The 72089-nt window shown below is 43.2% G+C and overlaps 1 protein-coding gene across 1 annotated transcript; it reads right to left on the bottom strand.

Moving 5' to 3' along the window:
* Window positions 1-17954: 17954 nt before the first annotated feature.
* On the bottom strand, window positions 17955-51696 carry CDC42EP5 (CDC42 effector protein 5). The gene is made up of 3 exons (XM_075838836.1): window positions 51562-51696; window positions 50811-51112; window positions 17955-21361 (listed from the first exon to the last, which is right to left on the bottom strand). Exon 3 carries the CDS (start codon window positions 21346-21348, stop codon window positions 20428-20430), a length of 921 nt encoding a protein of 306 aa, XP_075694951.1. The 5' UTR covers window positions 21349-21361; window positions 50811-51112; window positions 51562-51696; the 3' UTR covers window positions 17955-20427.
* Between the last annotated feature and the right edge of the window lie 20393 nt (window positions 51697-72089).

Here is a 72089-nt window from a genome sequence, read left to right as displayed (position 1 = left end):
GACCCACACCGATCAAAAATTGTTTTGTCATGTCACTATGACATTTCAAAAGTTTTTTTAAAGTTTAGTTGCCCTTTAAAGAAAATAATGATCTGTGCTGGTGATTTCTAACGTTGTTGATATCCTTTAGTTGTATGTCTTTTTATTTACTAGTTGTATAATGTTCATATAAAAAAAATGTATTATGCAAGTGCACCAGTTTGGTTGAATACTGTTTGTTACCTAAACAACTTGGTATTTTTTGCTTAATTAATGCTCTGTTCACATCTGCATTGTGGCAGCCGTTTATAACAGAAGCCACAAGGCAGTAGCGGATCCGTTATACGACGTATTCCACTGGTGCCCGAAGGACTCTATTGACTTATAATGTGGTCTGTTGTAGTGTCTGTCGACTATAGACAGAGTATCACTTCTGCGGTCAGCATTTTTATCATGGTGCGCAAGCAGTTACTGCCAGTATCCATATAGTGTATTTCTGAAGACAAATTCAAACTGTTTTTAAAAAGTATCTCCCAATTGTGCCAATACCAGTTCCTGAGGGAACACATTCCATTTTAAATGAAGAATCATAGTCAGAAATTAAATCTGTTTTCTTCCAACCACAAGGATGAGCTCACGCTCATCGAACAGAACAAATTTCACTATAGCCTGTGTTAGCATTTGTGCGTAAGGAGGGGTGGGGGCTTGTGGTTGGTAAAAAAAATGTAGATACCGTTCAAGTTTAACGTTTATGCTAAAAGTCGAAAAAAAAAACAAGTGCTTATCCAACATACAAGACTTGCAGTATATGAACAAAACAAACAACAAACATCTTGCCTATCTGGGCACTAACTAAACTGCAGGTTCCCTCACCTATAGTAAACCATGAGTACAGTGTTCCTTGGATCAGGCTTTCCACACTATCCTTGTGTGGATTTCCTGGCTCTGACCCTCTCTCCACTAACTGCAGAGATTTATGGCCCAGTAACGAGCCCAATAGATTCACCTGAGCTAACTATGCTATGGGTAATGCCCATACTGGAGTGGGGAAGAGAATGACACGTCCCTCTACCAATTCTACTTGCCATAGAAATCCAGTACCAGATAAAACATTCAACAAAAGCCTCAGCAAACTAGGTTTGCTGAGGAAACTCTGTTTTCCTAGATTTCTTTATGTCAACCATCTCGTGAGATATACACCCCTCCAGTACTTTACCTGGTGCAGACTTACACCTAATATGGCCAATTTATATATTTGCATAGAATAATCCAGTTTCATTAGACTTCTCTTATAATTAGTAATAATAATTTAAGTCATCAACAGTCGGCAGTAAATGATCTAAATCAGCCTTTTCAGACAACCAAAATCTCTAGTGTATGGCCAGCTTAATATTGATAGCATATCCTTGGAAAACCCCTTTCATTTAGCTGTCCTACTCTTTCTCCATATGTAAGGTATTCTTCGTGATGAATTGGTTCCCAAAATTGAGCCACGTATTTGGCTGCACTTATGCTTTATAAAGTTTCAAAACAATACTTTTCTCTGTTGAAACTTTATCCATTTTAAAGGGGTATTATGGTTTCAGCAAGTTAATACATTTTTATGTGCAATGAAAGTTGTACAATATTCCAATATACTTTCTTGCAGTCATTCAATAGGAACCTTGATTGTTCACTTCCAGAGGATTTAAACCTGTCCTGGTCATGTGATGAAGACACAGGTACACTGCTCGTTGTAGTATAATTATTAGAGCTCTGTCTTGTAAGGAGCCGATCACCCGTGTGAAGTAAACTATGAAGGTTCCCATTTAATGATTGCAAGGAGAGATCTGGTAAACCGTAAGGAAATGGTACAAAAAAGAAATAGGACAATTGTATAACATCATTATACAATGAATAACCTTTATTTGCTGAAACCATAATACCCCTTTAATAGACAATAATATTCTTCTGGCTATAGATGCAGCTTGTTGCCACCACATACTATATAGTCCATAATAGACAATCATACATAAATCCTTCCATATTAAACAGGAAATAAAGTCATAGTTTTACATTTGCAAATGAATGAGATTTTCTGTTATTTTTTGGCGGACAACCTGTCACATTAGGGCTGTAGTTACTGATTCCATGACGGGGCTACTCACTACCAGTTACGACTAGGACATGGGCTAGGGGAACAACGTTCAAGTCTATGGTGCAAAGATAATGTCTAAGGGCTCATGCATACTACCGTGTTTTTCTTCATTGTGCTATCTGCATTTTTCGCGGATAGAAGACTGACCCATTTATTTCTATGGGACTATGCAAACATCAGTATTTTTTGTGAATCTGTCGTTCAGTTCCATAAATTATAAAACATGTTTTACCCCTGTCCGTTTTGCGGAGCCATGCCGCTATTGGTGGTCTATGGGTCCACAAAAATAAAAGACAGCACACGTAAGCCACCAATGTTCTTTCCGTATTTTGTGGATATGTTGCTAAAACCATTTAGAGAATCTAATCTGGTAACCTTCCTATGGGTGTGGACCGCAAAATACAAATGACACACGGAAACAATACTGCCATAATATATAGACATACGGAACGGTTGCAAAAGCAACCCAGAGGCTTTACGACCCATATACAGACACTAGGATCCATAGTTTGCTGTCCAATCAATGGCAATGGATGTGTGCATAAGGCCTAATAGTAATAGGTGGAAGACAACAGCAAAGTAGTGTGGTCCTAAAACTAACCAAATTTTTAACATTAAATTGACCATCGAGGTCCCACATCCTCGCCAATCTGGAGATCCATGGATGTCGTCTTGCATCTAAAATGCTCAGGTCCTGGCAGCAATTATGAATGCTCAGGAATCTGTACATTAACAAATTTCCGTGCTGCCCAATTCTTCTTTTCTTTTGCAGCTCCTGCTAGGCATTAAGTAGTGGTTCTTACCGTTTTTTTTACCCAGGTCCTTATCCAGTGTCAATATGGAATTCCTTGGGACCACCAGAGAAAATAATTCCTGAGGCCCACCCTTCAACTATATAGAAACATATAGTGACAGATACCAATCCTACAAAGGCGCTCTGCAGACCATATAAGTTAATACAGTACAGTAAAATCCAGCAACTCACAGATGTCGTCTTCTCAGATTGGAGTAGTTCACTTTCTCTTTTGTTCTTCACCTGGCCTAGAACGCCATGACGACTTCTTCCAGCCACAACTCCTTTCTGGGGAATTTGGCTAATCCCTTTTCCAGCACCCTCCGCACCTATTCCCCACCTTCTACAAAAACTCACAATTTATAATGCTTCAGATGAAAATAATGCCTCCTCTTAATGCCCCACACCGTAATAGCACCCCTTTATCCCCCAGACAGTAATCGTGCGCCTCGTAGTGCCCTAACAGTAATAGTGCCCCCCAATTAGTTATAGTCCCTCCTGTAGGGCCCACACAAGAATAGTTCCCTCCAAACAATAATATAGCCCCTTTAGGGCCCGCCCAGTAATAGTGGTACTCTTAGTGCCCCCCACAGTAATAGTGCCCCTTTGTACTCCCTACAAAGGAATGCCTTCATATGTGCTTCCACACAGTAGCAATGCCCCCTATTGCCCCATACTGTAGTTAGGTCTTCCTTTGTGTCCCAATAAAGGCCCCCATTGTGTCCATATATAGTAGTTAGGACTCTTTTTAGGCCCCATATAGTTAGGATCTCTTTGGAACCAACACAGTAGTTAAGTCCCCTTTGTGCTCCTTAATACTAATTAGGCCCCGTTTGTGCCCCATATAGTAGTTAGTCCCCTTTGTGCCTTTGATATAGTATTTAGACCCCCTTTTGTGCCCCCATAAAGTTAGGTTCCCACTTGCGCCAATAAAATAAAAACCTTAAGATGACTCCCCTAACTCCGTTCCCACGATGAGCGGATGGGTCCTATGCCTGCTGTCAGTGGCCAATGGCTCTCTGCTCCACGACCGGAGAGAATCGGCTCGGAGCCTGGGCCCACTGTAGGATCCTCCGGTGGGCCAGTCCGACACTATGTACACTAGTGTTAATTGTACATTAACGCTTGTTGTCTCAATTCTATATTCCAGTGTAAAATCAACCCATGGACCAAAAACACCTCCACGGGGTAGGTTATTGTCTTGTGTAGAAATCAGATGCCTTATTACTTTGTGATATATGATGAACTCAAAATCCCAAGCAATAAACCAAAGAATGCAAAATAAAACATTGTAATTGGGTGTTAAATGGTCAAAGCTTTACTTAAGATTACATGACCACACTGAAAATGGCAATCCTCCGACCCACAAAGAGTCACCCTCCAGCACTGAGGAGAGGCAAAACACCCTGTGGACGAAACCCCTAGGGAACTCATCGCTGGAGAATTGCCCTACCTCTGGGCTTGGAAGGTGCCAACATATACCTTAGCATAGTATGAACAGAATTTGTACATTTTACCGGATTTGCAATGAACGACATTACAAAGAACTACATTAAACACTTGTTGGCTGTCTCCACTCTGGGTAATAGTGGGGGATGTCATGCTGGAAACCCCTCTATTACATTGATATGCCCTAACAGCATATGTAAAGGAGTTGTCTAAAGCAGACAACCCGTATGAAGAGGATGGCATCACTTTGATGAAGAAACGGTCTTGGATGATGGGCTTCCCTGCTAGAACCTCCAAATAACATCAAGGTAGGCATTAGTGGGAAAGTCAAGCTCAAGGTCCTCAGTCGCAATCAAATATGGCTCAGAATGTGGAAGTATAAACTTTTAGTATGGAATTTTCTTTATGTCATAAACATATGTATTTAAGACATCAGCACATTTGTCATCATTACTACAGGTGTTTATTACCACTGCACGTCTCATTCATTGTGAAGTCACGGACAGTGTCCTGAAGTATTAACCCTTTAATGTCTGGCAATATACCCTACTACAGAGGCCATTAAAATGCATTTGTGACCAGACAGGGCCCTTATTCTTAGGAAATTCATAGGATGCTCTAATACATAGAAGATAATAATTGTATGTACAAGTTTTGAGGTGTGAATAAAAATGCATAGATGGAATTAAAACCCCAATATGACATAAGTAACAAAACTATATCATGCACAAGAAAATGACCAGGGGGGGGGGGGGAATCCCACATAAAAAAGGCAAATTAAAGCTGAATGGAGCATATCAGTGGCCATAAAGGAAAATGGATAATGCAGGGGGCATCTCTGCACAAGAACAATCAAAACAAAGGGTTGTCCAGACTTAGAAAAATGTTGGCTTTTTCAAAAAAACAGCGCCACACCTGACCATAGGTTGTGTCTTGTAATGCAGCTCAGTCCCATTCACTTCAATGCAGCTAAACTGCAATACCACGTGCAACCTGGTGTGGTGCTGTTTTTGAAGAAAGGAGCCATATTTTTCTAATCCTGTACAGCCCCTGTCAGGAAGAAGGAAATAAAGGGAAGAGAGAAGGAGAAGGGGAGAGGGGAAAAAAGAAAAAGAAAAAAAGGGGAACTCCCAGGTAAAAGAAGTAAAACTAGAGTGAAATGAGACTGGTAGAGGTGGCAGATGGATAGACATATTCCTGCCATAAGGACCAGATTTGTTGAAATTTATCTTGAAGGGGGCTCCAAAGAATGGGTTTTAACCCCGTTCTACCCAGTGAAGTAACGTTACGTTGCAAAACTATGCAGTTCGACACATTATTATACAGCCAACACCCTGCTCTAAGGACCGGAATCTTAGGTTTCTCAATGGAAAAAAAAATATTGCATTCAGATTTAAAGGGCTATGTAAACCTTTGAAAGCAATTTTTTTTCTTAATAAAAAGATCAGTCAGTGTGCTTTGTGCAACTTTATAGTTAGTTCTTATGAAAAATAATTTTTACTTTTGGAGATACAGCTGCTTTGTATCCTGCATACAGAGCAGCTGTATCTAGCGAGGAGACCTGAATCCATCAGGTCAGCGGTACTGACAGGTTCAATGTCAGCAGATCCTGTGTGCCTCTGACACGCAGGATCGAGCTGTTACCAATTACATCTAAGCTCATAACTTAGATGCGATTGATAACAGGTGTTTTTAATTTTGCAAAACTGGAAAGATGTGAGCTATAGAATTTTGGTATCGCCTTAATTGTAATGAACCGCAGAATAAAGTTATCTTGTCATTTATGCCGCACGATGTTCACCCAAACAGAAAATATAGATGGCAGAATTGCTGGGTTTTTTTCAACTCCACCCCACAAAGTAACATTAAAAATGTTCCAATTAATCTTTAAATTGAGCCTATAATGTGTGATACTGTCTGCACGGCACTGTATCTATTCCTATCATGTGTGATAATCCCTGCTGAGCCGCTGTATTTAATCCTATCCAGTGGCGAAGCTATAAGGCTGGGTTCACACGAGCACATTAACGTCCGTAAAGGACGGACATATTTCGGCCGGAAGTCCCGGACCGAACTCAGTGCAGGGAGCCGGGCTCCTAGCATCATAGTTATGTACGATGCTAGGAGTCCCTGCCTCTCTGCAGGACAACTGTCCCGTACTGTAATCATGGTTTCAGTACGGGACAGTAGTTCCACGGAGAGGCAGGGACTCCTAGCATCGTACATAACTATGACGCTAGGAGCCCGGCTCCCTGCACTGAGTTCGGTCCGGGACTTCCGGCCGAAATACGTCCGTCCATTACGGACATTAATGTGCTCGTGTGAACCCAGCCTAAGGGTTCATAGTCATAGATTTTTTGGGGGAAAGAGTGGTATTAACCACCCTTGGTTCTTGTGCCCCTGATCTTTTAAGACCTTACCAATGCCCCTGACTGCTAGTGCCAACCACATTGGCACTAGTCTGATTGGTGGGGGAGGTACGGGGTCTGGCACAGACCTCTTGTTACGTCCTCAGAGTGAAATCTACACAAGCTAGGAGCTGGCATAGATTTTAGTTGTACTTTACAGAAATTACTGGTGTAAATTATAGTTAATTGTCAGGCTGCGGATGGCTCCGGCCCTTTCTGCTAAGCCCCACTCAATTTTTACAAAGTGCCATTCGCGGTGTAAACTGCCCAAAGTCACAATTTTTGTGATGTGAGAAGTGCATTGGAAAGGTTAATAAATTCCCCCCAAAGGCTGCAGACAGTAATACAATATCTTAACGCAAGGATGTGTACACAGTTATCCATCAGCTATTTCCAGTTTTGTTAGGTTATAAAATGATTTTGGACAGAATCCAAAACACAGAAGGCGTCATACATGAAAAATTCATGCTTGATATGTATTTCCAGATAACGATGATATTACTTTAATATTTTGGAGACTTGTCAGTGAACATATGACCTTACAACACAAACATGCAAACACTTAGACACCCTCCTGAACTTATTAAATACTATGTAATATAATACGCTACATTATATTTACAGTACTATAAAGCTTCAGCTATGAGAACCACATTACACAAAGACAACAAAAACCGCCAGCAATATTCACATCAAGGAGCAATATACGCTAGGCTTTGTACTTTGCTTTAAGGGGAAGTAATGATGAGGTGCATGGATTTGTAAGCATTGAATACATATAAAAACAATAGCAAATACAGAACTCTATTATGTATGACATAAGGAGATTAGATTGTGTAGAGAAATGATACAAGTTCATTTTGTGTATAGGACTACTTAAAATGAACGATGTTAGTAAATATTAACCATATATTCATGCCCTTGCGCAAAATGATGACATTTCCACCTCACGTGTGCGCCGTCCGAGTCCTGTCAGTGATCCGAGGAAAGATAGAACAGGTCCTATCTTTCCTCGGATCGGAAACTCTGTCCATTTTTCACAGACCCGATTCACCTGTCAAAGTGAATGGGTCCGTGAAGATTAACGGGTGCTACTCGGATGCCGTCAAAAATGGCCCGAGTTGCACAACGGTCGTGTGACCGTCAAGAGACCTTATAGTTACATTTAATGGAAAGATAAACTTAGACTGCAGTTCAAATCCCAGGCCACATTGGGCTTGACGCATTCACAAATCATTAGGCTTCCGAGCTAAAAAATCTTTCAGCATCCCTTGCTGGCTCAATGACTGCGCAGAGCTTTCTCTAGATTTTTGCCCTCTGTCTTAAAAAGGCTCTGTCACCAGATTTTGCAACCCCTATCTCCTATTGCAGCAGATCGGCGCTGCAATGTAGATAACAGGAACGTTTGTTTTTTTTTCAAAAACGAGCATTTTTGGCCAAGTTATGACCATTTTTATATTTATGCAAATTAGGCTTTCTTAAGTACAACTGGGCATGTTTAAAGTTATGTACAAGTGGGCGTGTATTGTGTATGTACATCTGGGCGTTTTTACTTCTTTTACTAGCTGGGCGTTGTGAATAGAAGTGTATGATGCTGACGAATCAGCATCATCCACTTCTCTTCGTTAACACCCAGCTTCTGGCAGTGCACAGACACACAGCGTGTTCTCGAGAGATCACGCTGTGACGTCACTCACTTCCTGCCCCAGGTCCTGCATCGTGTCGGACGAGCGAGGACACATCGGCACCAGAGGCTACAGTTGATTCTGCAGCAGCATCAGCGTTTGCAGGTAAGTAGCTACATCGACTTACCTGCAAACGCCGATGCTGCTGCAGAATCAACTGTAGCCTCTGTCGCCTGGTGCCGATGTGTCCTCGCTCGTTCGACACGATGCAGGACCTGGGGCAGGAAGTGACGTCACAGCGTGATCTCTCGAGAACACGCTGTGTGTCTGTGCACTGCCAGAAGCTGGGTGTTAACGAAGAGAAGTGGATGATGCTGATTCGTCAGCATCATACACTTCTATTCACAACGCCCAGCTAGTAAAAGAAGTAAAAACGCCCAGATGTACATACACAATACACGCCCACTTGTACATAACTTTAAACACGCCCAGTTGTACTTAAGAAAGCCTCATTTGCATAAATATAAAAATGGTCATAACTTGGCCAAAAATGCTCGTTTTTGAAAAAAAACAAAACGTTACTCTTATCTACATTGCAGCGCCGATCTGCTGCAATAGGAGATAGGGGTTGCAAAATCTGGTGACAGAGCCTCTTTAACTAAACTCTGGCGGGATTCACACGACAGGGTTTCCTGGCCGGGTGCCGGCCGTTCATAAATCGAGCGGCACCCGGCTGCATTAGGAATAATAGACCCCTAATGGGGCTATTCACATGACTGATTTTTTGACGGGCGGGATAACCGGCCGTCAAAAAATGGGAGATGCCCTATTTTCGGCCGGGTGCCCGGCCCCCATAGAAGTATATGGGGCCGGGTAATACACGGCCATCACCGGAAAGTGTCCCGAGTGATGGCCGGGTCTACCGTCGCTAGCGCACTCTCTCTCCTCCTCCTCACAGTGCATGTGAGGAGGAGGAGGAGGAGGGTCTTTTTTTGCTCCTTGTAGGAGTCGCAATCCCCAATCCCCGGCCGGGGATTGGGGAATCCGCTACAGGAGAAGTGCGTGACTACACTGTCCGTATATGGACACAGCGAAGTCACTCACTTCTGCAGCGGAATCCCCGACTCTATGGCCGGGGATGCCGCTACAGGAGAAGTGCGTGACTACACTGTCCATATATGGACACAGCGATGTCACTCACTTCTGCAGCGGAATCCCCGACTCTATGGCCGGGGATTCCGCTACAGGAGAAGTGCGTGACTACACTGTCCATATATGGACACAGCGAAGTCGCTCACTTCTGCAGCGGAATCCCCGACTCTATGGCCGGGGATTCCGCTACAGGAGAAGTGAGTGACTACTAAACTGTCCATATATGGACACAGCGAAGTCACTCACTTCTGCAGCGGAATCCCCGACTCTATGGCCAGGGATTCCGCTACAGGAGAAGTGAGTGACTACACTGTCCATATATGGACACAGTGACATCACTCACTTCTGAAGCGGAATTCCCGACCTGTGGCAGGGAATTCCTCTCCAGGAGAAGTCAGTGACTACACTGTCCATATATGGACATTGAAGTCAGTGACTTCTCCTGGAAGGGGGGGGGATGGGTGCAACCTACAGGGGGCTGTGTGGCATCACCTACAGGGGACTTGGTGGCATCGCCTACAGGGGGCTGGGTGGCATCGCCTGCAGGGGGCTGGGTGGCATCGCCTGCAGGGGGCAGGGTGGCATCGCCTGCAGGGGGCTGGGTGGCATCGCCTGCAGGGGGCTGGGTGGCATCGCCTGCAGGGTATTTGGTGGCATCGCCTGCAGGGGGCTGGGTGGCATCGCCTGCAGGGGGCTGGGTGGCATCGCCTGCAGGGGGCTGGGTGGCATCGCCTGCAGGGGGCTGGGTGGCATCGCCTAAAGGGGGCAGGGTGGCATCGCCTGCAGGGGGCAGGGTGGCATCGCCTGCAGGGGGCTGTCTGGCATCGCCTGCAGGGGCTGGGTGGCATCGCCTACAGGGGGCAGGGTGGCATCGCCTACAGGGGGCAGGGTGGCATCGCCTACAGGTGGCTGTGTGGTATCACCTACAGGGGACTTGGTGGCATCACCTACAGGGGGCTGGGTGGCATCACCTACAGGGGGCTGGGTGGCATCACCTACAGGGGGCTGGGTGGCATCACCTACAGGGGGCTGGGTGGCATTACCTACAGGGGACAGGGTGGTATTCCTACAGGGGCAGGGTGGCATCGCCTACAGGGGGCAGGGTGGCATCGCCTTCAGGGGGCTGTGTGGCATCACCTGCAGGGGGCTGTGTGGCATCGCCTACAGGGGGCTGTGTGGCATCGCCTACAGGGGGCTGTGTGGCATCTCCTGCAGGGGGCTGGGTGGCATCGCCTGCAGGGGGCTGGGTGGCATCGCCTGCAGGGGGCTGGGTGGCATCGCCTGCAGGGGGCTAGGTGGCATCGCCTACAGGGGACTTGGTGGCATCGCCTGCAGGGGGCTGGGTGGCATCGCCTACAGGGGGCTGGGTGGCATCGCCTGCAGGGGATTTGGTGGCATCGCCTACAGGGGGCAGGGTGGCATCGCCTGCAGGGGGCAGGGTGGCATCGCCTGCAGGGGGCAGGGTGGCATCGCCTGCAGGGGGCTGGGTGGCATCACCTACAGGGGGCAGGGTGGCATCACCTACAGGGGGCAGGATGGCATCACCTACAGGTGGCTGTGTGGTATCACCTACAGGGGGCTGGGTGGCATCACCTACAGGGGGCTGGGTGGCATCACCTACAGGGGGCTGGGTGGCATCACCTACAGGGGGCTGGGTGGCATCACCTACAGGGGGCTGGGTGGCATCACCTACAGGGGGCTGGGTGGCATCACCTACAGGGGGCAGGGTAGCATCGCCTACAGGGGGCAGGGTGGCATCGCCTACAGGGGGCAGGGTGGCATCGCCTACAGGGGGCAGGGTGGCATCGCCTGCAGGGGGCTGTGTGGCATCGCCTGCAGGGGGCAGGGTGGCATCGCCTGCAGGGGGCTGGGTGGCATCGCCTGCAGGGGGCTGGGTGGCATCGCCTGCAGGGGGCTGGGTGGCATCGCCTGCAGGGGGCTGGGTGGCATCGCCTACAGGGGGCTGGGTGGCATCGCCTGCAGGGTATTTGGTGGCATCGCCTGCAGGGGGCTGGGTGGCATCGCCTGCAGGGGGCTGGGTGGCATCGCCTGCAGGGGGCTGGGTGGCATCGCCTGCAGGGGGCTGGGTGGCATCGCCTAAAGGGGGCAGGGTGGCATCGCCTGCAGGGGGCAGGGTGGCATCGCCTGCAGGGGCTGGGTGGCATCGCCTACAGGGGGCAGGGTGGCATCGCCTACAGGGGGCAGGATGGCATCACCTACAGGTGGCTGTGTGGTATCACCTACAGGGGACTTGGTGGCATCACCTACAGGGGGCTGGGTGGCATCACCTACAGGGGGCTGGGTGGCATCACCTACAGGGGGCTGGGTGGCATTACCTACAGGGGACAGGGTGGTATTCCTACAGGGGCAGGGTGGCATCGCCTACAGGGGGCAGGGTGGCATCGCCTGCAGGGGGCTGTGTGGCATCGCCTGCAGGGGGCTGTGTGGCATCGCCTGCAGGGGGCTGTGTGGCATCGCCTACAGGGGGCTGTGTGGCATCGCCTACAGGGGGCTGTGTGGCATCTCCTGCAGGGGGCTGGGTGGCATCGCCTGCAGGGGGCTGGGTGGCATCGCCTGCAGGGGGCTGGGTGGCATCGCCTGCAGGGGGCTGGGTGGCATCGCCTACAGGGGACTTGGTGGCATCGCCTGCAGGGGGCTGGGTGGCATCGCCTGCAGGGGGCTGGGTGGCATCGCCTACAGGGGGCTGGGTAGCATCGCCTACAGGGGGCTGGGTGGCATCGCCTACAGGGGATTTGGTGGCATCGCCTGCAGGGGGCTGGGTGGCATCGCCTACAGGGGGCAGGGTGGCATCGCCTACAGGGGGCAGGGTGGCATCGCCTGCAGGGGGCAGGGTGGCATCGCCTGCAGGGGGCAGGGTGGCATCGCCTGCAGGGGGCAGGGTGGCATCGCCTGCAGGGGGCTGGGTGGCATCGCCTACAGGGGGCAGGGTGGCATCACCTACAGGGGGCAGGGTGGCATCACCTACAGGGGGCTGGGTGGCATCACCTACAGGGGGCTGGGTGGCATCACCTACAGGGGGCTGGGTGGCATCACCTACAGGGGGCTGGGTGGCATCACCTACAGGGGGCTGGGTGGTATTCCTACAGGGGGCAGGGTAGCATCGCCTACAGGGGGCAGGGTGGCATCGCCTACAGGGGGCAGGGTGGCATCGCCTACAGGGGGCAGGGTGGCATCGCCTACAGGGGGCAGGGTGGCATCGCCTGCAGGGGGCTGTGTGGCATCGCCTGCAGGGGGCTGTGTGGCATCGCCTGCAGGGGGCTGTGTGGCATCGCCTGCAGGGGGCTGTGTGGCATCGCCTGCAGGGGGCTGTGTGGCATCGCCTGCAGGGGGCTGTGTGGCATCGCCTACAGGGGGCTGGGTGGCATCACCTACAGGGGGCTGGGTGGCATCACCAACAGGGGGCTGTGTGGCATTACCTACAGGGGGCTGGGTGGCATTACCTACCAGGGGAGCTGTGGCATTATCTACAAAGGGCTGTGTGTGGCAACAAATTTAAATGAAATTCATCCGATTTTAAAACGGACAGGGAAAAAAACAGATGCAAATCGGGTCCAAATCGGCCGGTAAAAACGGCAACTCGGCCCAGAACGGAATAGGAACGGATGCAAACATGATGCAAACCGCCCGGGAAAATCGGCCGATTTTCCCGGCCGACACTCGGACCGTCGTGTGAATGAGGCCTTATTCACAGGAGCGTTGAATACGTCCGTGCGACAGCCGTTGAAACAATGGCCGTCACACGGACCTATGTAATGCAATGGGGTTGTTCAGACGGCAGTTGTTTCAACAGAGCGTGAAGGGTCAGTGAAAAAATAGGACGTCTTTTTTTTTGCGCTTCACGCATCCCTCCATAGACTCATCTATGGGGGATGCGTGATAAAGCGTCCCGCAGGGTTGCAGTACGGATGCACCTCGGACGGGAAAAACTAGTTTTTCACATCTGAGGTTTGCAACACTCGTGCGAATCTAACCTTAGTGGTGTTTGTCGACAAGCGTGTTGACATTTTCCAGTAGCAACCAGCAGTTAGCCAACTGCTTTGGAAAAGGTTTGTTATTTTTACCATGACCAGATCCACATTCAGGATGTGCATATTTTTCCTAGCAAGCACTGGATAATGTCCCCCTCCCTCGCCGAGTTTACTCCAGTATTCCTAGTTAATAGTCCAGTGTTGGTAAAATTTACCTCAATCAAGATGACAATTCCAAACATGGTCACAGAATTAGATCAAACCACTATCTGATGGAGCATTCACTTCAGAGGGACAGTGGTGCAATACCTTGCATGGCCGCTACAAATGTAACGGCGCGTGCAAGTACAAAAAGAAAGTAGAACCATGTATAGAATGAAGACGCTGCTGCACTCGCACGAGCACCGCAGCCCCTTAAGCTGATCGGCAGGAGTGCAGACAGTCGGACCCCCACCGATCTAATATTGATCGGCTTTCCTGATGACAGTCCATGAATTTTAACAACCCGATAACCGCTATAATGACCAAGCAATTTATTTCGTTTTTGCATCGTCACATTCAAGAGCCATAACTTTATTTTTCCGCCGATATGGATGAGTTGTATTTTACAATGGCACTATTTTGAAGTACATGGCACAAGAGAAGAGGAAGTTGGCACTACCGATAGAAAAAAATGTCACTGATTTTTTTTTTATATATCGTTATCAGGGGCTCCTCTATCAGTTACATGGTGTTCAGCATATATAATAGTATTTATAATGAATGTAAAAGCAGTGAAGGAAGAAAAGAACATGTGGCACTCACCAGAGCAATAAAACTTCATTCCTTTTATTGCAGGTCAGAAGAAGCGCAATTGAGCGTGAAACAGGCTGTTACCTTGTTACTGTCCGCTACATCCTCCCTTAGGGTTTGTTCACATGGAGTGTTTTCTTTTTCAGGCCGTAAACAGACGAAAAATCGGAGGCAGAACGCCTCCAAACATCTGCCCGTTGATTTAAATGGGAAAACGGCGTTCTGTTCCGACGGGGCATTTTTTTAAAATGTCCGTTTTGAAAAACGGCTGCGTAAGAAAAACATCCCGCGAAAAAGAAGTGCATGTCATTTCTTCAGTCGTTTTTGGAGCCGATTTTCATAGACTATAGAAAAACAGCTCCAAAAAACACACTTGAAAACAGCTCCGTCTTTCCAGACGTTTTTGAGTTTGCGTGTGCACATACCCTTAGAAATGGCCAATTTTAAGATGTCATAATAATTAAGGAATTACGTTTTATCATTATGGTGAGTGCTGCATGTTCTATTCTTTATTTTGAGGTACAGATGATTTTTTTAAAATTAACTTTTAATACATTTTTGGGAAAAAAAAAAGAAAAAACCATAGCAATTCCGCCACTCTTCTATGCGTTTTAAATTTACACTGTTCACCATTCACCTTGCAGCGTATATAACGTTTCCCTTACTCTATGGGTCGGTATGATTACAGGGATACCAATGTATAGATTTTTCTGTTTTGCTACTTTTTCACAGTAAAAACCCTTTTGGGCTAAAATAATTTGTTTTTGCATCACCGCAAATAGGCCTATAGCCAAGGCAAGTCTGGGGGCCTTTGTTAGGTTCCTGGCTGCCATTACGACCCATTAGTAACCCGTAATCACATTTGCGGGCCACCAATTGGTGACAGGGGAGCACCCTTCCTCTGTGACCCCCTTAGATACTGCAGTCACTATTTACAACGGGATCCAAGGGGCTAAACAGTTGCAATAGAAGTGAACTTCAATCTCAACTGTAAGGGTATGTTCACACGGCAGCGTCCATTACGGCTGAAATTACGGAGCTGTTTTCAGGAGAAATTACTCGTACTCGCATTTTTCGCGGCGGCAATTATGGACGTAATTGGAGCTGTTTTTCAATGGAGCCAATGAAAAACGGCTCCAATTACGTCTCAAGAAGTGGCATGCACTTCTTTGACGCGGGCGTCTTTTTACGCGTTTTCTTTTGACAGCGGCACGTAAAAAAATGCCCGTGTGCACAAAACATCGTAACCCCATTGATTTCAATGGGCAGATGTTTGCCGACGATTTGGAACCGTATTTTCGGACGTAATTCGAGGCGTAAAACGCCTGAATTACGTCCGTAAATAGGGTGTCTCAACATACCCTTAGAGCAGGAGCTTGAGTGTCAAATAGCCAAGCACCGGCTCCTGCTCACATAGTACACCCATGTAGAATTTAGACCTCTGTGAAAAGGAGTCAGCCTAGATAAAGGTCAGGGCTGGCGTCGGCACCCACCGAATCCGGACGAGTTCTGGGGCCCACTCAGCTGCCGTTATGGCCCATCTAGAAGCTGAATCCCCGCACCTTGAGGGAGCTCTTGACGTCCCTGTCCATATATGGACAGTGACGTCAGAGGCTCCTACTCAATCGGAAGCCCAAGTTGCTGATGCTCGGGACGGGGATTCCGCTCCTGCAGAAGCTCCTGACATTATCCACATATGGAAAGCGATGTCAAGGGCTCATCTAGGAGTGGAATCCCCAGCCAGAATGTTGCCGACGCTCTTGCCAGGGATTCCGCTGCTAGAGGGAACCCCTGTCCATATATGGACAGTGACGTTAGGGGCTGCTCCTGGAGAAGCCCCGGACGTCACTGTCCATATATATCAACAGTAACGTCATGGGCTCCTCCATGAGAGGAATACCCGGCAGAGCGTAGGCAACCCTCTGGCTGGGGATTCAACTCCTAGAGGGAGCCACAATGGTGCCATCTACCAGGGGGCATGTGTGTGACGCTATCTACAGAGGGCACTATATATAGGGGCAAAAACATGGCCTAACTTCTATATAGGGGCACAAACTGCAGTTTTACTGCCACTGTGTGTTCTGCCACAAAGAGGCCCACTAAGTCTGTGTCACCATAGGGCCCACATAAACCTGCCGCCGGCCCTGCTTAAGGCCATTAGTGAATGCTGTGAAAAAGCGTATTGGAGGTCAAAAACAGGTTATTTTCCTCATAGGATATTTGAAAATGGATTTTCTAAACCAGCCAACCCCTTTTATATAGTCTGGACTATGGAGAGGTCCAATGGAAATGTAAATCAAAAAGGTTCCTATTGCCCTGTGATTCAATTTAGTAATCACGGCTGCTTAAAAAAAAAAAATTCAAAATGTGCAGATTCGGTACAATTGGATGTTGAGTAATATAAACCCCTGGTTTTTCGGATTTCATTATGAATTAACGGAAAATGGGATTACATTTAGGCAATGGCAGATTTTCCATTTAGTGCTTTTAGCATCGAGAGTTATAACTGATAACTCAATATTGCTTTGATCATAACAACTGCAGAATTTTAATCTGACCGTATCTATTGATATTGCTTGTTGAATGTTCAGGTTTTTGTTTTTTTAAGTGTATTCCTTAAAGAGGCTCTGTCACCAGATTTTGCAACCCCTATCTGCTATTGCAGCAGATCGGCGCTGCAATGTAGATTACAGTAACGTTTTTATTTTTAAAAAACAAGCATTTTTGGCCAAGTTATGACCATTTTTGTATTTATGCAAATGAGGCTTGCAAAAGTACAACTGGGCGTGTTTACAGTAAAAGTACAACTGGGCGTGTATTATGTGCGTACATCGGGGCGTTTTTACTTCTTTTACTAGCTGGGCGTTAGGAATGGGAGTGTATGATGCTGACGAATCAGCATCATCCACTTCTGTTCATTAACACCCAGCTTCTGGCAGCGCAGACACACAGCGTGATCTCTCGAGAACACGCTGTGTCTGCACTGCCAGAAGCTGGGCGTTGTGAAGAGAAGTGGATGATACTTCTCGTCAGAACGCCCAGCTAGTAAAAGAAGTAAACACGCCCAGATGTAACACACATAATACACGCCCAGTTGGACTTTAGCAAGCCTCATTTGCATAAATACAAAAATGGTCATAACTTGGCCAAAAATACTCATTTTTTAAAAATAAAAACATTACTCTTATCTACATTGCAGCGCCGATCTGCTGCAATAGTAGATAGGGGTTGCAAAATCTGGTGACAGAGCCTCTAAGTTGGACCACCAATGTGTGCTCAATGAGAAAATGATCCTTTGGGCACCCACTGATCAGCAGAATGACGTGCTTACAGGAGCGCTGTGGCCCCCTTACTACTGTACTGGAGAGGGCGGCGTGGGACCACTGAAAAACGGAATACTAAAGCTACAGAACTTACTTAGAACATATTTATAGCTTAGATGACAATGATTTTTCACCCACTTTCACCAGGTATTGCTGGCTTTATAGCTAAAATGCTGGTGACAGGTTCCCTTTAAGCCTGGTTTCTAGTTGTCCTATGGCAAGTATTAAAATACAGTTCCAGTAAGGCGCATCCACCATCAAAATGTACAAGATAAATAAATAAAAAAAAATCACTTCAAAATAGAAAAAAAGACTGCAAATCTATTTTATTGCAGAAGAAATATTTATAAAAAAAATTATATGAAATACATTTTGTGAAGCTTTTTTTTGTACTATACATAGGCTGAAAATATTTAAAGAGATGCATAGACTAAAGAAACAAAAAAAAGGTCCAGCTTATTTAGATATAGTGTTAAGACGGGCTGTAGAAGCAAAATTATACCACATTTCTGGCATGTTGACATCCATTTGCTGTTAGAAAAAAAATAAAAGGGTATAATTCAGAGAGCAAGAGTGCAAATTATGTGAAACACCTGTAGTGTGCAAAATAATATTGACCATGGCACCGAGATTCATTTATACAGCTAAATTCCTTGTGACATCTGCAAGCTGTCAGTCAATCATTGTGTCAAATTATTATTTTTTCATTTAAATTTGGTCATATGCATGAGTGCACAGAAGATAAAACCTCTATTGTACTGCATAGAAAATACTTTGCGGTCAATTCCTGTGAAACAGAAAATTCAACACAAAAATAAATAAAAAAAATCTTGGTTTGGCTGACCCCAATGGGACAAGCAGCCACCTCTCAAACTGTGCAGCATTTACTACAGAAAAACAAAATTAATGTAAGAAATATAAAGTAAAGTACATTTCAAGATATCCATTGGGGCTTAGTGTCCGCATGCAAACTATGTGCGCCCCAGCAGGAGATGTAGTACAAAGAGACTTTTCATTGCCTTGGTCAATGTGCAGTCCAACCTTGTGTAGAATAAAAAAAACAAAAAACCATAATCTACAAGAAAATAGCAATGTCATGAATAAATGAAAAATTCCTGGTGGAGAAAAAAAAAACAAAAAAAAAAAATAAAAAAAAACTTTCAACCCTTTCTCTTTATATAAAAAACTTTTTTGCAAACGTGTAAAGAAAACCAATTATATATGACAACATTTGGAATAACATGCGATCAACAATCACAAGGCACTTTCTTCAGTCTTTTAGTGTTGTACATACTAAAAAGATCAATTATATTTTGGACTTTTTTTTTTAAATTAAAGATAGTATTTATGTGGTCAAAAATATACAGATGGTGTCTACGAAGAGAAAGTGTTTACAGAGGCTCTGTCACCAGTTTAATACTTCTCCATCTCCTACCTAATCTAATAAACACGGTTGTAGATAAAGTTTTTTTTTTTTAACTTTTTAGTGACAAAGTTCTGATAATTTTTGCATTTATGCTAATTTTTATAAAAGCCCAACTGGGCTATTTTTAGTTTCACCGAGTAGGCGTTGTAAATAATTAAAAAAAATTAAAATAAAAGTGTACGACGTTGAGAATCGGCATCACGCTACGCTTCATTCATGCCCAGCGTGATCCCGCAAGATCACGCTGTGATGTCATTTACTTCCGCTGTTCCTTCTCCGGAGTGACAGGAGAATGACCAGTCATCAGCTCCAGCCGTGCCAGGACTGCTGCGGAGGAGAATAATCATTCTGGCACGGCTGGAGCCCATGACTGGTCATTCTCCTGTCACTCTGGTGAAGGAACGTCGGGAGTAAGTGACGTCACAGCGTGATCTTGCGAGATCACGCTGTGCTGTGAATAAAGCTGGGCATGAATGAAGATATGTATGTAACGCTGATTGGTCAGCGTCATACACTTTTAGTTACAACGCCCACTTGGTGAGACTAAAAAAAATGCCCAGTTGGGCTTTTACAAAAAATTTGCACAAATGTAAAAAAATGTTCAGGACTTTGTCACTAAAGACATTTTTTTAAAAAAAACCACACAAAACAAAAACAGTAGTTATCTACAACAAAGCGTTTATTAGATTAGGTAGGAGATAGAGAAGTATTAAACTGGTGACAGAGCCTCTGTAAATACACCAGTATGTATGCTACATGAGTGAATGCTTTATGCAGTTGCCTCTTTTTAATTTGGGTAATCTAGTATGACATGGTGGAACACACCATTGCAACATATTTGAATTAAAAATTTAGGGAGCTGAGTGTTTGTGTGCAGATTTTACACAGAGAAATGCATTTTTTCTATGCACGTCTATATATACACCCATACTCATCTGTAATAACGCTATAAATTACCTTTTAATATAACAAGGACATAAAACATTGGACAATTTCACTTCCTCTGATCAATCATAATTGAAAACACATACAAAAGTCCTTTTTGATAACCGACCCCCCGCAATGTCGAACTAAAACAAAATTAAACTATGTCCACTTAAAATTCAAGGTACAAGTCTTTAGTTCTTGGAAGTATAGGAGCAGGTCGAATGTATAACATCGCCTCTATAAAAAGTATATCCTTTTTGAATAGTTTAATATCCTAAAGTATTTTCTTTTTCCTTTCTTCTTCGAGAAAGTCCAACGTATAACATTTATAGAATCTTTCATTTGACCTATAAACCCTCCTTTATGGTCAAGAAACACGTACGTGAGGGATACCAGACGGTCAGTTTATGCAATATATTTTTCATTCCTATACTCCAATCTCATCATCAAGGTCATCATCAAATGTGTAGCTTTGACCAACTTCCTCTTCGTCATCATCATCCTCCTCATCCTCATCATTTACCTCCGCACGGTGACTGACATGCAAACTGTTGTCATGTTGCTCTGGACTATCTGCAACACCTTCATAGATTGAACGTTTTTCTTCTTCACTGTCTTCTTCATACACTGATGTGCTTCCTTCTGGATGGTCTCGGGTGGTAGCAGAGAGGTTTTCAATACCAGGGTTCGTCATCGGCAATGTGCTGGAAAGACTATAATGGTTTCCCTGTGGCTCTGTAACAGAGGAGGATTGTGTGAATTTATCACCATCTGTAGCACAGACAGGAGAAAAATTAAAGTCAAACTCTCTTTGTTCTTCTGGATTGTTCCACTCACAAGTTGGAGGATCTCTATTCATCACACCTAATACGTCATCCAAAATAGATGGGCCCAAATCCAGATGGAAAGATAACATAGATTCTGCATGTTTCAGTCCACAGTCACCGGGTGAAATCCAGTCGAACTGATCAGAATTTCCACCTGTGTTGCGGTTATTCCACAAACGGTCTTCTTTAGATGATACATTGTTGACTGGGCTTGACGAGACACTTCCTGCCCCGGATCCTATTCCTGATGACTGCGAGAGCTGGCTTAATGAATCTGCCATTTTGTTTTCCTCATGATCACTTGCCATTTTCAGGAGACCATTTTTCTTGGAGCTTGGCACTTCCACAGGTGGGGCTGAGGCAGGACCATGGTTACTGAGAAAGGAGGTATCCCCAAACACATCGCCTCCCCTTCCAACATGCATGGTGTGTCTAAAATCACCCAACGGGGCACTAATCATCTCTCGATCAATACGTGTTCGCTTTTTTGTGTGGGAGCTGGATTGCTTGAGGATAGGCATCTTGAGATGGAATCTACAAGAAAAAAAAAAGGAGACATTTATTGCCTTGAGTAAACAATATGGCTTGAAAGGTTTATAGCTATATTAGAGGTTTCCCAAACATCTGACTATAATGTATTCTGTCTGTTTCTAGGTTTACATACAAATAATTTAAAATCAGTGAGATCATCAAGACATCTAGCTGAAGGTTTCTTACAGAGAGTTCCTTAAATTCTGGCAAAAAAAATGCTTAAAGAGGTTCTGCCCTTTCCAAAAACTTTTTATAGGTTATAAAGAAATATCAGAGGTTTTGATTGGTGGGAGTTCAAGTGCTGTTAACCCCACGGTCGCTGAAATATAGGCGCAGAAGTACTTAGTTGAGCACCTTGCAACTTTGTCTGTGATTGAGCCCTTTTTCAGTCTAACAAAGAGCGCCAGACGTTCCATGCGAGCCAGTCTACAGCCTGACTAGAAGACTCGATTACAGCCGAAGGTGCATAGCGCTTCGTTTCAGCAACGGTGGGGTTCTCAGCACCCAGACCCCCACCAATCAAAACGTCAGATAGGTCTCTATGAAATATCAATAGCTTTTGGAAAGTGCAGTTGCTCTTTAAAAACAAAAATATGAGGACCCTAGCCCATATTGGGAGAACAAGTTAAGGAATTCCTGTCAAAACTTAGAAAATTTATTACTTCTACTTCCTTCCTTTACTCGATCGACTATCATTGTAATCTGAAGGGTCAACATAGAAACCCACTAGAAGAACGGGCTTCGAAAATAAATTCTAAAGATGATAACACTTGCTGAGAGAGTATTTGAATGGTATCACCAAGAGAGATATTGGATATTAAATCGACAGCCAAAGAACAACTTAAAAAGGGTAATAAACGTTTGACAAACTTCTGACATGTCATAGTGACACGTCAAAAGTTTTGATTGGTGGGGTCCGAGCACAGACCCGCACCAATCGCTCAAACGAAGCGGCAGAAGCGCTCGTGTGAGCGCTTAGCCGCTTCGTTTCTGTTTGGCTTTTTACGGAAATAAATGTATCGGAGTACAGGCTCAATAGAAAAGTCTATGAGCCTGTACTTCGATACATCGGCTTTCTGGAAAAAGCCAAACAGAAACGAAGCGGTTGAGCGCTTACACGAGCGCTTCTGCAGCTTCATTTGAGCGATTGGTGTGGGTCTCAGTGCTCGGACCCCCACCAATCAAAACTTCTGACATGTCAGAAGTTTGTCAAACGTTTAGTCACACTTTAATGTATTTCAGCTTTTCATCCTACGAATAGTCTCAGTTGGTTTCTCCCAGCATACTTGAGGTGCATTGTTTTCTCCTCTTTCTAAAACAAAGGATCGCTCCTGAATTAGGAACTGGTGACAGATTTGCGAATGTATTTGAGTCTAGAAAATATTATAAAACGTGCCAAAATTTGGTGCATTTCTGGCACTTAATGTTGCATACATTTTTAGACTTATTTATGAAGCAAATTCACCAAAAAGAACAGATGTCTGTGCCTCACTAGACACAAAAGGGTCTAGAAAAGGGGGTGGCTTAAAACGTGCTAGCAAATGCCAAAATTGCACTAAAGACTAAGCCAAGCAGACGTTCGCATTACGAAGGGCGAAAGGATCTAGCAAGATGCGCCAAATTTATCATACAGCATGCGCCACTGTGATAAATTTGGCACATTCTCTGTCTGCCTGGTCTAAAGTTCACGCTGTCTAAATCTCATACAGCATTAGTAAATCTGCGCCACAGGGTTCACCCAGGTCTTCCAGATCTATCGAAAGATATATAGAAAAAGTTGACCTACTACTAGTATTAGATAATAGATTGGCACCATCGGCAGACTGACTGTTCCCCAAGAAGTCTAGCCCATACTTTCATGAAATCAGTGAACAATCTATGGAAAAAAATGAATTGTCAAATCTGTGTTAGGATCATATAGAACACCGCCTGTACTCTGTTCACTAGAAAAGGTAAGAACAGGTTTGTTATGCAGCATATCTGACATGTTCCTTTTATATAACTTGTATACTGTTTTCTTAACAGCAAACACCACCCAACTGTTCAGAACACAAAACACGCTGAGTCTCCAATCTTGCCAGCTGTAAGGACTTCAAAGTGCAGCCTCAGGCCCTATCCTGGTAATCAACTTATTTTACTCTAACAAATTACAGATGCCTGCTAATAGCAAGATCCAGGCCAAGCATGTCAACAAGCAAGGTACCAGAAGGGCAGCCAAATACTTGAGTGCTAAATTCTCCAATGTTTAAGTTAACCGTCTTCATAGGTTAGAGGTCTCTGACGTAATTAACCGTGCCAACATACAGCAGTGGCGGAAATTATGACAGAGACCCCTCAGAAGTCTGGGTTAGAGGTTTCATTGGGTTCCATTTGTTTACGTCAACAAATGCAACGGATCCCGAGCTTCCGGTATTCCCGTTGTTTTGCTCCTATTATGGAGCAGAACAACGGAACCCGTAATTCATATGTGAACACAGCCTTCGAGATTAGTTAGGGAGGGCACACCTGTATTAGTAGTTTTGATCGATGGGGGTCTGGGAGCTGAAACCACCACCATCGCTGAAACGAATGAGCAGAAGCACTCGGCCAAGCGTCTTCAGCTGCGATCGACTCTCCTTGTTAGACTGAAGACAGGCTCAGAAACGTTCTAGGTGAACCCATCTTCAGCCTCACGTAGAGCTCTGCGCACCGCCGAAGGAGAAGAACGATTGGCTGAGCGCTTCTGCCCTTTCTTTATAGCAATGGTGGGGATCTCAGAACAGACTATTTAAAACTTCTAATATGCCTCCATGACCGATGAAAAGTTTTGTAAAAGCGCAGATACGCTAACTTTTTTTCCCCCCTTCTATCTAGGCAACTTCAAGTTTGGCAGTGCAGCAGGAAAAGTTCTGCTGGCGGCTAGAGTGGTCTAAAAGTCTTCAGCATTTTGTCCATTTGTGTGTTCAATCTCCAATCAATGAGTCTGTAAGTGATCAACTTCAAGAATGAGAAATGGAATTTTGATATATTCACCTTCATGCTGAAAAAGGTTTGGGGCACGTTCGTGAAATTGGAGGAGAAACTTTAGTAGCAGCCTCTCTGGTCATCTACCAACTATACATCGTGACTCTACCGGAGCCGTTACTTTTTGAACAGAGAAAGTCTAAACGAGGTTCAAATTAGAGGGATATCCTGCTCGTCAATGAAAACGTACCTCTTATGTTCAAGTATTTTGGTGCCTTTTGTTTTCCTGTAGTCATTGTCTGGCTCTTTGATGCACCACTATCGGCACTTAAAGGAACAGTGTCACCAAAATTTTTTGTTTTATGTTAGGATTTTATTAAAAACTTTTATATTTGTGTGTTTGTGTGTTACTTTTTTCTATTTTTACACTTTTTCTTCCCTATGGGGGCTGCCATTTCTTTTCCCATTTCTGTATGTGTCGATTAACGACACATACAGACATGGAATACGGCAGCTCCAGTCCCATAGGGACTGCGAACGGGGCCCGTTCCATCCACTATGGTGTACGCCGTGTGTGTGGGAACGGCGCCATTTTCCTGTGGACCGGAAGTCACGGCCGGGCAGTAAGATTACTACTTCCGGTCGCGGCTTCCGGACTTGTGCACATGGAGCAGCGGCAGCAGACGGAGCGGACGGACCGGAGGGAGCGGCGGCGACTGGAGCAGGTAAGTGATTTCTATGTATGTTCGTGTTTCAGTGTGTTTTACTAGTGTATGTAAACCTTCTACACTGTGTGTTAGCTCAAAAAATGGCGACACACAGTGTAGGAGGTTAGACCGTTCAAACCCCTCGTTTCTCCCGGCACTAGCCAGGATAAAGGAGGGGGGGATTCTGAGAGCTCACTAGAGCGAGGGATTTTTTCCCAATTTTGCAGCATAAAGCAATGTGGTTGCTTTACCACATGCAATGCTGCAATTTTGGGAATTGCTCCATTTAGTGACCAGTGCTGGGAAATATTATAAATTGAATCCAAAAAAAAAATTAGAACAATGTTTAATCACCTACACACTAATTGTTTAACTAAAAAAAAAAAACAAAAAAAACATGTTTTGCTGGCAACACATTCCCTTTAAGAACATACCGTGAAAGAATATCTCCCCCTTGTGAAAATAAGTGAGGGGGAAATACCTCTTTGACATTTCAAAAATTTCCCCTTGTAGCATATTTGAAGTGAAATGGTCACTGCCCCTTCTAAAACTCTGCAGCATGCCTCCATATACAGGCAGCATGAAATGCACAGGACAGACATAGGAAATAACTCATTTATCATTGCCACTGCCACAGCTGTAACTTCCTAAAGCGAATCACCAGCATATTTACAGAATATCTGATGCGACACATGCTGAAATATGTGCAGCCGATAAGGCATACTATAGGAATGAAGAAGAAGTCTCTGAGGTGACAGCGGAAATGTAAAGAAAAGATGTCCTGGTCTTACATGTGTGAACCTCCGTATGAGAGAACTTGCATATGTAAGAAAGAGAAGCATCTTTATTTTTCCAAAACTAGCCTGACAGTTACCAAGGAAAATACCATTAAAACATTTATCATGTCAAATTTCCTATATATACACTGTAGATAAGGCTATAGAACGGCAGGTTATCATTGTTTGTAGCATTAGTAAAGGGGTTGTCTGGGATTACATTTTTTTTTCTATTAGTAGCGCCACTCTTGTCCATAGGCTGTGTCTGGTACTGCAGATCAATAAGCAGACCCTTTTTTTCTAATCCCAGACAACCCCTTTAATCTACTTTTTAGGACTATTCTATTACTCTCCTATACCCTCCACACACTCTTAATATGAGAGCGATAATATTTATCGATTTTATCTAATTTAAACAACAATTCCCTGTTATGAGACACTGCCATTAGTCATGAAGGCATTCCCATAATATCGGGAAAGGGTATGGAGAATATCAATCCCAACTATAGCTCAGTCGATCTTTTAGCATACTATATGCGATCATAAACCATAGCCTTGTATACTACTTTTGGAATGTCGCCATGAGCATTTCTGAGATATTTTATTGGCAAACTGCTATTTCAAAAAGGACCTATCAGTGTGAGGCAGTTTCCTTTAGACATTCCTAGGCCAGCGTCATCGGATGAGTCTCACGTGAGGATGTTGGCCTAGTAGTGTCTGGAGGAAACAGCCTCACACGGATACGTCAGCGGCTCTCTGCTAGCTCCGCCCATTGAGAATCGCTGGCGGCCAAACCCACTTGGCTAGCCAGCGGTTCAGGTACATCTTATTTAATAAATAAAGAGGGGGCAATATCTCAGCAACGGGGATGGGGGGTGGTGACGCAGAATTAAGCAACAAACACAGCTGGACTCCGACACAGCGGCAATTACGAGTCCAATAACGCACTTTGTAGGAGCTAGTGAGAGGTCCACTTTAAGGCTATAGCTACTTTCAGTTCCTATGCATCTCCATAGTGACAGGACAAAAGGAAGTGCCGCCATACTGTTGTCACCTTTAAATTAGCTACTCAGAAACGGATGACAAATCACCAATCAACGTGTTCGATGAATAACAAAGTGACAGCTTTACCAACTATTTGTCAAGCCAATTTAAAGTGTACCTATACTATCATAAAACGTAACATGTCAATTGGGAATCCGAGAGCCCCACCGATCGCTAAAACAAAGCGTCAGAAGTGCTCAGGTGAGCGATATGCCGTTTCGCTTCTGGTCGGCTCTGCACAGCTTTCTTCGGAAAGCCGAAGGAGTAGTGTGCGAACTCATAGACTTTCTATGGAGCCAGAAACGCACTAACTTCTGATTTACTTATATATGGCCATGCGTATGGTATACATATTTTTATACCCATAGATATACTCCTAATGACACGAGACCATTCCATGTTCTGCAAACTCTATAACAGCTAACACTTAGGACTTTTTCATCTACATTTTAAAGTTAAACCACACAAAGTCAATGCATTTTATCTTTAGGCAAATCAACCGTCCCAAATGGAATTTCAGGTATCAGAATGTTTTTACTCATAATACAGCGTATATCAGATGGATCTGTCTGCACCATATACTCTATAGTGTTACAATAAAACTGCCCCCACCCCAAAAATAAATATTTAACAGATTCTGGCTGCAGCCGAGTGTCTGACACTTGAATAGGGGAACAAAGCCCCTTCTGTCTGGGCTTGGCGCATGAATTACAACTTTAGAGGAGACCAGAATTCCCCCTTTTTCCTCTTCTCAGAAATGAGACACCATCCGCTTCGCAGCAGAACTGTGCAGCCGCTCTGGGCAGAAGGCTCCTTTCTTTGTAATAAATTTATAGAATTAGAAATCAGTTAACCGGACACTTTCTTTTCTTTATACTTTTTAATTTATAGGCTTTGTTTTTTTGCAGTGCAATATTCTGTGTGGTTTAAAGGGAATCGGGCAGCATAAAATAACAGGGATCCAGATTGTAGTGAACTACATTTATAACGTTAAATAGTAGAGAGAGACCTGTCAATCAAGCGGAGTGTAGAGAAGCAGGTGAGAAACTACACATTGGGCACTTCTCCCTGAGCCTGGCACTTTTTAATGAAAACGATGTTTTCTGAAATGCTGTAGCGCTTCACAGTAAAAAGTAGTTCAATGCAAATAGGGTACCTGTCACGGTTTCATGCTGCCCATGGTTAGGGCAGCATGAGCTGGTGGACAGGTTTCCTTTAGGGTAGGTTCACACGCAGTGAGCAAAAACGCAGTTTTCCCATTGAAGTCAATGGGCAGATGTTTGGAGGCGTTCTGCTTCCTATTTTTCGGCCGTTTACGGCCCGAAAAAAGGACGAAAATAGGCCGTGTGAACATACCCTTAGGGTTATGATTAGCATTGAACACCATTTTAGAATTTGCAAACAGAATGAATAATGGGTGCCAAAGTAGCAGTCACACTTTGTCCCATATGCCCCATAAGACAAGTATTATAGATGGCACATGGTTGCCTGGGCCCGGTTACCGATTATGCATTAGGGCCCAAGAGCCTAAAGTTACACCTATGACAAGACACACTCCTAAGGGTATGTCCACATGTCTTAACAAATTACGTCTGAAATTCCGGAGCTGTTTAAGCAGCCAGCGGAAACCGCGCCAAAAAACGGACAAAAATGCCTCCCATTGATTTCAATGGGAGGCGGAGGCGTTTTTTTCCTGTTAGCGGAAAAACGAAGCGACATGCCATATCTTCAGGTGTTTACGTCTCTGACCTCCCATTGACATCAATGGGAGGCAGAGAAAGCGTATTTCGCGGCTTTTTTTCCCTGCGGCGCTCGATGGCCGCGAGCGAAAAACACTACGAAAATCGGCATGCAGGCAGAGCAAAATCTGCCTCAAAATTCCAAACGAAATTTTGAGGCAGAAAATTGTGTGAACCCAACCTAATGGCTTTAGATCTGTACAAGTATGGAAGCAACAACAACAACAAAAAAAAAAAAAAAAAAGAGAGACAAAAATAAATGAGTAAAAGAACACTGCTCCGGTGTCCATATTGTTTACATACAACCTAGTGGGTTTATCCAAAACTTTGGGGCCCAGAGCAAAACTTTTACATTTTTTAATCTTTTAATAAAGCTTTATGAATGTCATTCCATTTATGAATAGGATGAGATTATTTCATCTTGTCTGTTGCCTTCTGGTGGAATTAAACCGCGTAATACAATACTTTACTATGGTTCTTATGTGCTGCATTAATCATCCGACCTGTGACAACCAAGGCTAATAAGACGTCCAGGAATCTAATTTCAAAGTCCTTATGGGGAAGCCAGTCGCACTATTTAAGGAGAGTGTTTAAGCAATCGCCAAGTAGTAAACTCCTAGAAGACGAACTTTAAAAAGGGGAATCAAGTCTCCTTAAAGGAGAACTAAACTTAAGAAAGCTCATGAAAAAAAGCTGCTAATCAATCTCATTCACACGTATGTATTTGGAAGTTCTCAGAACTGGAGCTTCGTGAGAAGAAGTAGCAATCATGAGGACGACATTTTTCTGGATTTCCTGCTAGTGACATCATTGAGATATTGCGAATCAACCTCTCCCCAGCCTGAAATGACTACTACAGGGAACAATAGATCGTACAGTATTCTAATCCACAGAAGAACAGAAATGCAAAACCGTGCTTTTAGTGGATCAGAGGCCAACAGCAAAAAGATCATGGCCCTTCAGGGGAATATCATGAAATGTGCTAAAGCCACTGCTGATGGGTCTTGTCGGCAGTTCCTGCTGATGCCAGGATGAATTTGATGGCAAGCGATCGTTTGCAGATCACTCACCTTTCCTTGTTCTGCAAATCCCCAACATTTTAGATGTTCAAAGAGGGACACATAAGGTTCAACTTCTTAATGAATGTTCATCTTCAATCCATCTTTATACTTAAACATTAAACATATAGGCACCAAAAAATGGAAATACATAAAAGTAAAACCAATATAATAAACTTATCAACTATAGTAAACTATCAAAAACTATTGTTCAGGTCTAAAAAGGTGCCCATACACTTTAGATAACGGTTAGCCAAACTCTAATTCAGCCCACAGCTACTCCTCCCGACTCCACAATTACCATGAACGCTTGGCTCAGCTTAGTATGCGCGTTTATTTCAATGGGGCGAGTGGAAAAAGCCACTGTCAGGCACCTCTGGCATCTACCTCTGGCATTTGTGGGGGGGGGGGTCAGAGTCGGATAACCCCTCCAAACACATTAGTCCGCAGATTTGGCTGATTTAGCTAATATTTATGGGCACGTTAAGAAAGAGGCATTCAAAATACAAATTGGGGCAGGAGATCTGTGACAAATGTAGGAAATGTCCATATAAACACGAGGACACTTAGTAAGAATGAAGCTGGTAAAATTCTAGGAACCGGATGGCCGATGCAACTAAAAATGTGCTACTTGTTTCTATTATATGGTTGTTTTTGATGTCTATGGAAGTTTTTATTATCAATTTGGCTCAAACAGTCTCCCAAAATTTACAGTACTTCATACATCCGATGTGAAGGGGATAAAGAAAATAGTTGTCCCCGCTATATGCTCTGATCTACAGCCCCACTTTGAATAGGTTTTCAAGCTGGGGCAGCTGGCAAAAACAGCTGCACTACTAGACTTAAGAGGTACGTTCAGCAATATTGTACGTATGATTACGAAGGCAACTGCATAAAGCCCTTACAGATGCCGGAACTTCTCGGTTAATGCTTGATTAACTTTAGAGAGTGAACTACAAATAACTGGATATTTTTGTGTTTAAAGAGGCTCTGTCACCAGATTTTGCAACCCCTATCTCCTATTGCAGCAGATCGGCGCTGCAATGGAGATAAGAGTAATGTTTTTGTTTTTTTTAAACGAGCATTTTTGGCCAAGTTATGACCATTTTTATATTTATGTAAATGAGGCTTTCTAAAGTACCTCAAAGTACCTAAAGCCTCATTTACATAAATATAAAAATGGTCATAACTTGGCCAAAAAATGCTCGTTTAAAAAAAAAAAAATGTTACTCTTATCTACATTGCAGCGCCGATTTGCTGCAATAGGAGATAGGGGTTGAAAAATCTGGTGACAGAGCCTCTTTAAGTTTAGTTATCCGTAGGTCCAGCAGCTTTAGGGACTTTGCGGGAATGTTAAAAGTGACATCATTTGGCCAGGCAGCTACACGAGTCAGGATGGTTTCATGATCTCTTATGTTCAAGACAAGAGATACAACTTTATAGCCAATTGTGACAATCACGGGGAAAATGAAAAATAATATATATTAAACCATGCTACTTGTAACAAGTCTACTTACAGACACCCATTATTATTACGGTTCAATCTTGGTGAAGCTACATCAATACACTGGCTAATAGTTTTTTTTTTAAATCCCTAATATAGTGTGATCACACCCTCTTCTTATGGTGACAGGAACCTTCATATTATTAGGTACCACAGGGTATTCTAAAAACATCATTGTTTCCGTGTAAGACCATCAATAATAATAGATGTTTCGGATAGATGGTACTTAAGATGCAGTTTTCCAAGTTTTGACTTCTCATGGGGGTGACCAAATAGTCTATAACTGATAATGAAAACAGGGGACTTGTATAGAAGACATGGGGATGAGAAGTTTGAGAGTTCTAGATCTCTAGTCAGAACGGAGTAAACAAATAAGTTTATTGTATAAGGGGGAAAAGAATAGGATGATCTTTTCTTAGCGCACACACACACACACACACACAATCCCTATTTCATGGACACACACACTGTAGAAAATACAATTTATAAAAGTTCATGCAGATGTTGGTTTGGATCAAATTGGAATACATGGACTTGCTGCTACAAGCCAACAGAAGATTAGTTATATAGAACATAAAAAAAAAAAAAAAAAGCTTTCAACTTTTTCCGACAAGATGTCCTATGGATTCTCATGGTAATCTTATCACTTCTAATCATGTGCATTTCTTAATTGGGCTTTACAGAGGCAGATTAGTGTTTCTTTGAAGCTATCCACTTGTACGAATTTACTCTTGTCACATTTAAAAACATCACACAGCCCGCTGATGAAGCCAATCAAGCGTGGCAGACACTGGCAAGCCATGTGCCAAGATGATCACTGCACGGTTTGTTCTGAAGATAGGACCGGTGTGAAGAATTTCCCCACTGTTGGAGGTAAAGAATCAGCATGTCCCAAGTGATTCTTTTATCTACTAGTAATTCAAATCAATTTTGCAATTAGAGGTTTATTTTTATTTGCAACAAAAAGTTGTGTCGATATCATGGAAAAGGTTAAAATATAGAAGATGAGCAAAATTTCCCGAAATTCCTTTCAGGGCTGAAAGATCAAATCTGCCGTCCGGACAAAAGGCATCACAATTAAAGGTGTTTTCCCATGCGGAAAATATATGACATATCCAGAGGATGTCGTAAATGTCAGATGCCGGTCCCACTTATGGGGCCCGTACCTATCTCTAGAACGGGGTCCCCTAAAACCCCGTTCTAGCTTTTTTGCTCACGCTGACTCCTGGCCACTTCCGGATTACATGGTCGGGAGTTACGGAAACAGCGTAACTGGCTGAGCTGCGCTGTTTTCGTAACTACTATTCAGTTCTAGAGAAAGGTGCGGGTCCAAGAAGTGGGACCGGCATCTGACATATCCTGTGGATTTCTCATAAAGGCCTCTGATGGGAAAACCCCTTTAAAGGGGGAAGGTCTCCAAGTTCGTGGACTACATTAAGCGTATACGTCGGGAAACGCTTTCATCGTATGTCTAACGTGTCCATAGAAGTCTATTGGGTAGAGGTATACCAACAAAAAAGTGTCCTTTTGGCATATGTTTGGCCAGTCTACTTTTTTTTTTTTATTAACTGTATTGAAAAGCATAATGGTCTTATAGTTGCATAGGTCATCGGAAAAAGTCTTGTGGCACTCTCCACATGGAGTCCAAACGTTATGTGAACAAAGACAGCACTGCCCTGTGATGTAAGGACGTCAATACCTTGCAGGACCGCTCTGTGCTGTCAGGAGAATATACAAAGCTACAATCCTTTGACTGACTAAATAGATTCACCGTGTCCTGCATCACACCCTAAAGCCCTGAACTAGGCAGAACACGGTGTATATAAGTTTTGATTGAAGTGTTCTAAGGAACAGCAGCAAGTCACTACAATACTGCATGATAAAAAAAAAACAAAAAAAAAACCTGCAGACACGTGTTGCAGATTGGGTGGAATTAAGGGGCGATTCTATGTGGAACCACTCGAAGACGAATTAGAATACTGATTTTCAGAGAGGGATATTAAGACCCATCAATGTTGAACTTGAATGTAGTCAAGTCACATTGAAGAAAATACAGGCATGATATTTAGAGTATTTATGGAGCCTTAACTTCTCTGCACAAGGAGAGCACTTTTTGCTTCCCAAAAATCCTTTGAAGTATGAGGGTATGTTCACACGGTTTATTTTCGGCCGTTTTTTCAGGGCCGTAAACGGCTGAAAAGTTGGAAACAGCACGCCTCCAAACATCTGCCCATTGATTTCAATGGGAAAAACTGCGTTCTGTTCCGACAGGACAGAAAAACGCATGTCACTTCTTGAGCCGTTTTCAGACGTTTGTTAGTAAGCGTGTGCACATACCCTAAGAACCTGTGCAGTATATATGGAACGTTGCTTGAATATTTTACATACATGAGATGGTTCCCTTTACAATTCTAATGTGCAACAAAGATAATAGATGATCCAAGAACATGTAGAGAAGGACTCCTACAAGTCTTAACCTGAGTAACTAAAGTAAATCCTGAACAGTCTTGATCCTATTATATTTTCAGGATTTTGTCTTTTTCTTTGGCCTTTATTTGGGCGTGTAGGTACATTTAGGGTCAGTCACCACTTAAATGGGTGTCCCGCCATATACATTTTTATCTCTGGATCTCTACCTATTGGGAGAAGATCGGGCCATGACCCCAGTTCAATTATCTGGCCAAGAAAGAGCAGGAAAAGGCAGTGCAAATGTGCACCTCTCTCCATTGTAGACTATAGGAGGAGTTACAAAAATAGCCGAGCACAGTGGTTCCGGCAGTTCCCAAAACTCCCATAGACTGCAGTGAAGAAAGCTGCGCATATGATTGTTCTGTACTCTCTTCTCCTTTTCTTGGTTGCCAATGGCCATTTAGAATTGCTAAATGGAGTTTATGGGCTGCTAAGAACAGCAAAAGTGCAACACCCACCAATAAGACATTTATGATGTAGCCATAAAAGTCTATGGTCGGGACACCCCTTTAAAAAGAGCCCAAAATAAGCTTTTAACTTTTTAGCATTTCAACTATTTTTAGTGTATTCCCAGTTATGAAAGTAGCATTTTCAGACAGTAGCACGAATAAAATCAATGTTTTATGTGCTTTAAAAGGGGTATCCCAAATATACATTTATGGCATATCCACATGGGACCCCCACCTATCATGAGAACAGGCGTTCAACCAGTTTTATAAAATACAACTTGAATGGAGATTTCTACAAAGAGGAAATCAGAGCCTGTAGTAGATTTAGCTTTCAAGAAACACTACGGAAGTTATTCTCGTTCATCAGCTGTCATGTCCTGGACAACACATGAAGGATACTCATCTTAATCTATTAATGGTCATTTACTAGAGTTTTGACATTTTGGGCATTCCTAACTTGTAACGTCACAACAAAATAGATATCTGCATTGAAATGGACTTCGGCTTCATTCACATCTGCGTCAGGGTCCCGTTCCGATATTCCGTCGGAGCTTCCCGTCAGAACGGGACCCTGACTGAAACAAACAAATACCATAGGTTTCCGTTTCCAACACCATTGATCTCAATGGTGACGGATATGGTGCCAATGGTTTCCGTTTGCCTCAGTTGTGCAAGGGTTCTGCCGTTTGGACGGAATGAATAGCTAATGGTTTCCGTTTGTTTCAGTCTGGGCTCCTAGAGCCCTGACGGATATGTGAACGAAGCCTTAACTAATAACTTTGACTTAGTATGGGCTTTACAACCCTACTGTCCTGGCCAAAAGTCTTGAAACTGACACAAATTTAGGTTTTCATATAGTTTGCCGATTCAGTGTTTTTAGATCCTTTAGTCAGAGCTTTCTATTTTAGGCTGTGTTCACATCAGCGTTGACTTTCCGTTGAGGGGTTCCGTCAGAGGTTTCATTCGGGGGAACCTCACAACAGAAAGGCAAACGGAAACCTTAGCTTCCGTTTGAATCACTATTCCCCAGACAGAGTCAACCCTGATGTAAACATGGCCCTTATACTGAAGTACAATTGTAAGCATTTCATACGTTTTTAAACTTGTATTGACAAAGAAGGGTCAAGACTGTAAATATTGAGTCTCTGCATAAACTTGTATTTTTCAAGACTGCAATCTCCCCTGGCATGCTGGATATCAACATCTGGGCCAAATCCTGACTGATGACAACCCATTCTTGCCTAATAAGTGCTCAGAGTTTATCACAATTTCTGCGTTTTTGTTTGTCCACCCGCTTTTTGAGGATTTATCACGAGTTCTCAATGGGATTGAGATCTGGGGAGTTTCCTGGTCATGGACCCAAAATTTCAATGTCTTGTTCACCAAGCCACTAAGTTATCACTTTTGCCTTGTGACATGATGCTCCATCATTGCTCCTGGATCGTTGTAGAAGTTGCTCTTGGAGGATATTTAGGCACCACTCTTTATTCATGGACGTGTTCTTAGGTAAAATTGTGAGAGTGACCCCACTCCCTTAGATGAAAAGCAACCCCACACATGAAAGGTCACAGGATGCTTTACAGTTGACATAACACAGGACTCATGGTAGCGCTCACCTTTTCTTCTCCAGACAATCATTCTTCCAGATGTCTTAAACAGTCTGAAGGGGACTTCAGAGAAAATAACTTTACCCCTGTCCAATCCCTGTACTTTCTGCAGAATGTCAGACTGTCCTTGATGTTTTTCTTGAAGAGAAGTGGCTTATTTGCTGCCCTTCTTGACATCAGGCCAGACTCCAAAAGCCTTCGCCTCACTGTACATGGAGATACACTGACACCTGCCTGCTGACCTTCCTGAGCAAGCTCTGCAATGGTGATGAACCGATACCATAGCTGAATCCTCTTTAGGATACGGTCCTGGAACTTGCTGGACTTTCTTGGGTGCCCTGAAGCCTCTTTTCACAGCCATTGAAAGTCTTTGAAGTTCTTGATGAATAAACGGTTGATTTAGGGGCAATCTTACAAGCAGCAATGCGCTTACCTGTAAAGCCCTTTTGATACGAAGCAATGAGGACTGCACATGTCTTCTTCTGTTAACCATGGCGTTACCTTCAAGGAAACAAGGATTTCAAGCACAATCCCCCTTTTAAAGCAACCAGTCTGCTCTTATAATTCAATCAGCATGACAGTGATATCAGCAGCCTTGTCCTCATTAAACACTTTCTCCTGAGCCAACAAGAAGATCACTAAAATGATGTTAGCAGGTCATTCTGTGGTGGGGATGAAATGCAGTGGAAATGTTTTGTTTTTTTGTGTGATTAAGTTCATATTCATGGCAAGGAATTACTTTTCAATTAATTGCAATTCATCTGATCCCTCTTTATAACAACCTAGAGTTAGAGTTAATGCAAATTTCCACTATAAAAACTGACGCAGCAAACTTGTGAAAACCAAAATGTGTCAGTCTCAAAACTTTTGGCCAGGACTGTACAAAATAAAATTGCAGTTTCGGAGCTCCCTTCAAAAACGTTGGGGAAAAAAAAAAAAAAAAGGCAACTGCATTATTTGTAAGAAATAGAAAGGTAAATTAAAAAGGTATGAAGTCTATCACAATCCCTTAGTGACTAGTCAGGAGAAACTATTTATGGCTAAATCTCCTCAAATGAGCTTCTGCTGTCTCCATGCCACGTATCCCCAGCATAGACAACACAAAAATGTACTAATCAAAGCAGGAGCAAGTGAAAGCAGGTGAAACCAACACCTGAACCTGTCGAGCAGCTTTATCATTCCTGCCATGACTTATCTCTGACTTACAGTTTATTTCTACACCTTCTCAGTAAGACCGAGCCGAGGAATGGGGAGGAGCAGGGAATAGGTGGTGGAGGGGTTGTCTCGGACATCCGTGGAGATGACGGAATGTTCTTCCACTCACTTTTTGTGCTTTGCATGAGGCATCTATTGTTTATATCATTTATTTAAAAAGGTGTCCTGGAAACATCCTAAAAAGTTTATAACAATGCTTTATAGGACTATTCAATGGCAAATAGGAGAAGGCATTATAAGCAAAGTTAAGTATTCGAATAACCAAATTGTAGCTAGATTTTCACATGGGACAAAGATTCAATCTGCTTCCATAGTCCTGTATCTAAATACCATGGTTAAGGCAGGGTGGCTTAACATCTCCCCCCCCCCCCACTTGGCACCCAGCACCTGGATTTACAGCCACATCGTATTCACATTACAGTCAATGGCCAAGGGGCCAATCAATTGAACCCCCACTGATTGTGGACATTGAAGGTACGTACGTACGTACGTACAACTATTATTTATGAGTCTGGTGTACTCATGAAGGAAGCGCTCTCCCTGCCCAACTTGCAGTGATTGACAGGCCGCTGGGTACCGCAGATACATGGCAGAAAGCCAACAATCGCTGCCGAGAGGGGTGGGGGAGGCAGGGGAAGCACTACCCTCATGAATACATGGGACTCATAATTCGAAGTCTGATGTATATTTTGTTATCTCCGATTAGCCAAATGGCAATTTTTTTTCCCGCCAATTTGGCTAATAGAGCTCACCCCTCCCCTTACTAGGGAAGAATACTTTGATAGCAGATGGACTTTAAATACTTATGTAAAACAATGCTATCGAAAGTAATTTGACTGTCTGGAAGGTTACAGGTATCTGAATAATTCAAGAGCTATTTGAAAAATATTCGCATCTTGTACTTTGTTTGACGGTACAGTGAGCCGATCAGTTTCTCTACCACTTCCTCAAATTACGCCTGTCAGGTATCAGCAAAAGTAAAGAAACCCTAGAAATTTCTACATAGCTGAAAGGACCATAAAATGACACTCAAAGCCCAAGCATACTTTCCTTCAGATGTTGCTATGATAAAAGAACAAAAATACCAGGAGTTTACACTTAGGATCCACTTTGTGCCTGGGAAAAGGAATTTGTTTTTGATAACCCTTCTGAAGTGCAAATGGTTCACAACTTAACACCTCTTTAAATTATGCAGAGTGAACCAATGTCCTATTCGATTTTATCAACCATGAAGACAGACACTTCGTAACAGATGTGACAAACGTAACGAGAATAAACGTTTTAAGTATGATATATACATTCACGAACAGTTGCTATATATATATATATATATAAAAATTATTTTTATCTTTATTTAATTTTTTTTTTACTAATCCACCCCCCAGAACAAAAAAAAAAATAGAATAAAAACACTGAACAAGTCAGTTTGACAGGGTACTGTAGACCTGTAGTTCTCAATCCCTATTTAGGTGTGATAATAAGAAGCCCATAAATGAGCCATGATGCAAGATTCCGTTTTAGGCTAGCAATACACCATCTCCCCTGACTCCCCTATAGACACAATCACACGGATAGGTTGGGAGTGCATTTTAAGCCAATAGGGAAAGGGACATAAGCTGCCCCCATCAGCCTTATCCCCCAGGGGAAACAATAGATGGAACAGGTTTAGTTCCAACATAACCGATCCTGGTTTTCCTTGACAGCTAAGGCCCTTTTACACAGGCCAATGATCGTTCATACGAGCGCTTATTACCGATCATTGCCCTGTGTAAACAGGGCAACGATCAGCCGATTAACAAGTAAACACTCGTTCATCGGCTGATCATGTGGTTTATGCTGCAATAAATATTATCGTTGTTGGCTGCACATCCCCCTGTGTAAACAGGGAGATGTTCTTCCAACACGATGGAAATGCATGAGGGATGAGCAATTGTAGCAACGAGCATTCGTCCCCGTACTTTACTAATCGTTTCTCCCTGTGAAAGCAGCAAACGAGCGCGGATGAACAAGCTGTCTTGTTGATTGGCGCTCGTTTTCACAGCCCATATTGGCCGGCAGGAAAGGACCCCAAATATTGGGGCCACAGTCATACACATTAGATTATCGACTGGTCCCATCAAAATCAGCATGATCATCTGCTACTACCCAAATATATGTGGCCAGCTTTAGCCTGTATGAGAAGTCGGTGCCATGTAAGGCAAGATTAAGTACAAGTGGTCGGAGTACATTGTGGTGGTTGTTGCTTTTTTTAGAACCAATCACCAAGTCCCCATGTAGAACATTTTAGGGGACATTTATATGAATGTATGTTTGGTTTGTGTTCGGGCCATATATTTTTTGCCAAAAAACAGGAGTGGATTTAAAAAGATTAAAGCTGGAAAACTTTCCCATTTCAAAAAGTTGACAAGCATGCGGTTGAGCGCAACAGCAAAGAAAGAAAAAAATATTTCAGTAGACTAATAGTCTAGAGCCCCCAAATGGGAGACCCCCCACTCTATTACGTAAATATGCCCTAAAAGGGCATTTGGAGAGGGGTTGTCTTGATGAGACAACAGCTATAATGTGTAAGAAGGTCTCAACTGTCCACCAAGCAGATGTTGGAAGAAAGAAGTATTGGGCATGTTAGATTTCAACATGCCTGATCATTTTGTTCAGCTAGGAGATGTCAGAGGTGCCATTGAAAAAAAACACGCATGCGGAGAAAAGCCACTGCAATTGAAATAAAGGGGACCATACGCTTGTTTGGCTGACAGCTATTCCTCCTGACCACCATAAACACGCATGCTCGGCCAAACATGAATGTTTTTTCAGTATGTAGCGGAGTCTGGCAGTGGCTTATCTCCCGTGGGAACTAAAGACATTTATTGGTCATGTTCTCTTGCATAAACTACGGATTACTGACCGATAATCTGCTGATCTGCCGTGTTGGATTCTACAAAATATATATATATATATATATATATATTTTTATTTATTTTTACACCCTGTAAGGTTTATGGTGATTGCAGAAATAAGTATGGTCATCAAAAGTAACGAAAGTACTTTATTTGTGCTGCGTATAAAATATATTTTCTACTAAGCAACTCTAGGGATTAGAGGGAATTACAAACTAGATGACAGGCTTTTGAAGAATGTTTTAGTTTGTTCAAAGGGGAGCACAAAAAAAGATAGAAGAGAAACGATATAGAAAATGGATGTAACGAGTCAGGGAATAAGTGAAGTAAAGCACCTTGATCATGTCTCAAGATTAAAGGCCCTATGCTCAGGACCGTATTTTTCATCCATAATTATGGACCGCAATTACAGACCCATTCATTTCTATGGGCTTTGGACACTAGTCTGTATTTTTACAGATGGGTGTCCGTTCCGTAGAAACGATCTGTAAAATATAGAACGTGTCCTATTCTTGTCCGTAATTACGGCAGACTCTACATAGAAGTCTAAGGGCACTGCCGTAATTACGGACGGCTACGGATGTGCATCCGTAGCCGTCCGTAATTACAGAACGGTTGCTAGGTGACGACAGGTTTGCAGCTGTTGCACATCATTTGTGGTTTTCTTTTTGCGGATCCGTAAATATACGTATGCACTATGACCGTATTTGCGGATAAGTTGCGGATGACTATGGATCCGTATTTACGGATGGATGAAAATACGGTCGTGTACATGGGCTTTAGCATTTATCTCCCGGCCACTTTATTAAATTAATTTATCTTGTGTTTTTTAAGCAACTTGCCAATTCACCTTTATTAAAAAAAAAATTGTTTTACTTGAGATACAGCTTCTATGTAACCTGTGTACATAGAAACTGTATCTTTCTAACCCGGTTGACTCCATCAGTTCAGCAGAACAGACGTCTCGGCTGAGAGCTGGTCCTATGTTTTCTGACACAGGATCCAGCTAATATCGATCACATCTAAATTCACAACCTAGATGTGATCGTTATTAGCTGGATCCTGTGTGTCAGAAACCCGCAGGACCAGCTCCCAGTTGAGCTGTCAGTTCAGCTTAACTGATGGAAATCGGCTTAATTAGAAAGACACAGCATACATAGAAGCTGAATCTTAAAAAGTAAACGGATGTTAAAGGAACAGTGTCACCACAAAAAAATATTTCATGTCAGTTTAATGTTAGTGTTTTATTAAAAACGTTTTTATTTATTTGTGTGTTTGTGTTTTACTTTTTTCTATTTTTTCACTTTTTCTTCCCTATGGGGGCTGCCATTTTTTTTTCCATTTCTGTATGTGTCGATTAACGACACATACAGACATGGAATACGGCAGCCACAGTCCCATAGGGACTGCGAACGGGTCCCGTCCCATCCACTTCTGTGTACGCCGTCTGTGTGGGAACTGCGCATGCGCCGCTCCCACACAGTCCAATTTGAAATGCGCGCCGTCCGGCGCCATTTTCCTGTGGACCGGAAGTCGCGGCCAGACAGTAAGATTACTACTTCCGGTCGCGGCTTCCGGACTTGTGCACTTGGACCAGCGGGAGCAGACGGAGCGGACGGGCCGGAGGGAGCCGCGGTGGCAGGAGCAGGTAAGAGATTTCTATGTATGTTCGTGTTTGTGTGCGTTCACTACTGTATGTAAACCTACTACACTGTGAGTTAGCTCAAAAAATGGCGACACACAGTGTAGGAGGTTAGACCGTTCAATCCCCTCGTTTATCCCGGCACTAGCCAGGATAAAGGAGGGGGGGATTCTCAGAGCTCACTAGAGCGAGTGCTTTTTTCCCAATTTTGCAGCAAAAAGCAATGTGGTTGCTTTACCACATGCAATGCTGCAATTTTGGGAATAGCTCCATCTAGTGACCAGCAATGGGAAATATTATAAATTAGAATCTAATTTATAATATTTCCTGACTCGTGAAAAAAATAAAAAAAATGTGAACAATGTTTAATCACCTACACACTAAATGTTTAATTAAAAAAAACAAAAAACAACATGTTTTGCTGGCAACACATTCCCTTTAAAAAAAAAGTGAATTGGAAAGTTGCTAAAATACATTCATGTAATAAGAATAAAAAAAACAAAACAAAAAAAAACACCCCTATAAATTGTGTACATAGCTTTTAAGGGACAGGACCACATACAAAAAAGTTACTTACAACTACTACTTTGAAAATATTTGTCTTGAATAAGCTCAAAGACTTATATAGGTCTAGTGGTTGAGTGACTTGTGTCGTGATAATGACATAACAGGAAGACTGAAGCATTCCTTTAAAAGTGACAACCCCAAGATTGCAACAGGAAGGAGCCTTAGGCAGGATTCACACATTGCGTATTTGTTGCAGGTTTTGGAGACAAAGCCAGAAGCGGTTTCAAAAGGAATGAACTTCTACTTCTCCTTTCTTCTGTATCGACTTCTAGCTTTAGCTAAAAAATCTGCAACTTATTCGTGATGTGTGAATCTAGCCTTATAGGCTTTATAGGGGTTGTCTGGGTATTTTAGATTGATGGCTTATCCTTAGAAGAGGTAATCATTATCAGATCGGTGGGGGGGGGGGGGTCTGACTCCCGCCACCCCCAACTATCAGCTGATTGATGGTGCCGTGGTGTTAGTTATCTCAGTCTTTACCCAGTTTACAGGAACAGAGCCATGCACTTCCGTAGCGGTTGTACCTGGGATCGGATATTGAGGACCTATTCTAAAAAGATAGGCCATCAATATAAACCGCCCGGACAACTGGTATTGCAGCTCAGCTCCATTTAGAAGACCTCAAAACATTCCAAAAGCTTTATTTACATAAGGGTGCTGATAAAAGGCTGAATATTTTGCAAATAAATACTGAAATAGAATGGATCAGGTAAATTGCATGATTCTGTATTTTTGCAGGCCCAATAGCCCATGACCATTCATTTGATCTACATATAAAAAGCAAGTGTGATTTTTAGTTATTTCATAGCTAGAAAGACATCTTTTCCAGCTCCGTAGGAATACAGCACACAACGTAGACAATGCTCCAAGAGAACAGAGAGCCTGAGCTTTGACCCCCATGTTGCTATATCACACACCACTCTGCAGGGCCCCCGGGGATTCCCACAGTACAGCGTATAGATCGGAGATGTTCAAAGCATTAGGAAAACTAGGATACACACCTTTTCCCACATCCACCCAAGTGATTGCATTAGCATTAATGTTTATTTCATTGCTTGATGTATCCTTCCAAGTGTTAGGTTGTAAACTACTCCCATATGCCATTACTTTATAATTCTTAGGGGGTCCGACTGCCGGGACCCCCACCCATCCTAAGAATGAAGGGGCCGCAGTACTGCCTTAGTGCTGCAGTCCTTTTGTAGCTTTTTTCTGCACGCGGCGCTCCTGTCCATCCACTACAGGGGCACCAATCATTTACTTTTTATTGCAAAAGTGAAGGTTAATTGGATATATAAAAAAAAAGCAGGAGGATATATGATGGAACACAAAGCGGTACGGAACTGTCGACACCAGAGGTGTAGCTAAAGGCTCACGGGCCCCGATGCAAAACTTGTGTCTCTCAGAGACCTCATATCTATAAGACTACAACCACTAAAACTCCTCTACTGGATAGAAGTAGATACAGCGGCTCAGAAGACCGTATCACATGATTGGATACAGGACCCAGCAGGCAGTATCATACATGATAAGATTAGATACAGGGCCTGTATCAGGACTTCTTCGGCTCCGGGCACAGCGCAGGTCCTGATGCCATTCAGCGTCACAACTTAATGCGCGGCGCATTTGACACATTTTATCTTCTCGACGTTGAAAGTCGTAAGGACCTGCGATGAGCCCAGACCTGACTCAGGAGCGTGGTGTGTAAGTTTACTGTTATTGTAGTAACAGTAGCCCATGTATAACATAGGTCCCAGTTACTACTGTAACTGTGTATAAATATGGGTGCGGGGGCCATGGGCCCCCCTGGCTACAGGGTCCAGTCACAGGGACCCCTATAGCTACACCACTGGTAGGCACTCTGTCACCTTACTGAGATATTTTTGCTTAGAAGCAATGCCTCCATAATATGGTATTTAATGGAGCATGCCAATAAGTGTTATGGCATCAGAAATAAAAAAAATATGAATTTGGAGGGATGCAAAAAGGTATAATAAGGCCCATACAAGAGTATGGGTGCCCTATTACCACTTATACAACTTGGAGGCCGTAATACAGCCATGTGCATGAGGCCTTAATCACAACCAGATAAAGCTAGAAATGATCCGCTCCTCCACCATATGTTACTCACAGACGTTTCCCACGGAAGGGGGCTCTGCATTCATTCGATTACTATAGGTGGCAGAATAATGACGATAAACGATCACTTCATTCTCATGTTCTGGTGCAAATGAAACAGATCTGACCAGATGGCAAAAATGTAACTGACATTTAAGTAAAACATCCCCCTACTTTCGAGCTGTATACAATCTCTTTTCATGGGACTATTACCAGAGAACATCCTGTGAACAATAACTCAGATATGTTTATATGATACACACTGACAGAGTTTACTATGGGAATGGTTTATAAGGATGGAAAACACGGCAATAATACACCTTTAACTGACACGGATGACTGGAAATAATGTGTTTAATCCCAGCTAGAACATGTAAAGATGACTAGGAAGGAATCCGTAACATTTAGTTAGAGCAATCTTCCCACGCACGTATCACTTCTGTCATAAATGGATCTACCAGCTTGTACTCATGGGCGTCTCTACAGCTTTATAAGGTTTTAATGAATCTCAGCAAGTTGCAGCCAAGTATTTTTTAAACGGGTTATCCACCACATTAACTTATCACCTATCCACAGGATAGATGATAAGTGTTTGACCACTAGGGGTCCCACCGATCAGGGGTCCCGAGTCCCCTGAACGAACAGAGAGGCGGTCACGCACGTGTGATGCCGCTCCATTCTCTATGGGACTGCCGGAGATAGCAGAGTATGGTAAAGGTATCACCTGAACAGTCCAAGGCACCAAGAAGAGAGAAAATAAATGGGACTTTCCTCTTGTGCTGGTTCACACAACTACTCACCCCCAAAATCTTAAGATAGGAGGGCCCGGCTCACACTCTCCTCCCTTTGCATCCCTTGTAGGATAGAATAGTATTTTGACCCTTGCTTCTCCCCCCCTCTTTTGTTTGTAAAAATGGCTTATGTGTTTACATTGCCCATGAGAAAGGATGAATGAGTTCAACGTGAGATGCAGCCCCTCTCCTCAAATCTGATTGTATATTAAAAGGAGTTGTTTCATGATGGCCACATCTTTCCATATGCCTTATTAGATTATTTGGACGTCACAGAGAGTGGTCCTCCACTTTGGATCGCCCTCTAGGAGTCAGATCGGAAAGCCACTAACAAAAAAAAAAAAAAAAAAAAGTGGCTCTTGTTCTTGCAGAATTGGTTTGTCTGTATTCATTTGATTGGCTGCTACAAGGAAATGTCTCTAATGAGACACTGAGGGCAGTTAGAATTTTCTAATGAAAAGTTTCGGATTTTTTTTCTTTGTGAATTGCGCAATATAAGTGTGAAGGGTAAACACTAGTTATCTTGTAAGAAATGCTAAAGCAAATAATTGCTCTTAGATTAGGATCCTCCCTTTTTGGAGCATGTCATTTGTCAGGATCACTGTTACGTAACACTTAACCATATGGGTCAAACCTTCAGCCAGATACACGGACAACACTATAGAAGGTTATAGGGCTATTTTTTGCCCCCATTTCCCAATTGTTAAGGATAATGCACACTACCAAAATACCGTACTACCATATAACATCCATAGAAGTTTATGGGACCCTACTGTGCTTCCCTAGGAGTCCAACAGAAAACAAATGTCATATTATGGGGCTGGGCAATTAACCTAAAAAGAAAACCAAACCGAAATAAAGCGCAATTAACCGACATCATCTTGTGCCTTTCTGTTTCTTAGGTTTTTTTTCCCCCGGTTTCAACTGTATCTGCGTACTCCAGACACAAATAGGGGTCATTCAGACTAGCGCGATTCTCATCCTTGTGCTGCGTGTTGAAATAAGGCACCGCACACGGACCCATTGATTTCAATGGGGCCGTTCACACATGCGTGAGTTTTCACGCAGCAAGTGTCTGTTGCGTGAAACTCACTGCATATCCTAGATTGGCGCGTTTTCACACACCTAGTCGCCCATTGAAGTCAATGGGTGTGTGAAAACCATGGACAGCACACGGACGACATCTGTGTGCGGTCTGTGTTTCACGCATCAAATACATTGAAGAATAAAAAAAAATGAAGTACTTGCAAGTGCGGAAAAAACACAAGCCCCATGCAAAGCACACCGACGCAAAACGCAACGCACACGGACAGATTTACGCTCGTAAATCTGTAACGCTCGTGTGAATGTAGCCAGGGGCGTAGCTAGGGGAGGGCAAGCGGGGCATGTGCCCCGGGCGCAACCTGGAGGATACGGATAGGGGGGCGCCGATGAGCAGCTAATCGCTGCTGACAGGCGCCCCGTATGTGGGACACCTGCAGCAGCTTAGGAAGAGCCAGGACATTACGGCGTTCTGACTGGATTCTGTGACGGCAGTGGACCAGTCCAGTCACCTGACCTCACGTCAGTGACATGAGGTCAGATGACTCAGGTCAGGGGACAGGTCCACTCCCGTGCTGCAGCCGCCTCTACTCTGTGCTCTGCCGAGAAGCAGAGAGGAAGCCCCGCCCACAGCCCGTCCTGACCTGTCAGCAAGGCGACATGGTGAGTGTCTGTGTGTGTAATGTGCGTCTCTGTGTTTGTATGTGTATATGTTACAGTGCGTCTCGGTCTCTCTCTTACATCTACTATATTATCTGTAATCAGAGAGCTATCTCTGTGTTATCTGTGGTGTTACATAGGACTGCAGGTAACATCTACTACATTATCTGTACTGTGTGCTAAATTACAATCTCAGCTCTGCTACACAGTACAGATAATGTAGTACATGTTACCTGCAGTCCTATGTAACACCACAGATAACACATTATGCTAAATTACAATCTCAGCTCTGCTACAATGTGTTATCTGTGGTGTTACATAGGACTGCAGGCAACAGCTACTACATTATCTGTGCTGTGTACATATGTGCCTCTGTGTGTATATATGGGTCTGTTTGTGAATGTGTCTTTGTGCTTGTATAGATGTGCCTTTTTTGTATTTTTATATGTCTGTGTGTGTGTGTGTGTGTGTGTGTGTGTGTGTGTGTATATATATGTGTCTGTATGTCTATATATTTACCTGTATGTATATATTCCAGAATGTGTGTATGTATAAATATCTGTCTTTATGTATGTACAGTATATATGTTCCAGCGTGTCCATATATGTGGTTAATTTTTGGTTTCTGTAGGGGGCGGCAATAGAGTCCCGCACAGGGCGCCATCCAACCTAAGGCCGGCCCTGGCTGTCACCAACCCTAGTCAGAAGAAACTCCGCCGCTGCCTGCGCCGCATGACCTCCTCGGCTTCTCCGGTAAGTCACACCAGGCAGAGCGGAGAGTGGTAGCGGTAGGCTACTCTGTTCACAGTGTGGCGTTAAAGAGGCTCTGTCACCAGATTTTGCAACCCCTATCTGCTATTGCAGCAGATCGGCGCTGCAATGTAGATTACAGTAACGTTTTTATTTTAAAAAAACGAGCATTTTTGGCCAAGTTATGACCATTTTTGTAGTTATGCAAATGAGGCTTGCAAAAGTCCAAGTGGGTGTGTTTAAAAGTAAAAGTCCAAGTGGGCGTGTATTATGTGCGTACATCGGGGCGTTTTTAATACTTTCACTAGCTGGGCGCTCTGATGAGAAGTAACATCCTCTTCTCTTCAGAACGCCCAGCTTGTGACAGTGCAGATCTGTGACGTCACTCACAGGTCCTGCATCGTGACGGCCACATCGGCACCAGAGGCTACAGTTGATTCTGCAGCAGCATCAGCGTTTGCAGGTAAGTTGATCTTACCTGCAAACGCTGATGCTGCTGCAGAATCAACTGTAGCCTCTGCTGCCGATGTGGCCGTCACGATGCAGGACCTGTGAGTGACGTCACAGATCTGCACTGTCAGAAGCTGGGCGTTCTGAAGAGAAGAGGATGTTACTTCTCATCAGAGCGCCCAGCTAGTAAAAGTATTAAAAACGCCCCGATGTACGCACCTAATACACGCCCACTTGGACTTTTACTTTTAAACACACCCACTTGGACTTTTGCAAGCCTCATTTGCATAATTACAAAAATGGTCATAACTTGGCCAAAAATGCTCGTTTTTTAAAAATAAAAACGTTACTGTAATCTACATTGCAGCGCCTATCTGCTGCAATAGCAGATAGGGGTTGCAAAATCTGGTGACAGAGCCTCTTTAAGTACAAGGAGTGGGACGCTAATTACAAAGGGGCAGCGGGCTGTGTGTGGCACTATCTACAAGGGAGGGAGGGGGCTGTGTGTGGCGCTATCTACAATGGGGGCTGTGTGTGGCGCTATCTACAAGGGGGGCTGTGTGTGGCGCTATCTACAGGGGGGGCTGTGTGTGGCGCTATCTACAGGGGGCTGTGTGTGGCCTCTTTAATTTATTGTCTTTTAGTTTATTTTTATGTTAATTACATTATAGAACTATATTGCTTGTAAAATGTAGAAATGCTTTTATACTCGAGTTACATTAAAAAAATAGTGAAAAAAAAAATTACATCTCATTGATTGGTAGGGAAAAAAAACATGGCGGGGGGAAGGAGATGTCAGGAAATAAGTTGGGGGTAGGGGGCGCCAATCTGAATCTTTGCCCCGGGTGCAGGAGAACCTAGCTACGCCTCTGATGTAGCCATACAGTTGAATCCAACGGTATTCCCTGCTCTACCATCCACTACGTATCGCCGGTCCAGACAGGCGCGAGGCAGTGATGTTATTGCGCCAAGCCACACAGACTCGAGGAGGAGAGGGATCTCTTCCACTCATCGTTGGAACGGGGTTAGGTGAGTATGTATTTTATAAGGCACTATTGGGGATGTGTGGGAGCATTATACCGTGTGGAGGACAGTTATGGGGGAATTATACTGAGTGGCGTATAGTTGTGAGTGCATTATACTGTGTCGGGAGCACTATGGGGGCATTATACGGTGTGGGGGTATACTATATACAGTAGTATACAGCAGGCTCAGGGGATAAATATTAATTTAATGGCGTAGCATGCGTTTATTAATCGTAATTGAGGTTACATGTTCAAGTAATCGTGATTTTGATTTAGGTCATAATCGCCCATCCGTACCGTATTACGGAGATATTCTTCCCTATAATTATTGCTTTCAGGGTATATCTACTTAAAGTGGCACCATATGGAGGCAGCACTTAAGCGTCTACGTCTCTGCCATGTGCACGAGGCCTAACAACTCAACAGGAGGGGACGACTCAATAACTTTGTTAACCTCTCCATTGACGCTAGCACCTGCCTGGCTGTTTGTACACTGGAAGCACATCCTTTAAAAAGCTGACAAAGCTCACCGTGCAGTTTTATTGTGCGCTGCTGTGAATACATATGCTTATCCGCCCAGCCACTGAATAAATTAACAATCTCCATTTCAAAGAGCCAATGCATAGGAATCTCAAGGCAGCAGTCAAATTGTGACATCTCAAGGACAGCGGTTCAAGCTTTTCAGGGAAAATTTTCCTCGCCTGACACTTTAAAACTCATATAGTAGCTGCAAAGCTTCCGCTTGATGACTGGCAGAACAGACAGGACCCGTTCATGGGTTATCGATCCCTGCGGATCAGCTTACCTTTGCATGAACAATGATAACATGCGGTTGAAGGCGCCCTATGGACTATGCAGCGATTTTTTTTAGAGATCTACCTACATTGTCTGATAATCTCAGTGCAAACGACTGTATACAAACCACAATAGCAAGGTATCTATGGAGCCAGATGATATCAATGCAAACGATGGTTTGTCCATTGCTGCAGTGTACAGGTCATAGATATCTGCTGCATACAATCAGAACAATGCACATTGTAAAAGTCATAGTATGAAGAGAAGACTCGATCACTCAGATTCATGGCGGAATCCGCTGAATAATATGCCAGTTTAGCACTGGTCACAACTTGGCAATTTAGTGGTTCACATACTTTGTCCACTTAATAAAATCTGCCCAATGCACGCAGCAATAATTGTTAATGGAATGACCGGAGAAGATGGTGGTAAAAAAAAACTTGGAAATATTTCCCCCCCTATAGAATCACTCCCATCATTATATAGTTATCGCGCAGTGCTTTAACGACCAGTGTCGTTTTAGTGAAAAATATCAGAACGCAGGTCACATGGCATGTGTATGGCCAGTTTAAGGGACAATAAACCACCTAGGGACACATGTTACACAATCCATTGATGCTCAGACTATTACACGCTTTACACCCCAATCAACATCAGCAATTCCCAGCCCCACGCGTCAGCACTCACTTCCTGTGTTAATGATCTCCCAGCCTGACTCCCTGTGCTGGGCCCCACCACAACTCAGGAAGCCCCCTGGCTGCAAACACAGAGCCGCCCATAGGGTCCAACAATTAGCCCAGCTCAAGAATGACCTTGTGTGATTGATCTGGGCTACTTACATGGGGCTTCTTACAAGAGGAGGTCTGTAAATGACATCAGCGCCCCCAAAAAGTCCCTTATTGCTGATCTAAACAGGAGTCCTGTCCAAACTAGTGTTCCCTCTAAAAACCTATCTGTTTTGGCAATGACAGAGTTAAAAGAACATTGTAATGTGGAGTTCTTTCTGAAGAGAGAACTCTAGAGAGGGAAGAGTTAAAAAAAATATTCTAGGAGGAATCCACCCTGTATAACTACTGTCAGTCTGCAGGAGCTTATATATATATTTTTTAACACTATCATGATCAGAGTGCACAAGATTACAGGGGCTGTTATTCCAAACTATCAGATCTGAAGGTTTGCAAAGCAAGAAACATTCAAGGAAATCCAACTCACCTTTCCTAAATTATGCAGCTGAAGGTTACAATGTTGCTGAATGATCGTTTCACTTGTGTTTAATCTTAATCTCCCGATCTTTTTGGTGTTTTGTAATCCAATGACCAAGCAGCAGATCACTGAGGGGGGGATTCCAGTTCTTTTCACTCCCAGGGACAAGAGATTATCCACAAACTGCCTGTGTCCTTTTCAGAGGGTGTTGTATGTCAAGCAGCAGAGGCGCCTGTATATCCCTCTTCTACTTCTTCCTGATCTGGGCTATAGATCTGGGCGGGGGCTTCAAAGGGAACTCTTCACATCTCCTAAAAGCATCATATAAAACAATGCAAGCTCAGAAATCGAATCAACAAACACAATCCATAGGTGGCCCCCTCCCCCAACCTACTGCACACAAAAAAAAGATACACAAAACGACTAGGGATAAAAATCGTTTTGAAAGGATTAACAAAATAAAAAACAAATCTAAAATTAAAACAAACAAATAGAAGCTATGAAATAAATAAAAGCAGAGAGATCACTACTTTGTAAAGAACACAGATAAATAAATATTGATAGCTTCTTATAATATATAATAACATACTATAAGGATACATTTTCTAATAGGGCTACTTAAAAATAGTAAGAGTAAATACTATATATATATATATATATATATATATATATATATATACATACTATGTCCACTGAATATATAAACCTGCTTGCTGATGACCACATTTTCCCCTTTTTATGACTAGTCACATGGATTTACCTGACATTCAGTAGGGATCAGAGTCCATTCTGCTGGCACATTTGCTCCTGGCTGCCTGTGTATTCCTGCCTAGACCTCTGTCTGTGTCACCATGGACGTATAGAAGGGTAATGCAATCCACATCCAGCTCAAATTCAGCTAAACTCCTCACTCTCCTCCCCCTTCCTGCACAAAGCACAGCAAAGAGTTAAAGGGGCGGGATGACGTCACACATCCCGAAAGTTTCCCAACTTTTCTTGTAGCTGGCACATGTCTGCAGAACATTGCTGTCAATGGCCGCATGAAACAAGACTCCACAACTAATGGCTGTTTGTGCCTCTAGAAGGGTTGTGGACATTGTACTGTGAAGTGTAAGGACAAAAATGTCAAATAATAGAGGAAATGATAGAAATTCCTAAATGGCTGCTCGACCCCTGCCCTGCGGACCATTGTTGGAATTTCCTGAAACTGTTTTTAGTGTAATTTCTTCCAGATTGAGAGGTCTGCATTGTGATTCATTCCTTGAGGTTTTATCTAAGGAGCCAAGAAAATCGGTCTAGATACAAAACTGCAAAACACAACAGGAATGATGGAAATGGAGTTGATCTCGCGTGTATTTTATCTCAAGTAACACTATAGAATATAATCCCAGTGTTATAGCAGTAATCTCAGCTCTCAATAGCCACCCGCTTGTCAATCATATCCAGCCGCTGAATCACATTCACATGTATGTATTATAGGGGTTTTCCGGGATTAGGCAAATACAGTTTATGTAACTAACTCATATCGTTGTAGGGACAAGTCTTGGCAACATTAAGGCCTAATTCACATGAGCGTGGCGCATCTCGAACGTGAAAAACTGCAGTGCTCCGGTGCATCCGTGTTCAGCGCTGCGGGACGCGATGTCTCGCATCCCCCATAGATGAGAGTCTATGGGGGATGCATGATTCGTGAAAAGATAGGACATGTCCTATTTTCCCACAGACCCTTCACACCGTCCGTTGAAACAACAGCTGTGTGAACGGCCACATTCAAGGTCCGTGGGACGGCCGCTGTTTCAATGGCCGTCCCATGGACGTTTAACACGCTCGTTTGAATCCGGCCTAAGGAGGTTTTCTGTCTCCTTAAAGGGGCTCTGTCACCACATTATAAGTGGCCTATATTGTACATGATGTGATCGGCGCTGTAATGTAGATTACAGCAGTGTTTTTTATTTAGAAAAACGATAATTTTTGACGGAGTTATGACCTATATTAGCTTTATGCTAATGAGTTTCTCAATGGAAAACTGGGTGTGTTTTTCTTTTTGACAAAGTGGGCGTTGTGGAGAGAAGTGTATGATGCTGACCAATCAGTGACCAATCAACGTCATACACTTCTCTCCATTCAGTTACACTGCACTAGCGATAAACATAAACACACTATAACGTTACTGCAGTGTCCTGACAATGAATATACATTACCTCCAGCCAGACCAGAATGAGCACGCTCTGATTTCCATGTAGAAAATGTTCTCCAGCATGTGGAGGAGATTTTTTAAATCTCAGCCATTTAGGCTATGTTCACACCTGCTACCCGTGCCGCATCGGTTGTCCCTCTTCGTGATACTTGGAAGTTGGGAGGTATGCAAATAACTCGGATTACAGTATTAGGCCTTATTCACACAAGCATGTCCGATTTGTGTACTCTAGCTGTTTTCCATGCATATCAATGTCTGTGTTGTGTCCGTGTAGTTTCCGTGTGTCGTCCTGTTCTTTCTAGTCTGTTTTCTCCCCTGCTAGCACTTCCTGGTTTCACTTTTTTTTTTTTTTCCTTTTCTTTAGCAACCAATGCGTGAAAAACGGACTTTAATGGGCGAGTCTGGTCGTAAAAAACGCACCTGAATAGGACATGCAGTGAGTTTCTCGCAATTGACACACGCTCCAAATAATGGATGTTTGAATAGCCCTTTTGAATTGCATGGATCAGTGTGCTGTCCGTTCTTAGGGTATGTTCACACTTACAGAAAGAAGTGGCTGAAAATTACGAAGCTGTTTTCAAAGGAAAACAGCATCTGATTTCAAGGTGTTTTTTTAAGCTGAAAATGAAGCTTTTTTCCCATTTGAATCTTCTTTTGAGGCGATTTTCATAGTGTCAATGGAAATTCAGCTCCAAAAACGCCTCACGCAGTGATATGCCACTTCTTTTGAAGAGGTTTCTTTTCACAAGGTGTTTTTTTTAATTTAGCAGCGTAAAATAACACCTCATGTGAACAGCACAGTGTATTTCCCATTGAATTCAATGGGAAGCTGTTTGTAGGCATTTTGATTGTGTTTTTCCAGGCGTATTTTAAGGCATTTACACTCAGAAATACGCATGAAAAAACTAAGTGTGAACATACACTTAAAATGGACAGCACACTGACTAGAAACCCGCTCGTGTGAATAAGGCCTAAGCACTGTGTCTGTAGGCAAAGCAAAAAGATTGGGGAATTTTCTTACAAGCTATAAGAGATATTGGGAAATAAATCTGGGAGGAAGTAAGTAAAAGCACCGCACACAACATGTGGAATGCCACTAAGGCAGGTGAAATATAGCTATGACGCTGACAGATTTACTGGAGAGTTGGCTGCAGATTCCAGTGGTAAATTCTTACATTGCCTGAAGTCAATGAGATTAGGCTTCACCGTCTGAGAAACCAGATACATCCTCAATGTCATCCGGCTCACTGAAAATCTTCACAATGTCTTATTACCTGTTGCATTCTCGTTAACACAAGGGGTTGGTTAATAATATACAACATGTATGTCACAGATGTAGTATATACAGTTGGAGCAGCCATAGAACCTGCTAAAGGGCCCAGGGGAAAAACCCAGTGATGACCAGCTCCAATATGTGGGTTCCACTTTGTGCAGTAGATCTCTATATATGACACTACTAAGTTGCTCTCAATATGGTGGGGTCCTGACTTTGCTATGGGGGACCTACAAATTCTAGTTACATCCCAGTTCTGCAATATTTAATGGGTTAGCCTAAAGCTATCCATACATATAAGACATTTGCCTACTGGATCTGATATCAATCTCATTCTATAAGCAATAAACAGGGCTGGCTTCAGAGGTGTTTAACGTGTACAGTTATACAAGGCACATCACCTGTCTCCATTGAAGTAGGAGCAACTGGCCCTTCTGGCGTGGGCACCCAGAGCTTGCACCCTTGATCCCACACTTCGTGCTCGAACCTATGGAAAGGTAACTGCACAGGACGCAGCCACATTCCCTACTTCACTGATTGTAAAAGGGTCATAAAGGGGACTGGTTCTGGAAATAACATTGTACTTACTAGTATATAATCACGGGTATATTTAAATGGCATGAATTGGCAAAATAATTTTTTTAATTCCTATATTTTAGAATAACTATTTCATTTGATAATGAAGCCTCTATACGCCGTTTCATGGTGACTAAACGAGTGAGTGATTGTATGTAAGAAGTGCTTTTATTCACATTATAAATGCACAATACGTCCATTCACAGCTCAATAGCTGCTATGAACATACTTCACAGTTTATAATTAAGTTTTATGGAGCTGTTTTTTTTTATTGAAAGTAGTATATAGAATGTCATTAAACATAAGCCCCCAGTCATCTTTTCAGTCATCCAATGATAATTCCTGTGGACTTTCATTTGCACTAGTGAATAAGCTGCTTTGTGTCTCAAGAGATTTGTTTTTTAAATATAGAAATCAATAATGACTGGACGAGCCTGGGTGCCTGGCATCCGCCTGGACGTGGAGCAACCAGTACTTAGTGAAGATACAACACCGTTCTCAAAATGCCTGCGTATAACCCAATACTATTAACACGGCTGAGACAAGGGTTTAGGTGGAAAAGGAGGCTGCCTAGGACACCATCGAATAAGTGGGGGGTACATTTTATGGATAAAACCACAAACAAACAATGCGCTTCCTTTAACCCCTTAACGATATATGACGTAACTGTACGCTGTCGCCACTATGTAGAAGTATGAAGCAGGCTTACGGGCTGAGCCAGCTCCATACTCAGCGGGGGTTGGCTGTATGTTGCAGCCGACACATCACCGTAACAATCAGGATCAGAAATAACTCAGATCCCAGACGTTTATCCACCTAGATACAGTGGTCAATAGCGACCGCAGCATCTAAGCCGCTGAAAAGGTAGGAGCATCCACTCTGTCACCCACTGTGACGATATTGCGGGGTGCTAATGTTGTCATGGCAGCCAGGGGGCCTAATGAAAGTCCCAGTTCCGCCATCTTTGTTCTCCTAATAAGCCCTGGCTATTAGGCTGGATATGAGCCGGTAAAAACGGCAATACACTGCAATACATAGGTGTTGCAGTGTATTGTACCAGCGATCTAACAGTCACTTGTTCAAAAACTGGTAAAAAAAAGTTTTTAGTAATGTTAAAAACGTAATGTAAAAAGAACAAATCATAAATGAAGTCGCCGCAAAAGTCTGAACTATTACCATATAACGTTATTTATCCAGCATGGTGAATTCCGTAAAAGAAGTAAATAAAAAAAAAACCTGCAGAATTGTTGTCCTTAGGTCATCTTACCTCCCAAATAAAATTAAATGAAAAGTGATCAAAAAGTTATCGGTCTCAGAATATGACGTCAAAAAACGATCTTTTTTTTTAACAAATAGTTATTTCTTTGTAAAAGTAGTATATCACGAAAAAACTATATAAATTGGGTATCACTGTAATCGTGTTGACCTACAGAATAAAGTTTTTACTGCCGGAATCAGTTTTTTTTTCCCAGTCCACCCTTTAAAGATTTTATTCCAGTTGCTCTCTACATTATTTGGTACATTAAATAGTACCACTAAAAACTACAACTCGTCCCGCAAAACAACAAGCTTTCATACAGCTATGTCGACAGAAAAAATCTAAAACGATAGATCTTGGAAGGCGGCAAGGAAACAACGAAAAAAAACAAAACAAAACAGCTGTGGCACCAAGGGTGCCAATTTTGTACAATCAATTGGCGCCTACTGTAAGCAATCAGCGGTTTCCTGTAGAAAGATGAGCTTATTGAAGACAGCGAGCATTGGGCACCTGAAATTGCAGTAAGAAGTGGTCCCCTATTCAAGGAAGAAAGCCTTCATATGTGATATAAGGGAATTGAGTCCTGCATTGAGAACTGCATATGTGTGGAGTGGGTTAGGGATATGAGAAGTATGCATTATAAATAAAGAATGCTAGAGATTAGAGGAAGGGAGCCGGCTGCAAGCAAAATTAATGCTTTTTCATCCAGGAGCGTTTATGGTAAATTTCAGTAACTGGGAGTGGTACCACACATTCTGAAAGCCCTGACTTGGGCACCAAGAGAGCTTGTCCAATCCCTGATTACAAAAGAATGATTAAAGATAGGCTAAAGTAAAATTATCCTCTTACCATCATATTGGAAAATTGACCTCTGGTACAATGAGATGCTATAAGGTGCCTTTACACGATTTGATAATGTGTACAATTAGACTCATTTTGATTGTCGTTTACAATGGTCTCAAGGTGTAACTGATCAAAATCATGAGCGCAGATCTTCAGGCATACTAAAAATTTTGATTCTAAGGGTATGTTCACACGCACTGTTTTCAGACGTAATTCGGGCGTTTTACGCCTCGAATTACGCCTGAAAAAACGCCCCTAATACGCCTACAAACATCTGCCCATTGCTTTCAATGGGAATTACGATGTTCTGTTCCAACGAGCCTTTATTTTACACGTCACTGCCAAAATACGGCGCGTAAAATGACGGCTCGCCAAAAGAAGTGCAGGACACTTCTTGGGACGTTTTTGGATGCGTTTTTCATTGACTCCATTGAAAAACAGCTCCAAAAACGGCCGTAAAAAAATGCTGTGAAAAATGCGACTTGTTAAAAAAACAGCTCCGTATTTTCAGACGTTTTTGAGTTTGTGTGTGAACATACCCTTAGATGTGTTGTGCGTGGAAATCACTCACAGCACACAGACCCATTGAGTTCAATGGTGCCGTTCACATATATAGGAGTTTTCAAGCAGCGAGAGTCCGTTGCATGAAACTCACTTCATGTCCTATATTGGTGCGTTGTCACGTACCTACGCACCCATTGAAGTCATTGGGTATGTGAAAACCACGCACAGCACAGGGATGCACATCCGTGTGCTGTGCGTGATTTTCGGATCAATTCCATTATAAAAAAAAAGTGCTTTGCTTTGGTTCTCCGCTATCCATGTCAATACGATTACATTTTCTTCAGGCTATCAAGGAATCGCTTGCTACATGTAAACACACCTTATTCGAGTCGTTTTGTTCAGTAGTGAATGGACGCAAGAGCGAGATATTGTCAAATTGTACACATTATTGAAGCCTATAAATGCAGCCTAAGGGTAGGAACACACACGGCGTTAACACTGTGGATTTTTTGCAACGTATTAATTGCGGAAAATCCACAGCGTATTACAGTACAAGCAGTGTTGGTGAGATTTCAACAAATCTCATCCCCACACTGCGGAAAAAGGCCACCGAAGAAAACGCACGTCAAATTTCTTCAGCCGCAGCATGTCAACTAATGCTGTGAAATCGCAGCTCTTCTGTTGCGGGTTTTCCCCATTGAATTCAATGGGGTGCTTAAACCTGTAACTAAGTAGTGTGTTTTGCGACATTTGCGGAGGAATCGCATTGATTCCGCCGCAAAAATCACATGTAAGGAAAAAAAGAAGTTATACTGAACCATAGTTCCCGGCTTCTTCTCCAGTCCGGCCTCCTCTGTTTTTTTCCACCACTGCTTTCCGCAGCTGAAATTCCTCCCGACAAAATGTGGATTTTCAGACGGCATTCCCTGCGGTGTTCAGGGCAGATATGCTTCGCAGCTTGACGGGGCGTATCCGCCCTGAATATGCCGTGTGTATTCCTACCCTAAGACTTGGTTGTGTAAAGAAGCAACTGGTGTTGCATGACCCCATTAACATACAAGAGTAGACTAGGCTTTCAAAGTCGGCCATACGCAAGACTGTCGTTCGGCAGATAGCTTTTATTCCTGACTCTACCAAAAACATGCACGTTCGACTGATCATGCATGTTTATCTCAATTTAGAGTGGAATAAAGGGACTTTTACACTGGGCGATTATCGGGCAGACAAGCATTCATAGAATACTCTTTACCTATAATTGCCCTGTGTAAACAGGGCAGCGATCAGCAGATGAACGAGCAAACACTCGATGATCTGCTGGTCGTATAATTTTATAAAAGTATAATATTATCATTGTCGGCAACAAATCTCCCCTGTGTAAACGGGGAGACATGCTGCCGACATGATAGTAATGTATAGGGACGAGCGATCGGAGTAACGACCGCTTGTCCCCATCCATAGCTCCGTGTGACAGGAGCAAACGAGCGCCGATCAGCGATGTCTCATTGATCAGCGCTCGTTGCACCAGCCGACTATCGGCTGGTGTAAAAGGGCCTTAAGGCCCCATGGCCCTATGGCAGTAAATTATCTCCCACGTGAACAAAGGATCAGGCATGTTGAAGTCCAATATTCCCAATTCCACTGTCCTTCAACATCTGTCAGTGGCGAATTGCCGGGAAGCCCCCATAAACATGAGATAATCGGACGATCCCACTAAAATCAGCGGGTTCAACCGATTTTTATCTTTTGTGTTTGGCCAGCTTTAACCTATCCGAATGATATTGCAGCGAACAACCCTACTCGTGGCCAAACCTAGGCAGATGCGAACCAGCTACGGATGGGACATCTACCCTTCCTATGCCAAAAGGGAATTGTCAAGTCATTGCACAGACATGTCCTAACATGATAGAAAACCCCGCAATGCATTAGGTCACGGAACAACCCCCCCCCCCCCCTTAATATGCTGAAACGCATTCCATAGTAGACTATATTCTGTGTTGTAGACTGGCCCATTAATTATGTACAATGACAACCCATGAATTGAACAATTGACATAACTAACATCAGACTTGTGACTGACTGATACAGATAAGTCAGGTCCACCCACCTTCTCTCTACAAAAGACCTCCTATGTTCTTTTAATCTCCACTTATTTAATTGCAGATTAAAATGGCTTCTGGGCAGTCACCCCCAACTGAGAAGTACACAAGTCTGTGTGTGTTTTCAAATTAACTGCAATGCTTTCATTTCATTATGTGGGATTTTTAATTCCAACACCTTTTTACATTTACTGGTAAAGATTGTTTGTTTTGGAGGTTTACGTGAAAGGAGATTTTTTTTTTTTGTGATTTTCCGGTAAACAGGATTAATGATAAATCAATGTCTTGAGTGACTGGAATTTTGTGTATAAAGACATTAGTAATTGTGAAAACTACTATTGGTTTAGATACCCAGCAGTAGGGTACATTAATATTTTTCAAATTAGTTAATAAATAAATGAATTAAGCATCAATTTACGTTTTCTCACAAATGTTAAAAATATTAATGTACCCTACTGCTGGGTATCTAAACCAATAGCAATAGCACACTAAAGTTTATTCACATGTATTGGTAGTGGTACAGCAGAAGGCAAAACTTAAAGAGGCTCTGTCACCAGATTATAAGTGCCCTATCTCCTACATAATGTGATCGGCGCTGTAATGTAGATAACAACAGTGTTTTTTATTTTGAAAAACGATAATTTTTTTACCAAGTTATGAACAATTTTAGGCCAGATTCACACGAGCGTGTGCGTTTTGCGCGTGCAAAAGGTCCTTAACCCCTTCCCTCTTTAGCCACTTTTGACCTTCCTGACCGAGCCTCATATTTCAAATCTGACATGTGTCACTTTATGTGGTAATAACTCCGGAATGCTTTCACCTATCCAAGCGATTCTGAGATTGTTTTCTCGTGACACATTGGACTTTAAGTTACTGGCAAAATTTGCTCGATATGTTCAGTATTTAATTGTGAAAAACACCAAAATTTAGCGAAAAATTGCAAAAATTAGCATTTTTCTCAATTTAAATGTATCTGCTTGTAAGACAGGCAGTTATACCACACAAAAATGTTGCTAATTAACATCCCCCATATGTCTACTTTAGATTGGCATCGTTTTTTGAACATCCTTTTATTTTTCTATGACCTCACAAGGCTTAGAACTTTAGCAGCAATTTCTCACATTTTCAAGAAAATTTCAAAAGGCCATTTTTACAGGGGCCAGTTCAGTTGTGAAGTGGCTTTGAGGGCCTTATATATTAGAAACCCCCAAAAAGTCACCCCATTTTAAAAACTTCACCCCTCAAAGTATTCAAAACAGCATTTAGAAAATGTTTTAACCCTTTACACATGTCACAGGAATTAAAGCAATGTAGAGGTGAATTTTACAAATTTCATATTTTTTTGCAGAAATAAATATTTAGTACAATTTTTTTTATAACACAGAAGGTTTTACCAGAGAAATGCAACTCAATATTTGTTGCCCAGTTTCTGCAGTTTTAGGAAATATCCCACATGTGGCCGTAGCGTGCTACTGGACTGAAGCACCGGCCTCAGAAGCAAAGGAGCACCTAGTGGATTTTGGGGCCTTATTTTTGTTAGAATATATTTTAGGCACCATGTCAGGTTTGAAGGGCTCTTGCGGTGCTAAAACAGTCAAAATCCCCCAAAAGTGACCCCATCTGGGAAACTACACACCTCAAGGAAATTATCTAGGGGTACAGTGAGCATTTTGACCGCACAGCTTTTTTACAGAAATTATTAGAAGTAGGCCGTGAAAATTAAAATCGACATTTCTTCAAAGAAAATGTAGGTTTAGCGATTTTTTTTCTCATTTTCACAAGGACTAAAGGAGAAAAAACACCGTAAAATTTGTAAAGCAATTTCTCCCGAGTAAAACAATACCCCACATGTGGTAATAAACGGCTGTTTGGACACACGGCAGGGCTGAGAAGGGAAAGAGCGCTATTTGGCTTTTGGAGCTCAAGTTTAGCAGGAATGGTTTGCGGAGGCCTTGTCACATTTACAAAGCCCCTGAGTGGACAAAACAGTGGAAACCCCCCACAAGTGACCCCATTTTGGAAACTACGCCCATTGAGGAAATTATCTAGGGGTATAGTGAGCGTTTTGACCCAACAGGTTTTTTGCATAAATTATTGGAAGTAGGCCCTGAAAATGACAATCTAAATTTTTTCAAAGAAAATGTAGGTTTAGCTAATTTTTTCTCATTTCCACAAGGACTGAAGGAGAAAAAGCACCGTAAAATTTGTAAACCAATCTCTCCTGAGTAAAACAATGCCCCACATGTGGTAATAAACGGCTGTTTGGAGACACGGCTTGGCTTAGAAGGGAGAGAGCGCTATTTGGCTTTTGGAGATCACATTGAGCAGGAATGGTTTGCGGCGGCCATGTCACATTTGCAAAGCCCCTGAGGGGAAAAAACAATGAAAACGCCCAAAAAGTGACACCATTTAGGAAACTACACCTCTTGAGGAATTCATCTAGGGGCGTAGTGAGCATTTTGACCCCACAGATGTTTCATAGAATTTATTAGAATTGGGCAGTGAAAATAAAAACAATCCTTTTTCTTCAATAAGACGTAGCTTTAGCGCAAATTTTTTCATTTTCGCAACAAATAAAGGAAAAAAAGAACCCAACATTTGTAAAGCAATTTCTACCGAGTACGGCAATACCCCATATGTGGTCATAAACTGCTGTTTGGGCACACGGCAGGGCTCAGAAGGGAAGGACCGCCATTTGGAGTGCAGATGTTTCTGGATTGGTTTCTGGGCGCCTGTGGGCCCAAAACAGTGGAAACCCCCCAGAAGTGACCCCATTTTGGAAACTACACCCCTCAATGCATTTACCTATGGGTGTAGTGAGCATGTTAACCCTGCAGGTGTTTTGTAGAAATTAGTGTGAACTCGATGTTGCAGAGTGAAAATGGGATTTTTTCCACAGATATGTGGACAATATGTGGTGCCCGGCTTGTGCCACCATAACAAGACCACTCTCTAATTATTATGCTGGGTTTCCTGGTTTTAGAAACACCCTACATGTGGCCCTAATCTCTTGCCTGGACAGTCGACCAGGCTCAGGAGTGAAAGCGTACCATGTAAAATTGAGGCCTAATTTGGCGATTTACAAAGTATTGGTTCACAACTGCAGAGGCTCAGATGTGAAATAATAAAAATAAACCCCTGGGAAGTGACCCCATTATGGAAACTGCACCCCTCAAGGCATTTATTAAGGGGTGTAGTGAGCATTTTCACCCCACAGATCTTTTCCATAAATGAATGCGCTGTGGATGGTGCAAATTCAAAATTTATATTTTTCCCTAGATATGCCATTCAGTGGCAAATATGTCGTGCCCAGCTTATGCCACTGGAGACACACACCTCAAAAATTGCTAAAAGGGTTCTCCCGGGTATGACGATGCCATATATGTGGAAGGAAACTGCTGTTTGGGCACGCTGTAGGGTTCAGATGGGAGGAAATGCCATTTGGCTTTTGGAGCGTGGATTTTGCTTGGTAGTAGTTTTGTTTGGAGTCTTACTGGTGTTTCCGTTTATAATGTAGGGCATATGTAAGCCGGGCGGAGTATATAAGGGGCATAGTCAGGGGGTATAATAATGGGGTAAAAAAAAACAATAAAATAATCCATAGATGTGTGTTACGCTGTGACACAATCCTTTCTGCACAGGCCGGTGTCGCACTGATATATTGCTTCCTTTATTATCCCCCTTTTGGTCCACACTCCGCGCCTTTGTAGTTTGGGGAATTTTGCTGGGAAGTGTTGTCCTGGTATAATACGGGCACCGTCGCTTCCAGCGGATATGTTTGGGCCTCCCCTTCCTGGTTCCCTAATTTTAGGTCCTTGAAAAATCGCCTCTTCAAACAGAAGAAATGTTCCCCTCGGGCCCGTACAACTGCATATTTTTTTATTTCCTGACTTATTGGAGCCATAACTAATTTTATTTTTCATAGACGTAGCGGTATGAGGGCTGGTTTGTTGCGGTACGAGCTGTAGTTATTATTGGTACCATTTTGGGGTACATGTGACTTTTTGATCACCTTTTATCCTATTTTTTGGGATGCCAGGTAAACAAAAAAACACAATTCTGGCACAGCTTTTTTCATTTTTTTTATACAGCATTCACCATGCGTTATAAATTACATGTTCACGTTATTCTGCGGGTCAGTACGATTCCGGCGATACCTAATTTATAGCACTTTTTTATGTTTTACAACTTTTTGCACAATAAAATTACTTTTGTAAAGAGAATGTATTTGTTCTGTCGCCAAGTTGTGAGAACCATAACTTTTTAATTTTTTTGTCGACGGAGGTGTATGAGGGCTTGTTTTTTGCGGGACGAGCTATAGTTTTTATAGGTACCATTTTTGGATACGTGCGACTTTTTGATCACTTTTTATTCTAATATTTGTAGGGCAAAGTGACCAAAAAACAGAAACTCTGGTAACGTTTTTTAAGTTTTTTTTTACGCTGTTCACCGCGTGCAATAAATAATATAATATTTTGATACCTCCGGTCGTTACGGTCGTGGCGATACCAAATACATATGGTTTATTATTATTTTTCAATAATAAAGGACTTGATAAGAGTAAAAGGGGGATTGTGTTTTATTTGATACTTGAAACTTTTACTGTTTTCAAACTTTTATTTTGTGCACTTTTTTTTACACTTTTTTATACTTTTTTTACACTTTTCTTCAAGTCCCACTAGGGGACTTGAAGGTCCAACGGTCAGATTTTTTTTTTTCTAATACATTGCACTACCTATGTAGTGCAATGTATTAGATCTGTCAGTCATTCACTGACAGCAAGCCGATTAGGCTTCGCCTCCCGGCGGGGCCTAAATCGGCTTCCGTAATGGCAGAGCAGGAGACCATTGTGTCTCCTGTTGCCATAACAGCAGTCGCCAGTCCTGATTGCCTGTCAGGGCTGGCGATCTGCTAGTAACCGCTACGATGCAGCAATCGCTTTCGATTGCTGCATCGAAGGGGTTAATGGCAGGGATCGGAGCTAGCTCCGGTTCCTGCCGTTACAGGTGGATGTCAGCTGTACAGTACAGCTGACTTCCACCGCTGATGACGCCGGATCAGCTCCTGACCCGGCGCCATCTTGCCGGCAGCTACGGAAGCCGATCAGGCTCCGCCGCCGGGCGGATCTTGACCGGCTTCGGTGCTAGGCAGACCGGGAGGCCAGTATTAGGCCTCCGGTTGCCATTGCAGCCACCGGAACCCCGGCAATTTCATTACTGGGGTTCCGATGAGCTGCAAACACCTTAAGTGCAGCGATCGCGTTTGAGCGCTGCACTTAAGGGGTTAATGGCGGGGATCGAAGCTAATTTCGGTCCCCGCCGTTACAGCCGGATGTCAGCTGTAAGATACAGCTGAGATCCGGTGATGATGGCACCGGCTCAGCTTCTGAGCCGGTCCCAAACATTTGGCGTACATGTACGGCAAGATGCGGGAAGTCAGTACTTTCCATGACGTACATGTACGGCAAATGTCGGGAAGGGGTTAAAAGCTCCGCGTGTCAGCAGCGTATGATGCGTGGCTGCGTGATTTCCGCGCAGCAGCTATCATGATGACACTCTGGTTGTATGTTTGTAAACAGAAAAGCATGTGGTGCTTTTCTGTTTTCATTCATACTTTTGACTGCTGTTGCGCGAATCACGCGCGTCACACAGAAGTGCTTCCGTGTGCTGCACGTGATTTTCACGCACCCATTGACTTCAATGGGTGCGTGATGCACGAAAAACGCACAAATATAGGACATGTCGTAAGTTTTACGCAGCGGACATATGCTGCGTGAAAATCACAGACTGTCTGAACGGCCCCATTGACTAACATAGATCCATGCGAGGCGCGTGACAATCACGCGCATTGCACGAACGTATTATACGTTCATCTGAATAAGCCCTTAGAGTTATGCTAATTACTTTCTTAATAGACAACTGGGCGTGTTTTTACATTTTTACCAACTGGGCGCTGTAAAGAGAAGTGTATGACGCTCACCAATCAGACCAATCAGCATCATACACTTCTCTCCATTCATTTTTAGCAGTACTCGCAACACAGTGTGATCTCACGAGATCACGCTATGCAGTCACATACTCCCATATTAACTTTACCGAAGTGTCTTGGGAGTGATTAGAAATCACCTCCAGCCAGGACGCGATGTCTATTCACACTCCCGACACTTCGGTAAAGTTTCTGTGAATGACAGCACAGCGTGATCTCGCGACATCACGCTATGCTGTGTGAGTGAGTCCCCAAGAAACTTTACCGAAGTGTCGGGAGTAATGAATAGACATCGCGTACTGGCTGGAGGTAATGTCTATTCACTCCCAAGTCACTTTGGTAAAGTTAATGTGGGAGTATGTGACTGCACAGCATGATCTCGTGAGATCACGCTATATTGCGAATACTGCTAAAAATTAAATTGATGGCCTATCCTCAAGATAGGCCATCAACATCTGAGCGGTCGGGGTCCAACTCCGGGCGCCCCCGCTGATCAGCTATTTTGGAGGGATTTGGAAGTCTGTAATACTGTGAACCACTGCTACCAGTGTGTTGGCGATTCACAGTGTGAGCAGAAAAGGAAATTAAGGGGATGAATCACTTGTACGAGCGCTGCGGCCCCTTCAAAACAGCTTATTGACAGGGGTGCCGGGAGTCAGACCCCAGCTGATCAGATACTGGACAACCTCTTTATAGTCAATAGGGAAAAAAACTATAAAAAAAGTTACAAAAATTTAAGGATTGGCCAATCGCGTGGGATTCTGAAACATTTTTTGAACGGGATTATTAAAATTTACATTGGTCATAAACATAAAGAATGTGTTGGCTGAATGACCATTTGGAAAAAAACTGATTGCACCTTGAGATTGTCCGGGCCTCTTATTATTTGTGAGGGTAGCAAGAAAAGTGACTGACACACAGCTCTGGGGCCACATTTCTTCAAGGGAAACAAAGTATAAGACTGATTCAAATCCAATGACCATTGTTGCCCCCGGGGCATAACTGGGCTATCCTTATACACATTAGATAGTTGATGGGCCTTCAAGCTACTTTCTATTGTTCTCTTCATGCTATGGATGCTGAGGATGACTGCCACTCACTAATACTTTACAAATGACAAATTAATCTGATTTTACGAGTATTGATGGTCAAATGTTCGGTGGATGACACCACACCTAAATTGCTCCCAATGGGGCAACAGTTGAAAGTGGAGAACTGGTCAACCTTGGTTTTAAAATCTGAGAGTTAGCGTGTACAGTGTGGCTTGCCATTACACAAATGTGAGTCTTACAGGGTGTAACGTCCATGGCTGCGGACTGTCGTTCGGACTTACCATCTGACGGGTCCGGCCATGGACGTCTGTGTTCCCGACGGCATCTCCCTCCAGGGAGACGCCAGCACTCACTTCCGGGTTCTGTGACTGGTTCCCGCAGGGAGCACACGCCTGCGTGTGCACGGTTTTAAAGGGCCAGTACGTGTCCAGCTGTCTATTATCAGTAATTAGCCCAGAATGCTGCTGGACTATAAAGAGGGCTCTGCCCACTTGTTCCTTGCCTGAGAGTTGTTGTATACCTAAAGTTTGTCTTGCAAATGGTCTCCAAGTGGTTTCCAGTTCTTAGTGTTACCCGTTCCTGCTGCCTGTACCCTGTATCCCGTGCCACTGTGCCATCTACAGTGAAAGTCAAGTCGTGTCTTCAGCTGCATCTACTGTGCCATCTACAGTGAGAGTCAAGTCGTGTCTTCCGCTGAATCTACAGTACCATCTACGGTGAAAGTCAAGCTGTGTTTCCGCTACTGTCTACATTGCCTCAGGTACCCTTTCTGGACTATAGACATTGTTTTGTACCTAGTTGGCCAGCTGCTATGCGGTACGGCCCAGTGGGTCCACACAGGGCTTTTCCGAGTTAACAATTTTATGTGTCAGTGCTTTTAACCTCTGAATGTGATTATATTTGTAATGCACTTATTTTATCAAAATTGGCCCCGTTTCCCAATGCTGCCATGGGGCACATGGCAGACACAACTCTGATGTAAATTTGATCAATAATAAGTCAATGATTTGCTGCTGCCAAGATCAAGAACGGTAGACAAGGAGGTCACCGCAACATATAGAGTAATAAACAGAAAAAATGGACCATACCGCCATGTTTATTTTCTCTTTTTCAAGATCTGGAATCAATGTTTAGACGAGGGTTATTTTTGCTTCCTTTGTCCCAAAAACTGGATACCTACATACACTATTATAATCATGGCATGTGGTTGGCATTTGGTCAAGTGCACATATATAATAATACAGTACATACAAAAAACGGCCGAAAAATCGGAAGCAGAACGCCTCCAAACATCTGCCCATTGATTTCAATGGGAAAACGGCGGTCTGTTCCGACGAAGCGTTTTTCGCGGCGTTTTTTACGCGTAAAAAAACGACCGCGAAAAAGGAAGGCATTTTTCATTGACTCTATCGAAAAAAGCTCCAAAAATGGCCGTAAAAAATGCCGCGAAAGACGCCCGCCAAAATCGCGAGTGGCTTAAAAAAACTTCTGAAAATCAGGAACTGTTTTCCCTTGAAAACAGCTCCGTATTTTGAGACCTTTTTTGACGCTGCGTGTGAACATACCCTTAGGCCTCCTCAGTGTACTTCCTTTAAGGGGTTGTCAAGGATTAGAAAAAGATGGCTGCTGTCTTCCAGAAACCGCTCCACAATTGATTATGTCTGGTATTGCAGCTCACCTCCATTGAAATGAATATAACACACAATCTATGGACTTCTATGATACTGTTTTGGGAAGAAAGCAGCCATATTGTTCTAATCTTGGACAACCCCTAAGGCCTTATTCACACAAGCGTATTTCACGTCCGTGTTACGCGTGTTAAAACAACGGACGTCACACGGACCTATGCAATTCAATAGGGCCATTCAGATATTTAGTGCTTTTCACGTAGCGTGTGTCCGTTGCGTGAAACTCACAGCATGTCCTATTCTTGTGCGTTTTTTGCGCATCACGCACCCATTGAAGTCAATGGGTGCGGGAAAATCATGGACAGCACACGGACGTCATCCGAGTGCTCTCCGTGATTCACGCAACAGTTGCTAAAGAAATAATGAGAAAAAGAAAACCACCTCCTTCAGTTTTTTTAATAAACGCATGACATACGGATGACATACGCGCGTAAAAAACGCAGACATGAACGGTACATGGATGTCACACGGAACTGCAACGCAAGAAAAACGCTACATTTTTTACGCTTGCAAAACGGACACGTTCGTGTGAATAAGGCCTAAGTAAACATGTAGTGTTACTCCAACAAGAGAGAAATGAAACAAATAAACTGTATTAATTAGTGCTATTTATTCTGAAATATTTTATTGTTATATATGAAATTTATAGCCAACCTACTCTTTTTTTTTTTTTAGAACGCTATTCGTTATGAGTAATGGTGGGGTTCCTAAACTACAGTGACTTCGTCACCCTATTGCAGTTTCCGTATCATAGTAGAAACATATCCAAACATCAAATTGATTACTTGGATGAAAGATTTTTTTTCTCAAGGGCCACTAAAGGCCCTTTTACACCAGCCAATTATCGAGAAAACGAGCGTTCACAGAACGCTCGTCCCCGATAATTGCCCTGTGTAAACAGGGCAACGATCAGCCGATGAAGAGCAAACGGCTGATTGTATTGTTTTAAATGACCAAAATATTATTATTGTTGGCAGCACATCTCCTTGTGCAAATGAGTCCTAATACTACCTTAGGGCCTTAGGGCTCATTCAGACGAACGTGTATGTAGTCTGTGTGACGGCCGTTAAAACAACGGCTGTCACACGGACTCATGCAATTCAATGGGTCCGTTCACATGACCGTTGTTTTGTATTTTTTTGCGCTTCACACATCACTCCATAGACTCTAGTCCCATGCAGATCAAGTGCACCTAGGATGTGAAAAACTAGTCTTTCACATTCGAGGTTGGCTAAGTTCGTCTGAATGTAGCCTTAAAGAGGCTCTGTCACCACATTATAAGTGCCCTATCGCCTACATAAGGAGATGGGCGCTGTAATGTAGGTGACCACAGTGTTTTTTAGTTATAAAAACGATCTATTTTTATCACGTTAGGAGCGATTTTAGCTTTATGCTAATTAGCTTCTTAATGCTGGAAATCCAACAGAAAAGATTCAGAAGTGTCAGGATTCTGAATACACATGACGTCCAGGCTGGAGGTCATGTATATTCATTGTCAGGAAACTTGATTAACGTTAATGTGTGTGTATGTGGCTGCACATCGTGTTCTAGTAAGAACGCGATGCTGCTGTGTAAATGAATGGGGAGAAGTGTATGACGCTGACTGGTTACTGATTGGTCAGCGTCATACACTCTTTTGTACAACGCCCACTTGGTCTAAAGTAAAAACACGCCCACTTGGGCATTAAGAAAGTAATTAGCATAAAGCTAAAAATTGCTCATAAAGTGGTAAAAATAGATTGTTTTTCTAAATAAAAAGCATTACTGTCACCTACATATATATTATAATGTGGTGACAGAGTCTCTTCGAGGCCCTTTTACACCGGCCGACACTCGGCCAGTGCAGCGAGCGCCGATCAACGGGACATTGTTGATTGGCGCTCGCTTGCTCCTGTCACACAAAGCTTTGGATGGGGAAGAGAGGTGGTTACGCTGATCGCTGGTCCCCATACATTATTATCATGTCGGCAGCGCATCTCCCTGTTTACACAGGGAGATGTGCTGCCGACAACGATATTCTTTTACTTTTTTAAAACGATACGATCAGCAGATGATCGAGCGTTTGCTTGTTCATCTGTTGATCGCTGCCCTTTTTACACAGGGCAATTATCGTCAATGAGAGTTATATGACCGCTTGTCTGCCGGATAATAGTCCTGTGTAAAACCCCCTTTAAAGGGAATGTGTCGCTAGAATTTTTTTTTTTTAGTTAAACAATTATTATTTAAGTGATTACACATTGTTTTAATTTTTTACATTTTTTCACAAGTCAGGAAATATTATAAATTAGATTCTAATTTATAACATTTCCATGTGCTGGTCACTAGGGGGAGCAGTTCCCAAAATTGCAGCACGGTCAATGTGGTAAAGCAACCTCATTGCTTTATGCTGCAAATTTGGGGTAGACACAATCTCTCTAGTGTCCTCACACAATCCCCCCTCCCTTATTCTGGCTAGTGCCAGGAAAAGGAGGGGGTTGAATCTTCAAACCTCCTACACTGTGTGCCGCCATTTTCGGAACGACTGCACAGTGTAGGAGGATTAGATACAGTGCTCAGCAGACAGTATAACACGAATATACACGAACATAATACACACATCACATACACGAACATAAATTACCTTCTCCTGCCGCCGCCTTCGCTCCTATTCCTTGCGCCTTCGCTTCCTTGAACATATGGCTGGAAGCCGTGGCTGGAAGTCGTCATCTTACTGTCCGGCAGCGGCTTCCGGTCCACATGAAAATGGCGCCGAATTTCGCTCTGCTAACGAGCTTCGTTTTGGTCTGTGTGGGAGCGGCACATGTGCCGTTCCCACACAGACGGCGTACGCTGCAGTGAATAGAACGGCTCCCGTTCACATTCTTTATGGGGATGTGCCGTATTCCATCTCTGTATGTGTCGTTAATCGACACATACAGAGATGAAAAAAAAAATGGCAGCCCCCATAGATAAGTAAAAATTTAAAAAAAGTAAAAAGTAGAACACACGAACACAAATAAATAAATTTTATTTTTTTATCATTCTAAAAGCAATATGATAAAAAAAAAAATAATTCATGACACCTTCCCTTTAAGGCGGGCAAGAGTTTGGTGCTGTTTCATTCTCACCTTTGTAGCTCACTAATGAGGACTTCTAAGTGGGGGAAGTCATATCAGTGGTGCAGAGAGAAGAGATAAGATTGGCACAGCTAGAAGCTTTCAGGATTAGGAAAACCTGTGAGTCTTGAAGAAATATTAACCCTTGATGAACAGATGGATTGATTGTTACTCAAACTAGGCCCCTGGCACATCACGTTTGGGAGATACCGTCTGCAGTATGTCTTGTTCAATCAAAAAGGAGAAGGAAAACAATCCCTAAGGCAATGTTAAGAAATGTTTCTCTTCCGTTCTCCGATCCCCCTTTTGATAAAAGATGGACGGGAGAGCAGATCTCACAAAGTCACAACTTTCATGAAACCAAAAATGCTAGACTGTCCACACATGCGCCAGTATTCATGTGGATAGTTTCTGACTGGCCAGATTGGTCTTATCCTGTTATTTAGCGTGCTACCTGTATCATGGCGGCCTACTGCAATGCAAGTTATGGTGGTTAATAACCTGTACCTTTCCGATTGTTTCTGCTGATTGTTATATTGTGTTTTGACCCAGTACTCTATGTATGACATTACTCTGTGCTCCTTGTACTGCTTTTATTGCCACTGTATCTCTTTGTATTGAGATCAGCTACTTTTTGACTGTGTTTGCTGTATCCTTTGGCACTGCACCCGACTGACTGATCTTTACCGAGCTAGAATACTGCCAGACTATTGCCACTGGA

The sequence above is a fragment of the Rhinoderma darwinii genome, chromosome 10, assembly GCF_050947455.1.
Source record: "Rhinoderma darwinii isolate aRhiDar2 chromosome 10, aRhiDar2.hap1, whole genome shotgun sequence".
In the NCBI taxonomy this organism is placed as follows: domain Eukaryota; kingdom Metazoa; phylum Chordata; class Amphibia; order Anura; family Rhinodermatidae; genus Rhinoderma; species Rhinoderma darwinii.
This window is presented reverse-complemented; position numbering and strand designations above follow the sequence as displayed.

What these genes read in the sequence shown, in the direction of transcription:
- CDC42EP5 (XM_075838836.1), bottom strand. Translation starts at nt 21,348, where the DNA reads ATGCCTATCCTCAAGCAATCCAGCTCCCACACAAAAAAGCGAACACGT.